General features: G+C 39.9%; 1 protein-coding gene across 1 annotated transcript; it reads left to right on the plus strand.

Annotated features, from left to right (window-relative positions):
* The first annotated feature begins 10762 nt into the window (after positions 1 to 10762).
* On the plus strand, positions 10763 to 46163 carry FDX1 (ferredoxin 1). The gene is made up of 4 exons (XM_019975456.2): positions 10763 to 11114; positions 16679 to 16803; positions 35126 to 35255; positions 45199 to 46163. The coding sequence occupies exons 1-4, from the start codon at positions 10936 to 10938 to the stop codon at positions 45323 to 45325; spliced, it is 561 nt and encodes a 186-aa protein (XP_019831015.2). The 5' UTR covers positions 10763 to 10935; the 3' UTR covers positions 45326 to 46163.
* The last annotated feature ends 25926 nt before the right edge of the window (positions 46164 to 72089 follow it).

Below are 72089 nucleotides of genomic sequence, written 5' to 3' on the forward strand. Positions count from 1 at the left end.
TGCTAGTTTGCTGTTCTACAACATTTGAGATGGCCTAGCCTGGACCTGAGGCTGCAAGAGGACTTTTGAGGAACTGGCAAGAAAGTCAAATCACTGGTATTTCAGGGCAATGCTGAATCCATCTCTGTTGGAACATTTACATAAAGATGTATAAATGCACTGAGTGGTTTTGTCATGCTTGTGAAATTGGACCTTTTGGAAACTCTTTTGGCAAGAAATAGTTTGGTCTACGTTTCAGAAATTTAAAATATGGCATGCTGCTGCTGCTAAGTCGCTTCAGTCATGTTCGACTCTGTGAGACCCCATAGACGGCAGCCCACCAGGCTCCCCTGTCCCTGGGATTCTCCAGGCAAGAACACTGGAGTGGGTTGCCATTTCCTTCTCCAATGCATGAAAGTGAAAAGTGAAAGTGAAATCGCTCAGTCGTGTCCGACTCATATCGACCCCATGGACTGCAGCCAACCAGGCTCCTCCGTCCGTGGGATTTTCCAGGCAAGAGTTCTAGAGTGGGGTGCAATTGCCTTCTCCGAAAATATGGCATACACTACGTTTATAAAATTGTAGAGTTGAAGGAATTTCAGACTCTTTTGTCTGACAAAGCTTAATGAAAATAAATCAACACTGTGCCGTTCATCTTTTACAATAGCAACACTGTGAATGAAGACTACTGAGGTTTGTTACTGACTCAGTGCCGTGCAGTCCTGCAAACCAGTGATGCCAACAGTGAAATATCAGGACTTGATATCTCAGGGATCATTAACGTAACATAAATTCATTTGGGAAGTTTCTATCTTCTGATGTACTTATATTGCAGAACAAAGATATGTAAATTACACATTTTAACTTACATCAACTACATTTTTTTCTCTATGATATCATTTTTCTGAAACGTGCTGACACTTTATTACCTAGTATATTGTCAAACGTTCTCTCTAAACTTATTAGAAAATTGGATTATTTAAGTACAGGTTACTAATGTATGAAATCTATGATATTCTTATGGATTGATCTATTCATTATTGAAAGAGATACATTAAAAAAAAGTCTCTCAACATGATGACATATTTGCCCATTTCCCATGAAATTCTGTCTAATAAATATTATGTATACACAAATACACAAACACATAGGCCATGTCCTTAGAAATTTGTAGGTTTGGAATTACTAAATATTGCAAGTTAATTTAAATGTTTAGCATTAGATAGTGGCTCCATTTATTCTTTATAATGCTTCTCCCCTTGAAAGTCCATTTAATCAAACAGCAATACAAAAAATTAACTTTCTTTGAATTGTTTTTACCTAGTATTTGTTTTTCTAACCTTTTAGCTTCAATCTTTTTGTCTTTATAATTTTGATGAGTCGTTTCTAAATGTGGTAGTATAGAATTTTTGCTTCCTAAATAGAAGTCTGCCTATTCATTGGTGTACTTAGTCCATTTGCTTTTGATATAGTGGAACTTACTTTCACTATTTCATTTTACTCTTAAAATATGTGTCTTTTAAATGTTTCTCCCCTCATTTTATTCTTTCTTTTGGAGCTTCAATGATGTACTTATCAGGATGGATGCTAAACTGCAAGGATAACGAAAAGACTTCAAGTAGGTTAAAGAGCATAAATGTTGACTTCTCTCTCATGGGACATTTATGTGAGCCAAGATGGTGGTGGGGTGGGGAGAGGCGCTGCCATGCAAACATAGGCAGGCAACTCCACTACATGAGGTTCTTCAGGAGCTTAGGCTGGTAGGTTGGTTCTGACACTCTGCTATCTTTCATGCTTTAATGAATCTCATGTGAGCACTCTGGTTGCTGCCATTTTTAACCTGTGGAAAAGGAAAATAGAGAACGCTTCCTCATAAAAAAAAAGATTATATGGTTGCACACATCACTTCCACTTGTGTACAACTAGCAGAAACTATAATAAGGACACACCCAGCTAAAAGAGAAGCCGAGAAATGTGGCCTCTGGCTGCTAAGTCATGTGTTTAGCTAAAATTCAGGGTATTCTATTCCTAAAAGGAAGAAAAGGGAAAAGGATCCTACCAATAACACTTTACATAGTTCTGTTTTTATCTGTGTCTTCTGATGAGATCATAGTTATTGTTATTTAAATTTACCCATACAGTTGCTTCCAGGTGGAGCAGTGGTAAAGAATCCGCCTGCCAGTGCAGGAGACACAAGAGACTGGGGTTCCATCTCCGGGTTGGGAAGATCCCTTGGAGCAGAAAATGGCAACCCACTCCGTATTCTTGCCTGGAAAATTCCACAGATAGAGGAACCCGGTAGGCTATACAGTCCATAGAGTCACAAAGAGTCAGACACAACCGAGCACGCATGATACAGCTGCTAATTTTTTTGCTTATAATTTCTTCTTACCTCTTAGTCCTTCCTTTTGCATTCAGCTTTGCTATTTTAGAAGAACACTGTATTGTCTATTGTTGCATAACAAATTGCTCTAATATGTAGTGAATTGAAATAGTATTTATTATCTCATGGTTTCTGGATGTCAGAATCTGGTGTGTCTTTGCTGAGCCCGCGGCTTCAGGGTCTCTCCCAGGCTGCAATCAATGGGGGATGTGATTATGTCAAGGTTCAACCAAGGAAGTATCTGTTTCCACCTCACTCAAATATTTGTTGACAGGATTCAGTTCTTTGAGAGTAGACAATTGGACTGAGGTCTTGGTTCATTGCTGGCTGTTTTCTAGAGGCAACTCTCTGTTATTTGCCTAGTGAGCCTCACAAACATGGCAGCGTCTTCATATCATGGAAGCCTGGAGTATAATAGAACAAGACTCAGCAAGACAGAAGTTACAGTCTTTTAGTAACCTAATACCAGAAGGGACACCCTATCAATTTTTCTGTATTTATTTGTTAGAAGCAAATCACCTGGTCCAATCTATGTTCCAGATGAGGGGATTAAACCTAGGCATGAACCCCGGTAGGTGGGGATCAGTGGGAGCCAGGTTGGAAGCTGCCTACTACTAACGTCCTTTTTGTGAATTCTAGTGAGAGTCTGAGGGCGATACCTCTATTAATTTTTGTTGGCTTTAAAATGTCTCTATTTCAGCCTCGTCTATTTCTTCTGGGACTTCAAATAGAAGTATGTTAGGCCACCTGATATTGTAACAGAGGCCAATGATGCCATGCTCCTTCTCTTTCCCCAGCTTTCTTCTTTTTAATCTTTGGATGCCATTTTGGAGAGCTAACATTGCTGTTTTCAGGCTCACTGATCTTTGATTCTGCCATGCTATTGATTTCTAACCTTTGTACATTTAGACATCAAAACATACTTCCAAATGGCTGACTGTCAATGAATAAACAGAGTAGAAATTTGAAAATACTTAAACAAAACAATAAAGTGTTCTGTTTCAAATTGTGGATGCAGCCAAACATAGAACTTGGGAAAATTTAAATAGAGAAGCTTAAATACTTAAAAAAAAAATTGAAAATTAATGAGCTATACATCTGGATGAAGAAGTTAGAAAAAGAACCACCAAGTAAATCTAAGGAATTTAGAGTGAAAGAAGTTGTTAATATAAATGAATAAACAAAATTAGAAAATAAAGGTACAGCACAGACCAATGTCCAGAGTTATTATTTGAAAAGCTTAATAAAATCAACTTTTGGCAAGATTATTGAAAAAAAATAGGGAGATGAACCAGAAAATAACATATGAAATATAATTGTCAGTATAGCTATAGACACATCAGAGATTTTTTAAAGATAAATAACAGGAAAATTTTTATGTCAATAAGTACTGCAAATTAGGTAAAATACACCATTTGCTAGAAAAGCATCACTTTCTAAACCAGCTTTTGAATAAATGGAAAATAAGAATAGACTTGTAAGTATGACAGATAAATAAAAGGAGGCAATCAAACATCTATTCTGCTTTTCCCATACAGGCTCTACCTCAGAATATCTGAATAGAAGATGAGGGCAAATCTCTCTTTGCAGAAGTAGCCTAGGCAATCAATGACGAAGGATTGTCTGAATTAGAATACCTCATTTTGTATGCCCAAGTGAACTGTTCATCAGGACTGGCTAAGATCACAAAAAGAGACAACCAACTATTAACATTTGAGGGTCATATTTAAAAGTTTAGATGTACCTAGAAAGTAAACTTGAACAAATGGAACTGAAACTGCACATGCCACTTGGTCCAAGTTCCTATTGCACATAATGATTTAACTGCCAGCAATGACAGAGGGATTTGTAGTGTTGTAAGGTTCACAAAAGTTATTTATGTCAGAGTATGCTTCTTGCAAGGGCTGAACTGAGTCCTGGAGGCTGGATACACTTCAGCCAGGCACAGGCAGAAGAGTACATAACATAATTCAGGGGAGAAAAGCTTGAGGCAGGACGGATGGGTGTTGGAAAGAGCTTGAAGGACACTGTGGGTCCAGTTCAGCAGTTTGTTTTATTCTACTAATAAATGATGATTGTCACTTCAAGGGTGACGGAACAGCACATGATGATGGAATGTCATTCAAGGATTTCATACTGAAAGTGAGAATAAAGGAAACCTCATTGAAAATGGAGTCAGGGGACTTCCTTGGTGGTCCAGCGGTTAAGACTCAGCACTCCCATTACAGGGGGCCTGGGTTCAATCCCTCCCTGACCATGGAACTAGATCCCACCTGCCGCAGCTAAGACTTGGTGCAGCCAAATACATATATATTAAAACAAAGAAAAATACAATGGAGTTGGGAAGTTCTGAAGGGGGAGCTCTCACATACTATCACTAACTGCCTTTTGCAGACTCCATCAGGAAGAAGCTATCTTTCACTCTTTAACACGAAGCAGCTTACTTTACATACCCAACAGTAGGCTGTTGCCAGCAACAACCCAGCCAATGAGAAACTACTACACTCCCAGTCAATGAAAAGCCGTTACCACCCTGAACTCTCATTTGTTGTTGTTCAGTCGCTCAGCCTAGTCCAACTCTGCGACCCCATGAACTGCAGCATACCAGGCTTCCTTGTCCTTCACTGTCTTCCAGAGTTTGCTCCAACTCATGTCCATTGAGTCGGTGATACCATCCAACCATCTCATCCTTTGTTGTCCCCTTCTCCTCCTGCCTTCAATCTTTCCCAGCATCAGGGTCTTTTCCAATGAGTCGGTTCGTCCCATCAGGTGACCAAAGTATTGGACTCTCATTGGCCTCCAGTGAATTTTTGTTCAAAACAGCCCCTCCCTCTATAAAAGCAACCCCCCCCCCTTTTTTTTGTTTTCTGATCTTGGCCTGTAGTTTGCCATAGTTTGCATGGCCTGAGTGGCAATTCCTCTGCTGTTCCTGAATAATCTCATTTTGGTGGTTGAATAACTGGCTATTTTATTTTTAAGGCTGACAAAAGTAACTTGATCATATCAATATGTTAATAGGATTAGCCTACTGGTAGTATGAAAGTGAAAGTGTTAGTTGCCCAGTTCTGTCCAACTGCAATCCCATGGACTGCAGACTGCCAGGTTCCTTTGTCCATGGAATTCTCCAGGCAACAGTACTGGAGTGGGTTACCATTTTCTACTCCAGGGATCTTCCCCACCCAGGGATTGAACCTGGGTCTCCTGCATTGCAGGCAGTTTTTTACCATCTGAGCCAGGGAGTATGATGGATGCTAACTGCAGACAGGAAGATCAATTAAGACAAAGACAGCAATTTATTTACATACTGGTGATTTAATTTAAAGTTAGGAAATTCACCAATTTTATCAGCCATATTAATAAATCCCTGGGGGTGGAGTAATTTCTTGGGAGTGAAATATACTTAATTTCATACTTTTTAAAATTTTAGGCAATGCTAATTTCTGATCCTGTTTCTAAATTATATGGATTGTGTAGCCTCTAAAGCATCTACTATTGAATGTAGATGTGAAAAATACATGTGATATAAACATATTCATAATAATATAATGTACAATAATATAATAATAAAATTTTATGTGTAAATATATATAATAAAATGGTCATTTCTTAGGCTTATGCCCCAGACTTGGGACCAGGAAGACCTGGATTTAAATTTTAGATTCACAACTTAATAGCAGTATAATTCTAAGACAGTCACAACCAATGTGTACCTCAGTTTGCTCATCTGTAAAATAAGAGGGTAGGGATTGTTTTGTTCACTGCTGTGTCCTCAGCACTAGCATCATGATTTTTCACACTGCTAATGTCAGTAAATATTTATGTCTTCTCTACAGAGTTGCTGAGCTAAAGGTATGAGATAAAAATTATGGAAATTTCTAGAACAAATAACCCTAAAATTTATATGGAATCGTAAAAGCCCTAGAATTGTCAAAGCAATCCTGAGGAATACGGAACAAAACTAGGGGTATAACCCTTCCAAACTTCAGACTATACTACAAAGCTATAGTAATCAAAACAGTATGGTATTGGCTCAAAACAGACATATAGATCTTCTATGGAAGAGAATAGAGACCCAGAAATAAACCCACATACCTATGGTCAATTAACCTATGACAAAGGAGGTAAGACTATACAATGGAGAAAAGACAGATTTTCAATAAGTGGTGTTGGGAAATCTGGATAGTCACATGTAAATAAGTGAAATTAGAACACTCCTTCATATCATATACAAAAATAAATTCAAAATGGTTTAAAGACCTCATAGCTCAGTTGGTAAATCATCTGCCTGCAATGCAGGAGACCCAGGTTCAATTCCTGGGTTGGGAAGATCCCTTGGAGAAGGAAATGGCAACCCATTTCAGTATTCTTGCCTGGAGAATCCCATGGACAGAGGAGTCTGACAGGCTACGATCGCAAGAGTCAGACACAACTTAGCGACTAAACCACCACCACCACTATAAGATATGATACCATAAAACTCCTAGAAGAGAACACTGGCAAAACATTATCTGATGTAAATTGTAGCAATATTTTCATAGCTCAGTCTTGCAAGGCAAAGAAAATAAGAGTAAAAATAAACATGTCCTGTTTCTTGCTCAGTTATGTCTGACTCTTCGTGACCACATGGACTATAGCCCGCCAGGCTCCTCTGTCCATGGGATTTTACAGACAAGAATACTGGTGTGATTAGCCATTCCCTTCTCCAGGGGATTTTCCTGACCCAGGGATTGACTGGTGTCTCTTGTGTCTACTGCATTGGCAGGCAGAATCTTTACCACTAGTGCCACCAAACAAATGGGACCTAATAAAATGTAAAAGCTTTTGCTCAGCAAAAATACCCCATCAACAACGTGAAAAGACAATCTATGGAATGGAGAGAATATTTGCAAAAGATGCAACAGACAAGGGCTTAATTTCTAACAAACAGCTCTTATACTTCAATATCAAAAAAACAAACAATTCAAACAAAAAATGAGCAGAAGATCTATAAACACTTTTCTCCAAGGAAGACATGTAGATGGCCAACAGGCATATGAAAAGATGATCAACAATATTAACTATTAGAGAAATGAAAATCAAAACCACAATGCAATACCAATTCAATCCTGTCAGAATAGCTATTATCAAAAATCCTACAAATAAATGCTGGAGAGGGTGTGGAGAAAAGGGAACTTTCCTATAATGTTGATGGGAATGTTAATTGGTGCAGCCATTATGGAAAACAGTATGGAGTTTCCTTAAAATACTAAGAGAGAGCTATCATATGACCCAGAAATCCCACTCTTGAGTATATATCCAGAAAAGATGAAAACTCAAATTCAAAAACATACATGTTCATAGCACTATTTACAACAGCCAAGACATAACAATCCAAGTGCTTATCAAAAGACAAGTGGCTTAAGATGTGAGATAAGTATTATAGACATCACTGGTGGGCATTCTAGGGCTAGAAGGGGAGGGGTATCAGTCATCTCGAGTGGGGTCGTGCCAAGGTTCCCCCAATACTGCATGCAGATGGTGCCAGGCATCAACATGTACAGCATTCTATAGGTGCCTTGCGTTGCCAGCACTGAGTCTCTGGTGCTTATCAGGTCCTGTGGTCTGGCCACGGGGCTGATGCTGGTGTATATGTTACTCAGCCACAAATAAGAATGAAATATTGTTATTTTCAGCAACATGGATGGACCTGGAGTTTATTATACTTAGTGAAGTAAGACAGACAGACAAAGACAAGAGTTATGTGATATCACTTATAGGTGGAATATAAAAAGTAACACCAATGAATCTATATACAAAACAGAAACAGACTGACAGACATAGAAAACAATCTTATGGTTACCAAAGAGGAAAGTGAGTGGGATAAATAGTATAGTATTAACAGATACCAACTACTATACATAAAATAGGTAAGAAAAAAGGACTTATTGTGTAGTAAAGGGAACTATATTCAGTATCTTGTAATAACATATGGTGGAAAATACTCTGAAAAAAAAAGTAACTGAATCACTTTGGTGTATACCTGAAACATAATATTGTAAATCAAGGACACTTTAATTTTAAAACATTGTGAAAGTCTGTAACACAGTTCTTAACAAAGATACTATTAAATGGTTGCTTTTGTGCCAGGCACTATGCCAGGTGCTGGGAATATGAAGATGATTAAGACAGCCTTCCTACTTTTGATACTTTCACTCTAGAGGAGCTATACAAAGTATTTATGATAGAGCACACGGTACCCTGAAGCTCAGAGTAGGTGCTCAGTAAACACTGAACCGGAATTTTTATAACACTTTACAGTTTACAACACACTTTCATGAACATTATCCTATTTGAAACAATGGGGACCATAAAGTTTTCAGGAATAAACAAAGGTCTCAGGCATTTAGCAGAGGGAGGGATGATCTTTTGCGATTAGTAGCTATGACTTCATCGGAAAGATCAAATATGAGATGAGTGAAGGGATAGGCTACCCACTTCAGTATTCTTGAGCTTCCCTTGTGGCTCAGCTGGTAAAGAATCTGCTTACAATGCGGGAGACCTGGGACTGAGCCCTGGGTTGGGAAGATCCCCTGGAGAAGGGATTAGCTACTCACTCTAGTATTCTGGCCTGGAGAACTCCGTGGACTATATAGTCCATGGGGTCAGGAGGAGTCGGACACAACTGAGAGACTTTCACTTTCACACTTTCAGAATACAGGCGGATTTTGACAGGAGTAACAGATGGGAGAGTGGGAGTTTTAGATAAACACATCAGCAAAAGCTTGTCCTCAGTAATTCCATATTACTTTTTAATCTCTGTTTATGAACCTATGTTTATAAATTCCCTTTGGAATACTGCTGAATCTGCATGTCTGTGATTTTCGGAATCTACCCTTACTGCCCTTTGAAAATCTGGAAAACTTTTTTTTTTCTTCTTTAATCTTCCTGCACATGATTCATGAATTCTGATGATAACTAATGGAGATTATACTATTCATTTATTTACAGATACTTATTGAAACCCTGATATGCTCAAGGCCATGGCCCTGGAAGCATGGGGGCTACTAAAAGGAAGTATGTATACAAACAACTACTCCACAAAGCAGAAATCTGTAAGTGCCTCTGCAGAGCTGAAGCTGGATTTACAGGAGGCCTGAGAAGTTTCTGGAGCATTTGTTCGTTTCCATTTCTTTTCCTACAAGTAATTCATCTGACCTTGGAGATTTCATCTTAAAAAAATGATTAACTGTTTTTTTTTTAAGCAACCTCCTCTCCCAGGCTACTCTCGGGGTTTGCTGAGAACGGTTCAACTTGAAGGTCTTTCTCTTTATCTGAAGATTGAGGCAATTCAGGAGCTGATAGACTCCGGGTCTCTCTGCCCTCCGGTTCAATACTCACCGTACGTTGTCTCCAGAGAGGCTTTCCTTAGGCCTATACTTTCTTGTTCTGGGTATTCTTTAGTGTATCTTTTCTTGTGTTTAGCATATTTGCAAGAGCCACGTGACTTTAACCTTTAAAGAGTAGCCTTAGGCAGGAAGGCCCAGGAAGAGTTATGGCTCTTTGTGACGCACTATCCTATCCTTACCCCATCCTGCGGGTTAGTTTGTCTAACCCTCAGGCTGGCCCTGAAGGATGGAACATCTTTTCCACGTAAAACTGTTCTGGGGATTCTGATCCTCTAAGAGAGTAATTTATCCAAGGTCTCAAGAGCTCAAAAGTGGTAGACCTTGGATTTGAACATCGCTATTTCTGACCTCAAAGCCCATGCGTTCCCCACAACGTATTAACCACGATGAAGTGTATTTTTAAATTCAGCTTCCTAGTTTTGTAAAACTCTTAAAAAGCTCTCAGTTCATCAAAGTTTCCTGTTCAGGCTCGTGGATTTCAGCTGCTCAACGAGCATTTATTTGCTACTCAAAGTCTGGGAACATCACGTGCTTTCTCCGGTATCCGCGTTCATTCATTACTGTGATTATTTATAGTTTTATTGTCACAGTTATTATTCTTTATTCTTCTTTGTGTTTGCCTATTAGCATGTTGAAATTTCCTACGGTCCTTTTTAAACAACTGTTGTAATTCTCTTTTCTAGTTTTTGAACTCCAAGATGGCCATCTCCCACTTTTTTTTAATAGACAGGAGAAGGAGGTGCAGAAAAAAAAAAAGAGTGGTATAGTTAACTGGGGATTGTTTTATTGTATCTTTTCGTCAGACATTCTGCTATCTTTTAAAATTTAATGTTCTCACTTGGGGACCCTAGATGCCAACGAAGCAGCAAGATCAAGACAAAACCTGGTCAGTAGGTAAAACGAGGCGCGGAGCCCCGCCCCTAAAGCCAGGGCCAGGGGGCGGGGCGGAGCGCCGGCAGGGGGCGGGGCTGCGCTCAGGCGCGCGGGCCTTATAGTCACCCGGAAGGCGCTCGGGGCCCCCGGTGGCGAACGCATCAGGCCCTCGAGGGAACCCCGGCCCTGAGAGTCCGCTGCGCCTCTCTTCTCTCCGCAGACCCGCGCGGCGTCAGCCCGCCCGTACTCGCTGAGTCTGCCCTCGCGGCCGCTGCCGTGCGGCCTGCGTCGCCTTCCGTAGTTCCCCGACAGGCTATGGCCGCCCGCCTCCTGCGCGTCGCCTCCGCCGCCCTCGGCGACACGGCCGGCCGGTGGCGGCTTCTCGCGCGACCGCGCGCGGGAGCCGGCGGCCTCCGTGGGAGCCGAGGACCGGGCCTGGGCGGCGGCGCAGTGGCGACGCGGACGCTGAGCGTATCGGGGCGAGCGCAGAGCAGGTGAGGCGCGCGCGGGGGGCGCGCGCGAGGGCGCGCCGAGCTCGTGGGTCCTCTGGTGGCGGCGCCTCCGTCATCTCCAGAGGTTTCCAGGTCTGTCGTCCTCTCCCGGGCGCCGGCCTGCGGGCCACAAGCCCAGTCCCGCTGCCTTCTCCATGTCCCCAGGGTGGTCGTCCCTTGCGGTCGCTTCCTCCTTGTCGTCAGTTGCCAAGTTGCTTCTCAGGTCCATCGACGCTTGGCGGGGAACGGGGGCCTGGGACCCCCGATTTCCCTGTCCCAGCGCCTCCTGTGCCCTCGGGAAAGCTGGCACTTTGCTGCTGCTGGTTCTCCGTGCTGTTTGGCGTGGATCTAACCTTTGCCCTGCCGGAGACCGCGGTGAACCTCGCGCCCAGTTTGTGTCGCGGCCAGGGCTTTCTTCTGGGCCCTCTTCCTCCTGCCGGCTCTGGAAACGTTCTGTCTCCAAGTTCTTGTCCATTTAGGGTACACCCGCTTGTCCCCGAGCTTCCCTGTGTGCTCCCCGCTAAGTGCTAAGTCGTGCGTGCTAAGTCGCTTCAGGCGTGTCCAACTCGTTGCGACCCCATGGACTGTTGCCCACTAGGCTCCTCTGTCCGTCTGATTCTCTAGGCAAGAATACTGGAGTAGGATGCCATGCCCTTCTCCACTCCTTCTGGTTGCTGTCGGATAAAAAGTCCCCTGCGTTGGACTGGCAAGCCAGGGTTTTAAACTGGGCTTTGACACTTATTATCCAGTTTGTCTAATGTCTGTTACTGGGTGTTAAGAGTCGTGTAGGCCTCACAGGATTATTTAAAGAAACAAATAACAGCATACACATATTGCAAGGAGTCTGGGGGGCTCAGTAAATCCCACCTGTTAGCTTCAGCCGCCTCCTAAGCCCACAGCGTTGAGTTTTGTGTACTAAATGTTGAAAGAGATGTGAAAAAAAATTTGCCCAGAATATGTTGCAGTTTTATATTCTTGGGTAGATTTGTTTCTCAAAGACACAATCCTCTTTAGATACAATAGAGATAAAATGAACTCATAATTTCAGAGTATAGCACTGTGGTGGATGGAGCCTTAGTATAATGTAGGTCTCTGAACAGCTCTCTGACCAGCTGTCCTGTAGTAGGAAGCAGGGAAAAACAGTTGGGTTTGTGTTCCTCTCTAGTTTCTTTTTGTGAAGTTCCTGAGAATAGGGTGTGGGACCTACTCATCTTTTCCCCCTTAATCTGTGAGGTAGTGGGTGCTCACTAAATTTTTGTTGCATGAACTGTGAAGGAGATAATGGGGAAGGCAAGTTGGGGTTATTTGTTACTTTCCAGTCTTTGACGTCCATCTACCTGGATGCCTTATTTTCTAAGTTGGTTGCTTTCTTGAAAAATTGTGTATAAATTGGGACTCTTATTGAACACATTTATGTAACATATTTAAAGGAAAATGAGTGCTTTCGTGAGTGGGAATTATCTCCTCCAGGTTACTGTTTGATTTGGTATATCAGGTTGTCTTAAAGGGAAGCACATCTGTTTTGTTCCCTCTTAAACCTACTTTCTGCCCCATTGGCACAGTTTCTGTTGATGACCTGTGCCATCACAGACTTTGGAGCTGCAACTAAATTTCCCAGGCTATCCAGTATGGTCACCAGTAACCACATGTAGCCATTTAAGATAATTAAAGTTGCATAAAATTAAAGAATCAGTTTCCCAGTTCCAGTGGCCACATTTCAAATACTGAATAACCTCACATAGCTAGTAGCTACTGTCTGGGACATCAGTTATATACAGCTATAGAATATCTCTGTTATTGTTCAAGTTTAATTGGACAGAGCAGTCTAGAGGCTGTAGTTCTGACTTTGAAGTTTAACATGTAAGTAAGCTTTCAGTAACTGAGAGTCAAAAAACTTTAACTCCAAAATACCCTGTCCTAGTACTTTACATGTTGTAGTGATTTAGGTTGCAAAGGGCTTTCACGTGTATTATTTCACTTGATCCTTAAGAAAATCTCCTGAGGCAGGGAAAGTAAATAAATGAGAATAAAAATTTTATATTAAGTAGCAGGCAAAACTGGGACTAGAACTCACATAGTTTTTGTTTGTTTTTTGAGCACCATTAGAGTTGATAATTCTTTAGCCTGTAGGGTCATTTGGAAGAGTTAAGGTGGCTGTGGAAGTGGGGCGCTCTAGATGGGGCCCTTTTCTTGGACCATCTGCCCCAGGCCGCCCCAGGTAGTGAAAGGGTGAGCATCAGCAGCCATAACTCCCTTGTCTGTCAGAAGTCTGTTAAGAGCTTTTCTACAACAGCCACTGACAACTTGATTGAGATATCTGCTGTGGCTGAACAGAATAAATGGCAGTGCATGGTGCATAAAGGGTAACAGTTGAAGGAAGTAGTTGTTTGTGGTGCTGGTTGATATATTGATGATGATAGAGGATTTAGAGGGATCATAGTTATTTTCCATTACCTGAAATCTTGATCTTCTGGGGAATAGCTAAAAACTTTTTGCTAGTTCTTAAAATTGGGGAAGAGAAACCTACGAAACCCATCAGTAGCAATTGTTAATAATGAATAAAGTTAGGTGAGTAAAGTACACATGTATGATGCTTTTTAGGGAATAAAATGTTTCCACAAACTTTCTCTCCTTTAATTCTCTCAGCAGCTTAGTGAAGTCACCGTTATTGCCACTTCCCATGGTCACCTAATGAGTACGTTGGAACCAGGGCTGGAATTTATGTCTTCTGACTCTTGTATTCCATACTTTCTCAACTGCACAATTACTTTTACTCTCATTTCTGCTTTCTCTCCTGTCCTTTGGTAAACCTGTTATTACTCTTAATTCGGCAGTTTTTTCTGGGACTGAACACCTTTAATGGATTCTTTCCTTAGTTTGGGAAGGTCCTCTGGAGGGAGGGCATGGCAAGCCACTCCAGTATTGTTGTCTGGAGAATCTATAAACAGAGGAGTCTGGCGGGCTGCAGTCCATAGGGTGCAAAGAGTTGAACATGACTGAGGCAACTTAGCACACACGCATGCACACCTTTAATATGTAGCAGCAGTTCAGGCGCCTTAGCAGCAAAAGGACTGGGACTTTAAATAAAAGTTATCAATCAGTGTTTGTTGAGCTCTACTCTGTTAGGAATTTTCCATATGTTATCAAAACTATGAGATAAATGTTACCCTGATTTTAAAGAAGAGAAATCTGGTGTCAGAGTTGAAATTCCTTTGCTGTTGGCTTCTCTGGTGACTCAGTGGTCAAGAATTCGCCTGCCAATGCAGGAGACATGGGTTGGATCCCTGGGTCAGGAAGATTCCCTGGAGAAGGAAATGGCAACCCACTCCAGTATTCTTGCCTGGGAAATCCTATGGGCAGAGGAGCCTGGAGGGCTATAGTCCATGGACACAACTTAGTGACTAAACAACGATAACAAAGCTTAGCTCTAGGGTGCCCCAGAAGAGCAGCAGTCCCCAAACCTCCAGCCTTCAGTAGTGTGGGTAAACTATGGAAATCTTTCTGTTGTACTTACTGTCGCTTAGTGTACCAGGTGTTTTGTGATGTCAAATCTCTAGACTTCTGTGGGTCTCAGACATATATTTCCCTTTGGCTTTTGGACCTTTGTTTTTTCTATTATTATTTTTATGTTCAAGATAAGTTTTATTTCTGATAATAGTACACAGTTTAGTGAACTGGGAATAAAGATTTTCTAGATTTAACAATTTAATGATTTAAGCGATTTAATAATCACTAGTGTTGACACATGAGTTTTCTATCTTTAGCTAAGCATATCATAACTTCGGATAGAATTAGGACAACATTTAATTGAGGTATAACATAAAGCATAAAATATACTGATAAATATAAAATTCAGTGATTTTTTAGCACATCTTTAGGGTTCTGCTGCCATTACCATATCTTAGATTTGTCCAGCCATAAACACAATCCAGCGCTGGAACAATTTCGTTTCACCAGTTTGACATTTTACAGTCGGTCCCCATGTCCAACCCTAGTCCCAGGCAACCTCTCATCTGCTCTCTGTCTTTATAGATTTGCCTTTCCTGGGAAATTTATGTATTAATATATATATAACCAGGCTTGTATAACTTGAGTGTAAATGTTTTCAAGGTTCAAACGTGTTGAAGCATATGTTTTTTTCTATTATTAAATCAAACACGTCTAAACTTGAGCTCATTTCCGATCTTCCCCAAAACTCCTTCTCCTCCTCAGTTAATCCTCAGGTAACCTGTATTTCCCATTGCCCAGGCAAGAAATTTCAGCATTACTTCCTCCCTCTCCAGAACCTTTTAATTCTGCCTCCTGAATATCTCTTAAATTAGTATCTCCTACACTGTTGCTTCATTTATGCCCTTTCATAACCTCCAACAAGGTCTCCCTGCCTCCAGAGTATCTTCATTCTTAGTCATTCTTCTTTGAAAAAATGTCAGTTGCGTAGTTGAAAATCATGTGTGTTTGGGAATACTTGCTTTAAAGCATTTTTTTTCCCCTGTGAAAAGAAGTTGGAGAGTACAGGCCCATTTAAGGGACATTCTGTCTTTCTCAACACAATTCTGATCAATTTTTAATAGAATCTTTTTTTTTTTCGGCCTTGAGTTATCAGGGAAGATATTATCTGATAAGGCTGCCTTTTTTTGTGAAATGACATGACTGTACTTGGTAATTTGTATGATATTTATAGCTCTGAAATTGTACAATTCTAGGTTTTACTTACATTAAACAAAGTTTTCTTTGATGGACTATGACTGTCTATTGGGAGTGGTGAAAATTACAACTCATTATTTTAAGCTGAAGTACATCTTTTCAATTATGAAGTAAAAATTTAAATGACCAATTAGTTGATAGTATGATTTCTTTTCCCAAAATTTGGACTCATGTTTGAGAGAAGGGTAAGAAATGTAAGTAAGTTAGCAGACTGATGACTGACTGATAGATATCCTATAATAATGAAAAATACAAGGAGGGTTATATTTATCTTCCCACAGATTTAAACAGAAAACCTTTTTCTAGTCCCTTTGGTTTTTGACCAAAACAAAATGTTCAGCTACTCAAGCTACCAAACTGCTGCCTCTTGGTGACTGTATTTGTCAGACACTTGCATAACAATTGCCTTATCAATAGCATGATGATTTGTGTTTAAAGCTCTCCACAGCCCTCATCTAATTTTTAGGGACACATTCATAGAGATGTTGGTTTTTGGAGGACCTGTGTGAGAGCAAAACAGACTTCACAAGTGATAATGATTGCTAATGATTTCATGTAACTGTGACTGATGGTGACCACTGGGAAGACATACTTCAGGTGGCCTTGATAGTGACGTACTCGCCATTTCCTTTAGGGTGGCAGAACTTCCCTTCCGGTTGGTGGGTAGATAGTTATACCTCTGGTTTCTGGTGTCTCCTTCCCAAATAAACTTTAGAAAGAAAAGAAAATCCTATAAAGGAGCATATTTGCATGCATACAAACCCACACACAACCTAATTATTTCACCTTACGGATTCTTCAAGCAACTATTTTAAAGTATGTTGAAATTACTGAAAGTAATAAAGAACTGTTTCCTTTTCCAGCTCAGAAGATAAAATAACAGTCCACTTTATAAACCGTGATGGTGAAACATTAACAACCAAAGGAAAAATTGGTGACTCTCTGCTAGATGTTGTGGTTCAAAATAATCTAGATATTGATGGTTTTGGTGAGTATGGAACATTCCTTAAAATGTATAAGTGAAACTATTAAATAGGTTTCAGCTTTGTTTTTTTCTTTTTGAAGAATTTTAACTATAGCATGCTAAGTGAACTATTAAAATTCAGGATGCTTTAGTGTTATATTCTCACTTATGAAGTTAAGAGTGGCACCGTGTTTCTATTCTTTGAACATTTAATTAGCTATATGCCCTAAAGTCTGTTGCCTCGTTACCTTATTGATTATATGTGTGATGCAAAGCTGGAAGTAGTGTGTGGAATTGAAAAATACCAGGGACTCGGTGGGAGAAAGCGAGGGTGGGATGATTTGAGAGAATAGCATTGAAACATGAATACTATCATATGTGAAACAGATCGCCAGTCCAGGTTTGATGCATGAGACAGGATGCTCAGGGCTGGTGCACTGGGATGACCCTGAGGGATGGGATGGAGAGGGAGGTAAAAGGGGGGTTCAGGATGGGGGACACATGGCTGATTCATGTCAATGTATGGCAAAAACCACCACAATATTGTAATTAGCCTCCAATTAAATAAATTTAAAAAAAAAAAAAATACCAGGTTGAGATACTAAATGTCATAATGTCATGTTACAGAGGCTATGGGATCTTAGTTCCTCAACCAAGGATTGAACCCAGGCTCTTGGCAGTAAAAGTGCCAGGAGTCCTAACCACTGGACAGCCAAGGGAATTCCCAGACTGGTATTTTCTTAGTTACATTGAACTTATGCATTCTTTTTGTTTTAAGTGAGTTTTATTTTACTTACTAATTTTTAATCGAGATGTAGTTGACATATTAGTTCCAGGCATACAGCATAATGGTTTGATACTTGTATTTACTGCAAAGTGACATAGATCACAGTAAGTCCAAATAGCGTTCATCACCATACATTGAAGATCTCTGTGGCTCAGGTGGGCTTCCCAGGTGGCACCAATGGTAAAGAACCTGCTTGCCAATGCAGGAGACTTAAGAGACACAGGTTTAATCCCTGGGGTGGGAAAGCCTCCTGGAGGAAGGCATGGCAACCCTCTCCAGTTTTCTTGCCTGGAGAATCCCATGGACAGGGGAGCCTGACTGGCTACAGTCCATGGGATCTCAGAGAATCGGTCATGATTAAAGTGACCTAGCATGCATGCACTATACAGTCAGGGATGTCAACTCACCTTCCTTGAAAGGGTAGTTAATCTATTTCTTATTAAGGGAGTGTTTTGTTTAGGAAATTTTCACTCCTAGACTTTTTACCTTATTCCTTAACCATTCACAGAAAGCCCATATCCAGGAAACTGCCATCTTAGAGCTCAGGGATACACTGTATGTCACTTGCCAGTTTTGCTTGAGCATTCTCTCTAGTCTAGAATGGTAGTTCTCTAAGAGGGTTCCATCAGTGCCACTTGGGAAATTCACATTCTCAGGCCCCACTCTGGACTTCCTGAATCAGAAAGTCTGGGATAGGCCCAGAAATGTGTATTTTAACAAGCCCTCCATGTGATTTGATGCATGCGAAAGTTTGAGAACCACTAGTCTGCAGTCAGGTCCAAGGAGCATATCTGACTATTTTTCATTCAAGGGACCATTCATATTGCACTTTTAAGAGCTCTTTTCAGATCAGAATTATTTCTTCCCTTCTGTTTTCCCATGATATATTAAATATACTTCTATATGTTAATACTCATTTCAGTTTTCTTTTTTAGAGAGAATGTCCCTTCCCTTTATTAGATTGTGTGCTTTTGGAAGACTCTTATCACTCAGGTAACCAGAGTTGGCACTCAGTAATATTTGCTAAATTTCTGAATCTAATGTCAATTACAGGGATAACTATAACTGGACCTACTATATTCCAGCATATGTTATCTATTATTTTAACAACTCTAAGAGGCAGTTTTTTTTTTTTTTTTAACTTCCAGTTTATAGGTGAAGAAACTAATAAAGTTCAGAGAAACTTAGTGTTCCCTGGATCATACAGTAACAAGTGAGAATGCCTTACAAAATTCAAGCCTAAGTTTCTCATAACTCCCAAACCTCGGCTTTTTCCTGTAAGAAACCATTTTTCTCTTAAGAAGTGTCTTTCCTTTGTGAACACTTGTTACAGAAATTAGGTGATGACATAGTTGCTATAGTTCTAGTTTTGCTGCTAAGTCACTTCAGTCATGTCCTGACTCTGTGCGACCCCATAGATGACAGCCCACCAGGCTCCCCTGTCCCTGGGATTCTCCAGGCAAGAACACTGGAGTGGGTTGCCATTTCCTTCTCCAATGCATGAAAGTGAAAAGTGAAAGTAAAGTCGCTCAGTCGTGTCCGACCCTCAGCGACCCCGTGGACTGCAGCCTTCCAGGCTCTTCCATCCATGGGATTTTCCAGGCAGGAGTACTGGAGTGGGGTGCCATTGCCTTCTCCGAGTTCTAGTTTTAAGGAATTTCTTACTCTAAAGCGGTGGTTCTTGGCTGGGATTGAGTTTCAGAAATCTGTAGAAATATTAAAGTATGTTATGTCCTGATAGTATAGCGAGAGTGGGAAGTTGTGCAGATATCCTTTTGAATTCACATGATTCAGATCCATACCATAGATTGACTGATTTATGTAAAAGAACCCATGGGTAATTCCATATATATTCTGTAAAATTTATATATAATTGAGTTCCCTCATGAGTTCATATTCAGCAGCACTTAGTTGACTAAGCTTGGTTTCTTGAATTGTTCTCTCACAAATGAAAAGTAATACACTGCACAGTAATTGAGAATAGACCCTAGAATCAGACCAATTGTGCTTCATAAACCAACATTGTCACTTACTAGCCATAATATCTGGAGCAGGCTGCTTTATATCTGTATGCCTCAGTTTCCTCTTCTGTAAAATATGGTTGTAATAGTTCTAACATCATAGGACTGTTGAAGATTAAGTAGTATATTGGAAGTGAAGTGCTTAGCACAGTGGCTACGTTGGTAAGAACAGTAGAATTTGTGGTATTTTAACTTGGTCTGCTCTCCTCCTCTTCCCTGTTCAGCAGTAGCCTTAAAAACTGGCAGCCTTGCAGCCACTGGAGGAACAAACTGATTTGACTTGCTCAGAAGCATTCTCCAGAATGTCATCACTTATTTTGCAGCTTCCCAGAAAAGCTCCATTCCAAGGAGTTGTTATTCGATTTGCCTCAGAGATTGCTCTGTGAGGAGGCTCTGTCCCTAGGACTTTCGTCTGAAATAATGACCTGTAGTTTTGCTGCCTGAGGCTGTGATGCCTCTTGGAGCAAACAGGAGCCTGGCCAGAAAGCCTAAAAGAAAAATCTGGTGAATGAAATGTCTGTATGAAATGGCTTTGAAATACTTTGGGGATCTGGAGGCCATGCACAAATGCAGGACTGTATTTATGCCCAGAAAAGGCCCGATAGGGCCTTAGTCTCCCATCTGTGCATCTCTGGCTGATCTTGAGTCTTTCATGCAGGTGAAGGCCAAGACAGACATGCAGAGTACTTGAATGTTGAAGGTGTGCCTAGTCATGAACTGAGCTCCTTAGCAGAGGGTAGAAGCCTTACTGGTTCAAAGCCCTGAAGGAAACCTCCAGATAGTGATCTCAGCTGATCACTAAGCTCACTGAACAGAGACATCGCTGATCACGTGCTGCAGGGAATACAGACCTCAGAGTTAGTTTGGGAAAGTCACTAAAGAAATAAATAGCTGCAAGAACAATCTCCAAAAAGCCAGCCGCAGCAACAAACCTAGGGGAGACAGTGGTGAGCCCTGATTTCCAGAGTTGCCATATTATATTATTCTACTTTGCAATAAAAAATTCAAGATGCCTAAGGAAACAGGAAAGTATGGCCCATACTCAGGAAGAAAAGCAGTCAATAGTAGCTGTCCCTGAGGAGTCCCAGCTATTAGACTTACTAGACAAAATGTTGAATCAGCTGTTACCAAAGTTCAGAGAGCTTAAGGTATGTGGGGATGATCTTTGGCCTTTGTACATCACTATGTGTGGACTTTGTTACCACTGGGTGTGAGGGTTTGTTAAAGAAGTATAGAACGTTTTTGCTGTTCTTGAGAAAGCTAATCTTTTGTGTTCTGGAACGGCTAATGTGGAGGCTGTGATCCAGTAAATCTGTTTCTATACAGTTCTCCACAGCTTCAATCTCAGCTTTATGAAAATACATATATACTAGACCCTTTACTCCAGAGTTATTTGAGAGCAAAAGATTTGAAAGAAGCAAATGCCCATTGATAGAAGACTGATACTTAGTCATGCAAGGGGATACTATATTACTCCATTAAAAAACAAAACAAAACTGTGGAAGGAGTCTTGAAAACAAATAATCAGTGGTTACCTACTGGTAGGGAAGCAGGAGGGAAGCTTTTAATTCCATGGTATATTTAATCCATTTCTTTCTTTGAACATTAGGGGACTTCCATTTTTCAGCTATTACAAATACCCTTAAGGTGAACATCCCCACGAATACTTTGCTGTGTTTGTGTTCTGTCATTTCCTTGTGGTAAATTCCTAGGGAAAGAATTACTTAGTAAAATTTGTTTTATTAATTGCTCAAATTATTTGCCTGCTTTTCTGATGAGGTATTATTTATTTTTAGCCATTAGCAAAGGCTCTTTAAATGTGCTGTTTGACCAAAAAAACTAATGAAAATTAATTTTAAACATTTATTTGAAAGGCTCTTAACCTCTGTTTTACACGGGACTACGTTTTTCTCAAAATACTGTACTTTATTACAGTAGATAATTTTCATGAGTTGCTTTCCATTTCTTTGAAATAAAAGCATATTTTGACCTTAATACTTGAAAGTACTTTAAATTTTTTTAAAGTATTTTTTCTTTTATCATTCATGACTATATATTGCAATAACATTGTTTTTCACATTGCAGTTTGCAACCATTAGTCATATAATCAGTTTAGTAGCTCTCAGCAGTTAAAGTAATTAAAAAGAAAATATAACAGCACCATCTTTTGTATTATTCCATGAAATGCTTGTTTAGCTATTTTACAAAGTATATGTATACCAGGTTGTAATGTAAAATTGGACTCATACAATGAGTCACATTTTAAAATATATATATTTTCTTTTTGGAAAACTGTTGGCTGGAATGTTAAGAGTGGAGTTCCTGCCTGTGTTTGTTTCCCAGCTCTGTCACTTTGTCACCTTTTTGACCTTCAGTTAGATCTCTAACCTCTTCATACCTTGTCTCCTTAAGGGTAACATAGAAATAATGTTAGTACTTAAGTACTTTGTAAGGTTGCTATAGAGATCAAATGAGTTTATCTAAGCAAGGCTAAATTAATGTTAGCTATTCTTGTTAGCATAGTTATTACTACAGGTTCATTGTTCATTATAACAAATTTTAAAAGCACATTAAAAAATTGTAACTTCCCATAGTCTTAATACACAGAGATAAACACTGAAAGAGTCCTTTTCCCCCTAGTTTCCTGTAAGTACCGAAAGTTTAATGCCAACACAGTCTTTAGTAATTCAGTAAGAATTCTGCATTTGTTTACATGGACATAGAAGAGATACTTTAAAGATCAAGGATCCTAATGTGTCCAGAATTTTGGGATATAAATATAAATTTGAGATAAGCTAAACTAGGTTCACAAAAGATAAGAGTTAAGCCTAAGTCACTTTCTAGAATAAAAATGGAAGAAATGAAATCAAGAAGTCTGAACTACCATGTTTACAAAGAAGCAATTATAATAACATTGTAAGGGACAACTATGCGTCCCAGGTGGAGCTACTGGTAAAGAACCCACCTGCCAGTGCAGGAGACATAAAAGAGGCAGGTTTGATCCCTGGGTCGGGAAGATCCCCTGGAGAAGGAAATGGCAACCCACTCCAGTATTTTTCTCTGGAGAATCCCATGGACAGAGGAGCTTGGCAGGGTATAGTGCACAGGGTCGCAGAGAGTCGGACATGACTGAAGCGACTTGGCAGGTATGCAGGGCCAACTATTTCATTCATTTCTAAAGCTGAATACAGGAGATGCTTTAAATATTGCCCTTGTTCTAGTCTTACTCAACAGGTGAACACTGTACACAGCTGAGGTTGGCCTAGTTCAGAGTGTCTGTACGGTTCCTCTCTGGGTGATCTTATCCCTTCTGTGACGTTAAATCCCATCTAGATGTCCATAGACTGTGTGTTGTTAGCTCACAGTGTCCCTCTGAGTCCTGGACTTAAAGATTCAACTTCCTATTTAATTCTTTTCTTGGAAATTGCACAACTTCCTACTTTATATCTTTTCTTGGAGCCTCTTGATGAAAGTGAAAGAGGAGAGTGAAAAGTTGGTTTAAGACTCAACATTCAGAAAACTAAGATCATGGCATCTTGGCAAATAGATGGGGAAACAGTGACAGACTTTATTTTCTTGGGCTCCAAAATCACTGCAGATGGTGACTTCAGCCACGAAATTAAAAGACATTTGTTCTTTGGAAGAAAAGCTAATACCAACCTAGACAGCATATTAAAAAACAGAGACATTACTTTGCCAACAAAGGTCTGTCTAGTCAAAGCTATGGTTTTTCCAGTAATCATGTATAAATGTGAGAATTGGACTATAAAGAAAGCTGAGCGCCAAAGAATTGATGCTTTTGAACTGTGGTGTTGGCGAAGACTCTTGAGAGTCCCTTGGACTGCAAGGAGATCAAACCAGTCAATCCTAAAGGAAATCAGTCCTAAATATTCATTGGAAGGACTGATGCTTTAGCTGAGGCTCCAATACTTTGGTAACCTGATGCGAAGAGCTGACTCATTGGAAAAGACCCTGATGCTGGGAAAGATTGAAGGCAGGAGGAGAAGGGGACGACAGAGGATGAGATGGTTGGATGGCATCACTGACTCGATGGACATGAGTTTGAGCAAGCTCCGGGAGTTGGTGATGGACAGGGAAGCCTGGCGTGCTGCAGTCCATGGGATTGCAAAGAATCAGACAGGACTGAGCAACTGAACTGAAAAAAGTTGTCATATTTAAACGGATTTTTGATCCCCGCCCTCCTCCCCCCTCCACACCGCCCTTATTGAAACTTCCCCTTCCGAGGATCTTGACTGTCAGCAGTGAGCATCTCTCAGGTGCTCAAACCTGAAACTGGAGAGCATCTTTTATTCTTCCTTCTTCCGCATCCTCTCCCTTCAGGCCGTCAGCTGTTCCTATCAGATGTACTCTGTTTGTCTCCAGTGGGTCCTGTTCTCACCATTTCTGCAGTCACTGTCTGGGCTGCCAGTTACGTGTTACAGGAGCTGCACTTCTCTACTTCTGCTTTTGAACCCAGCAGCTGGGGTCATTCATCATAATGCAAATAAGACAGATCCTCTGATTAAAAACCATGAATAAATTCCCATTTCATTTAGGATAAAATCTACATTCCTTATGCTAGCGTCTGCATTACCTGGCTCCTTCTGCCCTTCCTCCTCTCTCCCTCTTCTCATTGTTCTTTCTGTCACTTTGGCCACACTTGCCATTTATCAAGAGCTGAGCTCACCTAGAATTTCTAGCTTGAAGACTTTGTATATACACTTTACATTTTTTTCTACCTGGGACACTTCCTCTCCCTCCTGAAGAATCCTTTATGTGTTGCTTTTCATCTTTCTGGTCTCAGTTTGTTACTTCCTTAGAGGGACTTTGCCCAACCACCCAGTCCAAAATAGGAATTCTTTTATTACCCTGAATCTGTTTTTCTCCATCACAGCATCCTGTTCATTTCTTTCATCACATCATAATCTATTTATATATTTGTTTATTTCTGCATCTTTCTCCCTAGGGACTGTATTGAAGGATTTAGTGATTCTTATTTTCATATATGAAGTGAAGTAATGAATGGATCAGTGAGTAAAAAGTAAATTTTGGAAGCAATACATTTATAAAAATTCTTATTTCCAACTTTTATGTTAATGTAGGTTTTCTTGGATGATCTTTTAAGTTTTCAGTATTATAGTATTCTGTCACTAGGGGGCAGTTACACCTCTCTGATCAAATTTACCTCCTTTATTATCTCAGACTATTTATATTTTCTTACTGTGTATTTCCTTTGTGTGACTGTTTTGAGGGAAATTATTCAAATTGTGTGGTCCTGATAATGATCATATAAATATTTATTCATGTCATGTTAATTGATTCTTTATGGCTCTGAAATCAAGCTTTACTTTAGAAAATTAGGTTTTAATATTTATATATCATTTCATATTTTTAGGATATAATATTCCAGCATAGCTATCCTCTGGAGTTTTGTTTGAGAAAGGGATTAGCAATCTTTCTTGTCAGCATCATTATAGAGCTCCAAGTTTTTTTAATATAATATAAGCTACAGATATACACACACTCACACACCCATGAAACAGTCTGTTCCTGGTGGAAAACTCTTAAGTTACATGAAAGGAGTAGTAGTCTGCAGATAGCTAACTTACTCTGGGAATTAGTTTTTTATGACAGGAATTTTAATCTTTAGTATTAGTCTTGTTAAAAACAAAAAGTTTTATTCATCATCAGCCTTGAAATTAGCCAATAGCCTTGCCTTACTAAACAAAATACCTTAGTTAACAAAATATCTTACTTATTCTTAACATAATTTTAAAATTATACACATTTGAAATTGTACAGATTAATAATATTAAGTTTCTTACTCTAGTAAAATCAGAAGTATTGTGAAGCCCAAAACTTTTGTCAAGAATCCCATAATTTCAAGCTGGCAGACTGTGTGAATTACAAATTGTATATTTGTTTTGATACCTTTTACAATTACAAGCCAGTATCTGTCAGCTTTTGTCAGTATCATGTAAACTGTGCTGTTTCCAGATATCTGATGTCTGTGTGATTTTTGTTGACTGTAGTGCTGATATTTTAAACTGTGATTATAGTTTAATATCATTTTAAAGCCCATGACGGTTTCAGCCAAGCATTCATTAAGTGTTAATGCTGAAAAATGCATCTGAAAATGAATTATTTTGGAACAGCAGTTAAATGTGACAGAATGCAGTGAAGGAAGCCAAAAACCTGTCATAATTTCTATTACTGCTAATTTAGGAGAAAGAACTCTGAATTATTAGGCAAAATGCCAGCAAAATTACAGCAGCACTGAACCGTATATATCTTTAAGTTCATGACAGTTATTGGACGATGGTAAAATGTTGGTACCACGGGCTTATGAGGCTGTAATGTGTCCCTGAGTCATATCAGATTATCGTCTGTTGTAAGGCATGGAGTATTTTTGATTATTTGAAAGGTGGACATAGTAGTGTAAAAAGTTTCACTTCAAATGTTTGTTCTACTTAAGTATATTTTGCAACAAAAATAATGATTTGAAGGTTAAAGCTTTATGGACCGTAAGAATCCATTTTGTTTCATTGAGAATATAACTCTCGAATTATGAGACTTATAACAATTTCAAAATCTTTGAGAATGTATTCCTCATAAAATGTGATCATGTTATGTTTAATATATTGTGAGTATGTATCTGTATATATAAGTATATAGATACAGATATACATGTGTATATACACACACATATCTACACATTTTATCTATTAATTTACTTTTATATAGCCAACGTCTTACAAAGACACTTAAAACCAACAGTTGTCAGTACTGCTTTGGGATTGTGTATAAGCATAAGTCACATAACTTTTGTACTTTCAGTTCCCATCTCTCCACATGTATTATTGTATCAATATACCCATATTTTGATCAGCTATCATTTTAACTTTTAAAATTTATTTTAGATTATCATTTTTAGATTGAAGGTTCTATAGTAGTTGCTGCTTGTGTATCCTTTTTTGTTTGATAAATTGTCTCCCACTGTTTTATGGACTTGTTCCCTATTGTATGTGATTAGCATAAAAAATAACAAACACTTTTCATTTTTGGGATAGGTTTTGTTTACCAGATTCATTTTCAGGTCAACTTCTTAGCATTTGGAATTTGTTTTCCCATGGAAATACTGTTACACATGATGGCTAAATTTTCAGGCCAACCCACAGAACTAACTTAATAGCTAACTAACCATTTATACCCTGGTTTCTATGAGAGACTGCATTTTAATGTCTAACTTTTAATACTAGATCAAGAACTTCTAAACTCCTTGGGCCCACCTACTGCATATGCACAATGCACGTACCCGCTCATATGCTATAGGAACTCCCCTTTGCATCCCAGTTTGGTAGTAGGAAAATATTTACTGCTGATTTCCAATGCTGGTGATTTCACGGTGGATAGGAACCTGGGAATTCTATAATGCGGAAGATAAGTTAGAAGATGAAGCCCAAGGGGAGCGTCATTCACTTTGTTCTTGTCTGTAGCGTGTGCAGTTCGGGTTGTGGTTTTAGTGGAGTTTGGAGCTGCAGGGATGGTCAGTAAGGACATGAACTTGGTGTCAAATAGGATACAGAATTGGTGGCAGCTCCTGCATTTTAACTGAAGACAAGTGGGCAGTGCCGGATCAGCTCTGGTGTAGATCCGGTGCTGATAAAGGTATCTGTGAAAACCTACAGCTGACATCATGCCCAGTAATGAAGGATGAAATGCCTTTCTCCTAAGATTAGGAACAAGCTTAGAATGTCTGTTCTTACCATCTTATAACATCAGGATGAAAGTCTTAGTCTGTGTAGTGAAACAAACAAACAAAAAAAATCAAAGGCATACTGATTTAAAAGGTTTTTAGATGGCTGTTTACATAGAAAATCACAAGGAATCTTAAAAAAAAAAAAAACCTTAGACCTAAGTGAGTTTAGCAAGGTCCTAGTATGTGATCAACACATGAAAATCAATTGTCTTTCTGTATACCAGCATGAATAGTTGGGAACCAAAAAAGTTTTTTAAAAGAACATTTACAGTACCTACCCCAAATGAAATTTTTAGGTTTAACACAATATAACATCAATATCTTGAAAATTATAAAACTGATGAAAGAAAGCAAAGACTTAAGTAGTTGAGAGACATACTATATTCATGAATTGGAAGACAGCCTAGTAAAGATGTCAGTTTTTATTGATAATATAGATTTGTTACATTTCCCGTTAAAATCTCAGCAGGATTTTTTGTGGATACAAACAAGCGATTCTGAACTTTTTACAGAAAAATGAACTACAACAGCCAGTTTTAGAAGAGAAGGATAAAGTTGGAAGAAGTATGTGTAGTACAGATATTAAAACTTGATGTTACAGTAAGCAAGGCAGTCTAATAATAGCAAAAAAAAAATACATCTAGTTGATTTTTTTTGGAAGAGCTTTACTGAGATTTAATTCACATACCATATAGTTTACTCATTGAAAGTAAACTGTTTTTTTTTTTTTTTTAGAATATTCAGTTATGTAACCATCACCACTATTGGTTTTGTTTCCTAGCTTTATTGACATATAATTGACAACTGACATTGTGTAAGTTTAAGATGTACAATGTAATGGTTTGATACACATATCAGCTGCAAAATGATTATCCCAATAGGGTTAACCTCACATCGTTCCTTTTTTTTGGTGGTTAAAACATTTAGGATTACTCTCAGCAAATGTCAAATATATAACACAGTGTTGTATCTGTAGTCACCATCTTTTACAGTAGATCCCCAGACCTTGTTCATCTTAAAGCTGAAAATTTACACCCTTTGACAACTCTCCCCATTTCCTTTAGCCCCTGCCATCACTCTCTGTTTCTATGAATTTGACTTTAGATTCTACATATAAGTGAGATTGTACTGTTTTTGTCTTTCTCTGTCTTACTTATTCCAACTTAGCATAATTGCTCAAGGCTTATTCTTGTCTCACAAGTGCCAGGATTTTCTTCTGTTTTATTGCTGAATAATAATTGTGTGTGTGTGTGGTGTATGTATATCTTACTCATTCATCCATAGACATACACTTAGGTTGTCTTCATATCTTGTGAAAGTCACTCAGTTGTGTCCAAATATTTTCTCCTGTTCAGTAGGTTGTCTTTTCAATTTGTCAATGGTTTTCTTTACTCTGCAAAAGCTTTGAAGTTTAATTAGGTCCCATTTGTTTATTTTTGTTTTCATGTCCTTTGCTTTATTAGACAGATCCAAAAAAAAATACTGCTATGATGTCGAAGAATATTCTGTTTTTTTCTAGGAGTTTCATGGTTTCAGGTTTTACAGTTAGGTCTTTAATCCATTTTAAGTTTATTTTTGTATATGGTGTTAGAGAGTGTTTTGGTTTCATTCTTTTACATGTAATAGCCAGTTTTCCCAGCACCATTTACTGAAGAGTCTGTGTTGTCTCCATTTTGAGTTCATTTTTATCTATGGTGTTAGAGAATTGTTCTAATTTCATTCTTTTATATGTAATAGCATTTCCCCAGCACTATTTAATGAAGAGACTCTCTTCTCCATTGTAAATCACTGCCTCCTTTGTCAGAGAGGAATTGACCATGGATGGGTGGGTTGGTTTCTGGGCTGTCTATTCTGTTCTGTTAATCTGTGTGTCTGTTTTTATGCCAGTCCCATGTTCTTTTGCTTACTGTAGCTTTGTAGTATAGTTTGAGGTCAGGGAAATTGATACTTAGAGTGCTGTCCTTTCTCAAGGTTATTTTGGCTTTTTCAGGTCTTGTGTGTTTCCATACAAATTAAAAAAATTTAGTTCTAGTTTTGTGGACAGTGCCATTGGTAATTTGATAGGAAGTGTATTGAATCTGTAGATTGCCTTGGATAGTGTGGTCATCTTAACAATATTAATTTTTCTAACCCATGAACACAGTGTATCTTGGTCTGTTTGTATTGTCTTTCATTTCATGAGTGTCTTACAGTTTTCTGAGTATAGTTCTTCTACCTCCTTAGGTACATTTATTCCTGGGTATTTTATTCTTTGTGATGCTATTGTAAATGGAATTGTTTCCTGAATGGAGAAATGCAGGCTGTGCCTCCGAGAGCACAGCAGGCACGAGGATTTTCTTCTGGGTGATGAACCTGCTTTGTGTCCTGGTTGTGGTAGTGGGTGCACAAACGTATACATGTGTTAAGATTCATAGACCTGTATACCGAAAAGACAAAAGTCAGATGCCTATTGACTGGGGGCCTACCTCTAATTACAAGACCAGGAAACAAATTGGCAGAAATACCCACCATGAAATCATGAGATGAAAAAAAAAATTTAAAAAGGAGTAACTTAAAGTTTTCTTCTCACAGTTTTAGGCTGTCTTTTAAAATCTTTTTTTCCTCCAGACACCTTATCAGAGACATGTCTTCACTGTTCTCTAATTTTTTTCTTTTTTTATAGAATGTATGGTTTAAGGGAAAAAAAACCCTCCCCAAAAATGCTCAGATTGTTGTATTATTTTGAAGTTTTGCAGGATAGACTGTTTCTTCTTTTAAGTACTATTCACAGGGTTTGTAAAGCTTTGCTCCAGATTTTTTTTCTATAGTGATATTTGTACCACAACATGACCATATGTGTCTCTGGTTCAGTGATAGCCATTTTATACAGGCTGAGTTGATTTCATCCTGAACCTTAAAGTTTCTATTATATTTGAGTTTCTTCCCAGTACAAAGAATAAGAAAAGCATATCTATTGACAACCTGTGATAGAAAAAGTTTGAAATAAACTGTAAAATCAGGAGGAATCCCAAGCATGATGTGTTTATCTAAAGAATAAATATGGGGCTAGAATGTGTAATAGGAACTTGAGTGTAGGAACCAAAAGTTAATCTTTTGTATATATTCAACATTTGTCAGATTCTTATTAGAATACTCTCTTCAGCTCTGAACTTGGCATCCTAAGCAAGATGTGGAATCAGCTGGCAAGGTTCCTGAGAGGAGCTATGAAAATTATTAGAGAATGAAAATAAAGCCTTTAAGAGAAGGTTAAAAGAATTGAGTTTTCCTAGGGAAGAAAGCGAAGACCTAGAACACGGATGGTAACTCTTCATTTTGACTGACCAGGTGGTACAAAGAATGTCCTAAATTTTCTGCAGGGATTTATTGGCATGTGGACTTTTCTGTGAATTCCATGATGATTGAGACCATATTGTATGCACTGGCTTCTTCCCTGGGCTTTTCTGATATCACCCTTTTCTGGTTCTCTGTCTTCCAGTTGACACATCTGTACTTTAAGTCCTTTTCTTGGTGGGTGGGGGGACGTGTCTCTTTGACTCTCTCAGTCTCTTATCCTTCCTTTCCTCTTTTCCCCCTCCTCTCTGGTGAGATGTCATGACTTTAGCTTCTGTCTTGTCCATGTCAAACCCATCCTTTACACACAGGCACCAGCAGGATCTATCCAAAATAAACATGCCATGTCACTTTCCTACTCAGAATCCTTTAGTAGCTTCCTAAAACTTCAGCAGCAACCACTGTTCTCCAGGGGCTGGATTCAAGAGGGGTGGTAGAGTGACAGTTGCTGGTAATCCCCAGCCAGAAACATCTCGGAGGCAACCCACCCTGAGAGTGTGCTGGTTTACCCACCCAGTGTGTGTGCTTACAACGCATGCTCAGGCTCCTTGGGAGAGCTTGGGAGGCCTCTGTGCTTGGTCCACCATCTGCCTCTGTAGCCAGCTCCCAACTCCGCATTCTGCCCAGGATCGTGAGTTTGTTTTTCTTGTATCTTCTGTTACGCATTGCTTGCATGTCTCAGGATTTGTTTTTTTAATAATAAAAATTTGAAGCTTTTTAAAGCTTTTTAAATTAGGGTAGTTGCTTGGTATATTTTAGGGAGGGTTTTACTTACATTTTAAGACAAAAGATGCTGAATTTCCTGAACTTTGTCCCCCAATATCTCCAGATGGATTTGACATTTTAGTTTGAGTTTGTCTGGATTGGGTACTGATCAGATAAAAACAGAAAGCAAAATTAGTATGTATTTATTGAATACTAGTAAGCAAATCCATTAAGAACTACAACTCTTCTTTGTGGAGTCATAAAATATTAGAGTGAATAGGCCCTTAGGTATCATCTACCTCAATCTCCCATGATACAGATGAGAAGAAAATTGAGGTCCTTGAGACGCCTGCCCAGGACACAGCGGACAGTATGGCAGATTCCTCCAGAGCCCAGCTGGCCTCAGGGTTGCACTCCACCAGTTCTCCTTTTACTGCAGAGGTTTTCTTTCTTTCTACCTCTCTGCCTACCTACTTGGTGGCTCAGCGCTAAAGAATCCGCCTGCCACTGCAGGAGACGTGTGTTTAATTCTTGGGTTGGGAAGATCCCCTGGAGAAGGAAATGGCAGCCCATTTCAGGATTCTTGCTGGAGAAATTCCCATGGACAGAGGAGCTGGGTGGGCTGTAGTCCATGGGGTCGCAAGAGTCAGACACAACTTAGCGACTAAACAACAACTTGCCTACCTTTTTTTAAGCAGAGGAAGCCCATTTCCTTTTAAGTAAAATATATCCATTTACCTTTTTGTGTGGAAAGCCTCAAATTTATGCAAAAGTAGAAAAGTAAAGCGCTTGTTCAAATAACTAATTGGTGTGGGTATATATTTGTATATTACATAAATGTACTGTATATACATATTTATATATTTAATATATAAACATACATATAATTTAATATATAAGAAAGTTGAAATTCTTTTAAGTTTTCTTGTAACTTCCAAATAATAATAATTGCCAATACTGAATAGGTCTTACTCTCCCAGTCAGCCATGGTTGCAAGTACATATGTTAAGCACACATTCATGTGTAATGCTTGCAACTGCCCTGTGAGGTTGGTACAGTTACTACTGAGGAAATTCAGGCATGGAGGGTGGAGGAGCCCAACGTGAGGCCATTAGTAAAAAGTGGAGCTGAGATTGAAGCCAGGCAATCTGGCTCCAGAGTATATGCTTATGACCCCTGTACGTCACTGTATGGTATGTCTCTGCTTCATCTTGTTTCGCTTTGAATGAGATTTAATAAAATCTGCTTTGAATGAAATTTAATAGAAATGTTTAAGGAAGCCTCTCTTCTTTCTTTATGTTTTAAAATAATATGAGTAACATGTTTAAATTGTGAAAGAACAATTCTTGTTACAATGATAAATTTTTTCACAGGAAAAGTAAGAAATTCACTAACTATTGATAGTAGTTCTATTAATATTTTATATAATGCTTATTGACCAAGAGAATCTAAATCCAACTGATGTTACTTCCAAGAGTCTATAATCTTTACAATTGTATAATGGCTTTAAAAATTATTTAAAAAGGAAACCAGAATAACTTTTTTAGGTAGAATTTAATGAGAACATGATTATGGATGATTCTGTTTTATTGGGTCATCTTTTGGATGCTGTATTTTAAGGAAAACCCAACCAGACTGAGAGGAGGGATTTAGAACTATGTTACTATGTAAGAAAAATCTGAAGGACCTGGGTATGCTCAGCCTGGAGAACATTTTTAAATATATGAAAAGCTGTTGTTTAGAAGGATTCACTAAATAAGCTCATAGACACAGAAAGTAGAAAAGTGGTTGCCAGGGGCTTGGCGGAGATCACGGAAATAGATGAATAGGTAAAAGGCTTTAAAATTTTACCTCTAATATTAAGAACTGAGGATCTAATGTAAATCATGGTGGCTATAACTCTGTTGCTGGGAGAGTAGACCTTACATATTCTCATGGAAAATAAGTAAATAGACATATATGGGGTTGCAGGTGTATTAACGAGTCCTGAGAGGAGTCCTTTCACAGTACATGCATATATCAAATCATTATGATGTGTGCTTTAAATATCTTACAATTTTGTTAATTTTACCTCAGTAGAACCAGAAGGAAAAAAAAGATTGGACTCCATGGGGTAGAGTTGGAGCAGTAGGTGGAAAGTTACAGAGTGACAGACTTCAGCACAGAAGCAGCCAAATGTGAGATCGACCAGCTTCAGCAGGAGGATTTCTTTGTCAGAAGTTTTTGAGCAGGAGCTGGGTAAACCCTGGGAAAAGGGTGTTGGAAAGCATATTCAGTCAGAGTTTGGTTGGACTAGATGACTTTTCGGTTCCCTTTTTATAGTGCTTGGCGTGTAATAGGCACTCAATAAACAACTGTAAAATTAATGACTTTTAAAAACATGGAGCAGGAGAAATATTCTCTTTATTTTAAACCAGTGTGACTCTTAAAGTGACTTCTTTGATTCTGTCCTGATTATCAGTTCAGTTCAGTTCAGTTGCTCAGTCATGTCCGACTCTGCGACCCCATGAATCTCAGCACGCCAGGCCTCCCTGTCCATCACCAGCTCTGGGAGTTCACCCAGACTCACATCCATCGAGTCAGTGATGCCATCCAGCCATTTCATACTCTGTCATCCCCTTCTCCTCCTGCTCCCAATCCCTCCCAGCATCAGAGTCTTTTCCAATGAGTCAGCTCTTCGCATGAGGTGGCCAAAGTACTGGGGTTTCAGCTTTAGCATCAGTCCTTCCAAAGAAATCCCAGGGCTGATCTCCTTCAGAATGGACTGGTTGGATCTCCTTGCAGTCCAAGGGACTCTCAAGAGTCTTCTCCAACACCACACTTAAAAAGCATCAGTTCTTCAGTGCTCAGCCTTCTTCACAGTCCAACTCTCACATCCATACATGACCACTGGAAAAACCATAGCCTTGACTAGACAGATGTTTGTTGGCAAAGTAATGTCTGCTTTTTAATATGCTGTCTAGGTTGGTCATAATTTTCCTTCCAAGGAGTAAGCGTCTTTTAATTTCATGGCTGCAGTCACCATCTGCAGTGATTTTGGAGCCCAAAAAGATAAAGTCTGACACTGTTTCCCCATCTATTTCCCATGAAGTGATGGGACCGGATGCCATGATCTTCATTTTCTGAATGTTGAGCTTTAAGCTAACTTTTTCACTGTCCACTTTCATCAAGAGGCTTTTTAGTTCCTTTTCACTTTCTGCCATAAGGGTGGTGTCATCTGCATATCTGAGGTTATTGATATTTCTCCTGGCAATCTTGATTATAAAGAAAGATTGAGAGGGAAGAATATTTAACTTTATTTAGATATCAGTTTGATTACTTTCTGATCCCTCTTACATACCACAAAAGCTCCTATAAATTGTGTTGAGTTCTCCAGAAAAAGGTAAGTAACTTCTACAGCTGTATGTAAATTATTAACTATATAAATTTAAAAGGCATAAATTTTTGTATCTATACATGTCTCATTAACTTGTAAACTCTTTGATATTAGGATTTGTATTTTTGAGTCTCCCTCACAGCATCTAACCCATAACCTCTTAAAAGTAATATTTGAAAGTGATTTCCAACTCTGTGTGTATTGGGTATGCGGAGTTGTCCCTAATTCTCATTATTATTCAGAAATAAAGTCCTACCATTGATGTGTGCTAATGCTGATTTTTAAATTTAGAAATTACTTAATTCCAGTCGATTTTGAATCTTGCTGAATGTAGAGAGGAGTGCTTTCAATGTTTGTTGCTTTTGTAGGTGCATGTGAGGGAACCTTGGCTTGTTCTACCTGTCACCTCATCTTTGAACAGCACATATTTGAGAAATTGGAAGCAATCACTGATGAGGAGAATGACATGCTTGATCTGGCATATGGACTAACAGATAGGTAAGATTTTCAGACCATTTCTGTTGTAAGAATCATCTGGGAGGGTGAAAGTTTTATTTGTTCATGTCTGTCTCTGACCAGAGACATGTAATCTGCGTGCATGTAATAGTGTTCTCCCTGTGTAGACAGATAAGTCGCAAACTTTGAATATCAAATATATGACATTTCTCCATGTATTCTACAGTTTAACCCTTATGAAGCTTTCCTTTTAACAAAAGTAAAAAAAAGTTAACTGGAAGTATTAGAAGATAAGTTCTGGATCCTAATAAATCTTCTTTCATCTGTTTTTATTCAAGGAATTAATATTTGTCACATTTAATGAGTTGGGATGAAATATAATGCTTTTTTATGGTATTCTTGAAGGACAGATTTGATAATTGAAAGAAATTATAATGAAAAGTTTTACCTACTTGTGAGAATACAGTTTTCAGAAACTTTATAATAGTTATGTTAAAATGAGTAGTTTTAATTGTACATTGAAGAAACTCAGATCTTACTCTTGTTATTAATAGAATTATTCTTTTTTTTCTTTTCTTTTATTTTAACTTTACAATATTGTATTGGTTTTGCCATATATCAAAATGAAGTGGTAAGATTTATAGTAGTAAGTGATATCAAGTGATACTTTTTTTCTTTTAATTATCTAGCCTTTTGGTTTGAGTTAGGGAAGATATGGAGTTAATTTAATGTTTCAAAGGGCAAGATAATCAGAGTTTACTTCAGGTTGGCTTTGACTTTTAACTCCAGTTTTGTGGCCCTAATGAAAAATAGTTGAAAACAATAAAAAAGTAATAATAAACTTTATTTCATGTGTATTATGTAACCACCATTTTCTTAGACCCTTGATGTAAACTCTGTAATCCTCAACAAAAGTTTTTAGTTCATTGGTATTTATTGTGGCTGCCACCTACCAGTCTCCCTCACATCTTCAGGTGCCACATTCTCTATCAACACCTCCTTTTCTGTTCTAAAGGGTAACACACACTACACACTCAGTGGTTGTGTCGATTTGGTTCTGAAAATTGTTTCTCTCAATGTGAGGGGTAAACCATAGCTAACTGCTTGCTCTTTTATTCAGATAAAATTTATAGGTGCACGTAACAGATAATACTCTGAACAAAAAGAAAAAATGAGAGGAAAGGGAGAGCTTCATTAAAGGAGAGATACAAGACTGTGAGAAGATATAAGACCTATTGCAAATGTAAGCTAGCCAAAAATTTTGATGGTAAAATTTAGACGTTTTAGAACAAAATAATGGAAAGCAAGAAATAGCTTTTATGACATTTTATAGCTGGTATTCTTATGTGCACAGAATTTTAGTAGAAATGCTCTATGGGGAAAGTTCAGTTCAGTTCAGTTGCTCAGTCGTGTCCAAATCTTTGTGACCCCATGAACCATAGCATGCCAGGCCTCCCTGTCCATCACTAACTCCTGGAGTTTACCCAAACCCATGTCCAGTGACTTGGTGATGCCATCCAACCATCTCATCCTCTGTCGTCCCCTTCTCCTCTTGCCTTCAATCTTTCCCAGCATCAGGGTCTTTTCCAATGAGTCAGCTCTTGGCATCAGGTGGCCAAAGTATTGGAGTTTCAGCTTCAACATCAGTCCTTCCAGTAAACACTCAGGACTGATCTCCTTTAGAATGGACTGGTTGTATCTCCTTGCAGTTCAGGGGACTCTCAAAAGTCTTCTCCAACACCACACTTCAAAAGCATCAATTCTTCAGTGCTCAGCTTTCTTCACAGTCCAACTTTCACATCCATACATGACGACTGGAAAAACCATAGCCTTGACTAGACAGACCTTTGTTGGCAAAGTAATGTCTGCTTTTTAATATGCTGTCTAGGTTGGTCATAACTTTCCTTCCAAGAAGTAAGCGTCTTTTAATTTCATGGCTGCAGTCACCATCTGCAGTGATTTTGGAGCCCAGAAAAGTAAAGTCAGCCACTGTTTCCACTGTTTCCCCATCTATTTCCCATGAAGTGATGGGACCAGATGCCATGATCTTCGTTTTCTGAATGTTGAGCTTTAAGCCAACTTTTTCACTCTCCTCTTTCACTTTCATCAAGAGGCTCTTTAGTTCTTCACTTTCTGCCATAAGGGTGGTGTCATCTGCATATCTGAGGTTATTGATATTTCTCCCGGCAGTCTTGATTCCAGCTTGTGCTTCTTCCTGCCCAGCGTTTCTCATGGTGTACTCTGCATATAAGTTAAATAAGTAGGGTGTGGGTAAAGAGTATAATGCTTTTAACAGGTAGGATTTAGAAAGCATTCATAAAATGGAATGAAAATAATTTTGTTCAAAAATGGTAACTGCATGTAAACTTCTGTTTCTAGGGTACTATATATTTCCAAAGATTAAAGGAAACTCAGTCTTTAGATCTAGGTTTATTTTAAAATTAAGTTCGATGTAAATGTCCTTGATTTTTAGATTGAAGAGCATTTTAATGTTATTAGAGAGTGTACTTAGCCTTGATTAATAATGGACTGATGATCCTTTAATAACAAGAATAAGTTCTGATTAATTTTCTTTAATGTACAATTAAAACTATTCATTTTAACATTATTATTTAAGTTTTTCTAAAAACTGTATTCTCTCAAGTAGGTAAAACTTTTCATTATAATTTCTTTCAATTATCAAATCTGTCCTTCAAAAATACCATAAAAAGCATCAAATTTCATCTCAACTCATTAAATTGTGGCAAATATTAATTCCTTGAATAAAAATAGATGAAAGAAGATTTATTAGGATCTAGAACTTATCTTCTAATACTTCCAATTAATTTTTTTTTACTTTTGTTGAAAGGAAACTGATGATCCAATATTTCATCATTGTATCTCTAGTGCCTGACTCAGAAAGGGCATCATCACCAGCTGTTTTTGGAATTAATGGTTGATAGCTTCAGGAATGATTTGTGAATCTATTTTTGATAGTTGTCATTGCTCCCTGCAACCAGTTTTCATGGATAACCTACACAGAGGCCTCATTTTCATATTTGTAAAATGGGGATAATAAAATAGTACCTACCTCATAGGATTGTTGTGTCATGTCAGTAATGCATGCTCGTGCAGCTCCTTAAATAGTGTCTGATGGAAAAAGCATTCACTCAGTGGTTGTTGTTGGCATTTTAACTATAAAATATTAACTCATATGCCAGACATTTACTGTAATGCCTACAATCTTAACAAAGATTGTTTCTAACCTTCAGAGTTTGCAGTATTATCACCACCTTATGGGACAGGGCTTCGTTCTCAGAGATTTGCCAAGGCCACATAGCTGGAGAATGACAGAGCCCTGGTTTCAGTCAGTTACATTGGACCCCAAAGCCCTTGGTTTCTTACAGTTTGAAGCTCCTTCTTTGCTTTGAAAACCAAACTTTAGAAGTCAAATTAACACACCTAGTATATTTTGCTGTTAGGTGTATATGACAAAGTGGCTGTAGAAAATGTCTTCAGGGTTTGCACAAGTGGGAGATTTTGTGGGGTTAATAATGAAAATTAATTATGGGAATTATGGGAATGACTGGAGGAGAAGCTAAATGCTGGTTGATAGTAGGCAAGTGAATGTGTGAAGGGGGAGAGCCAGCAGGAGAACCAATATTCCTGCTGGTTAAGGAGTGGTGAGATGAGCTTGCAGATAGAAGAGAGATTAGTTGAAGATATGAAAGTAGCTGTGGTACCTGCCCCCCCCACCCCCACACAGAACAGCTCTGTGCTCCTGAACCTCCCAGGGATGTTTCCTTCCTGCAGCCCAGGGTCTGGTCCTAGGTTCCTTTAGGATGTCTAAGACCTTGTCTAGGCAGTGAGCTCAGGGGACCTGGGCTTTGTTTTCTGTCTCCTCCAACCTCTTTCCAACACCTCATCCCATCGAAGTCACCTCAATAAATAATACCTTATTGTTTAATTTGTGGCTTGACCTGTGAGTAGTTTTTTTTTTTTTTTTTTTAATATGCATTTTATTTTATTTATTTATTTTTTTTCTTATTGTTTTTTTTTTTTTTTTTTAATTTTTTCCTGAACCCTCCTCCCTCCTCCCTCCCCATACCATCCCTCTGGGTCGTCCCAGTGCACCAGCCCCAAGCATCCAGCATCGTGCATTGAACCTGGACTGGCATCTCGTTTCATACATGACATTTCACATGTTTCAATGCCATTCTCCCAAATCTTCCCACCCTCTCCCTCTCCCACAGAGTCCATAAGCCTGTTCTATACATCAGTGTCTCTTTTGCTGTCTCGTATACAGGGTTATCGTTACCATCTTTCTAAATTCCATATATATGCGTTAGTATACTGTATTGATGTTTTTCCTTCTGGCTTACTTCACTCTGTATAATGGGCTCCAGTTTCATCCACCTCATTAGAACTGAGTCAAATGTATTCTTTTTAATGGCTGAGTAATACTCCATTGTGTATATGTACCACAGCTTTCTTATCCATTCATCTGCTGATGGACATCTAGGTTGCTTCCATGTCCTGGCTATTATAAACAGTGCTGCGATGAACATTGGGGTACACGTGTCTCTTTCCCTTCTGGTTTCCTCAGTGTGTATGCCCAGCAGTGGGATTGCTGGATCATAAGGCAGTTCTATTTCCAGTTTTTTAAGGCATCTCCACACTGTTCTCCATAGTGGCTGTACTAGTTTGCATTCCCACCAACAGTGTAAGAGGGTTCCCTTTTCTCCACACCCTCTCCAGCATTTATTATTTGTAGACTTTTGGATTTCAGCCATTCTGACTGGTGTGAAATGGTACCTCATAGTGGTTTTGATTTGCATTTCTCTGATAATGAGTGATGTTGAGCATCTTTTCATGTGTTTGTTAGCCATCTGTATGTCTTCTTTGGAGAAATGTCTATTTAGTTCTTTGGCCCATTTTTTGATTGGGTCATTTATTTTTCTGGAGTTGAGCTGTAGGAGTTGCTTGTATATTTTTGAGATTAGTTGTTTGTCAGTTGCTTCATTTGCTATTATTTTCTCCCATTCTGAAGGCTGTCTTTTCACCTTGCTAATAGTTTCCTTTGATGTGCAGAAGCTTTTAAGTTTAATTAGGTCCCATTTGTTTATTTTTGCTTTTATTTCCAATATTCTGGGAGGTGGGTCATAGAGGATCCTGCTGTGATGTATGTCAGAGAGTGTTTTGCCTATGTTCTCCTCTAGGAGTTTTATAGTTTCTGGTCTTACGTTGAGATCTTTAATCCATTTTGAGTTTATTTTTGTATATAGTGTTAGAAAGTGTTCTAGTTTCATTCTTTTACATGTGGTTGACCAGATTTCCCAGCACCACTTGTTAAAGAGATTGTCTTTAATCCATTGTATATTCTTGCCTCCTTTGTCAAAGATAAGGTGTCCATATGTGCGTGGATTTATCTCTGGGCTTTCTATTTTGTTCCATTGATCTATATTTCTGTCTTTGTGCCAGTACCATACTGTCTTGATAACTGTGGCTTTGTAGTAGAGCCTGAAGTCAGGTAGGTTGATTCCTCCAGTTCCATTTTTCTTTCTCAAGATCGCTTTGGCTATTCGAGGTTTTTTGTATTTCCATACAAATTGTGAAATTATTTGTTCTAGCTCTGTGAAGAATACGGTTGGTAGCTTGATAGGGAGTGCATTGAATCTATAAATTGCTTTGGGTAGTATACTCATTTTCACTATATTGATTCTTCCAATCCATGAACATGGTATATTTCTCCATCTATTAGTGTCCTCTTTGATTTCTTTCACCAGTGTTTTATAGTTTTCTATATATAGGTCTTTAGTTTCTTTAGGTAGATATATTCCTAAGTATTTTATTCTTTTCGTTGCAATGGTGAATGGAATTGTTTCCTTAATTTCTCTTTCTGTTTTCTCATTATTAGTGTATAGGAATGCAAGGGATTTCTGTGTGTTGATTTTATATCCTGCAACTTTACTATAATCATTGATTAGTTCTAGTAATTTTCTGGTGGAGTCTTTAGGGTTTTCTATGTAGAGGATTATGTCATCTGCAAATAGTGAGAGTTTTACTTCTTCTTTTCCAATTTGCATTCCTTTTATTTCTTTTTCTGCTCTGATTGCTGTGGCCAAAACTTAGTTTTGGAAGCATCCTTCTGGGAGCTGAGCTTCAGAGCTCAACAAGGGAGCAGTTTCTGGGCCTACCCCAACAACCTGTTACTTTGGACAAACAAACAGATGGACAAATGGAGCACTCTGAAAGTTTCTGTAAGCTTGAAATAAACTGTATTTTTCTTTAAAAAAAAATTATGGGAATTCCCAAAATTAATTAATAATGAAATCAAGGAAGACTTGCAGTCCGGCTCCTTCTCTAGAGGTTCTGCACTGATCCACCTTAGAGCCGGAGACCTTCCAGGAGAAAGTAGGGGAGTGAGAGCGGTCCCAGCACCACTGCCTTACCTCTCAGGTTATAGAACCAGGAGGGTTTCCCCATGTTCTCCTATGTACTTCTGGTTCTTCTGTTACTGTGCTTACTTGATTCTGCCCTATATCATTGATAGCTTTTTCCATCCTCTTCCCCAAGTTCCTTGAAGACTAGCATTACTTAATTTTATATGAACACCAAGAGTATAACCAATAGTCTGTCTCAGGCTCACCACAATCTTTGTCTTGTCTCATTTTTGCTTGACTTGCTTTGGCTTGAAATTGGCTTGCCTCATTTTCTCTCTTGTTGAAAGAGCTTAATGCATAATTGAAGATTTTCAGTTCAGTTCAGTTCAGTCACTCAGTCCGTCCGACTCTGCAACCCCTTGAACTGCAGCACACCAGGCCTCCCTGTCCATCACCAACTCCCGGAGTTCACTCAAACTCATGTCCATTGAGTTGGTGATGCCATCCAACCATCTCATCCTCTGTCATCCCCATCTCCTCCTGCCTTCAATCTTTCCCAGCATCAGGGTCTTTTCCAATGAGTCAGTTCTTCGCGTCAGGTGACCAAAGTATTGGAGTTTCAGCTTCAGCATCAGTCCTTCCAATGAACATCCAGGACTGATTTCCTTTAGGATTGACTGGTTGGATCTCCTTGCAGTCCAAGGGACTCTCAAGAGTCTTCTCCAACACCAAAGTTCAAAAGTATCAATTCTTCAGTGCTCAGCTTTCTTTATAGTCCAGCTCTCACATCCATACATGATCACTGGAAAAACCATAGCTTTGACTAGACGGACATTTGTTGGCAAAAGTAATGCCTCTGCTTTTTAATATGCTGTCTAGGTTGTTCATAACTTTTTTCCAAAGTGCAAGTGTCTTTTAATTTTGTGGCTACAGTCACCATCTGCAGTGATTTTGGAGCCCAAGAAGATAAAGTCTGTCATTGTTTCCACCGTTTCCCCATCTATTTGCCATGAAGTGATGGGACCAGATGCTATTATCGTAGTTTTCTGAATGTTGAGTTTTACACCAATTTTTTCACTTTCCTCTTATTTTCATCAAGAGGCTCTTTAGTTCCTCTTCACTTTCTGCCATAAGGGTGGTGTCATCTGCATATCTGAGGTTATTGATATTTCTCCTGGCAGTCTTGATTCCAGCTTGTGCTTCCTCCAGTCCAGCATTTCTCATGATGTTCTCTGCCTGTAAGTTAAATAAGCATGGTGACAGTTAAATAAGCATGGTGACAATATACAGCTTTGACTGACTCCTTTCTGTATTTGGAACCAGTCTTTTGTTCCATGTCCAGTTCTAACTGTAGCTTCTTGACCTGCATACAGGTTTCTCAAGAGGCAGGTAAGGTGGTCTGGTATTCCCATCTCTTTAAGAATTTTCCAGAGTTTGTTGTGGTCCACACAATTAAAGACTTCGGCACAGTCAATAAAGGAGAAGTAGATATTTTTCTGGAACTCTCTTGCTTTTTGGATGATCCAGCAGATGTTGGCAATTTGATCTCTGATTCCTCTGCCTTTTCTAAATCCAGCTTATACATCTGGAAGTTAATGGTTCATGTACTGCTGAAGCCTGGCTTGGAGAATTTTGAGCATTATTTTACTAGCATGTGAGATGATTGCAATTGTGCGGTAGTTTGAGCATTCTTTGCTCAAGATTTTCTAATTTAACAAATAGGAACTACTGGCAGAAAGGGATTTTTTTCTATCAGCAGTCAATGTTTTCCATGACTGTAGTTGTTCATTGTTGTTGAGTCACTGTGTTGTGTCTGACTCTTTTTTGACCCCATAAACTGGAGCTGATTTCCTTCTCTTGGGGATCTTCCCAACCCAGGGATCAAACCTGTGTCTCCTACATTGGCAGGTGTGTTCTTTACTACTGAGCCAGCAGGGAAGCCAATGACTGTAGTACTTACTCCCTTTCAGGGCCCCTCCCAGAGTCCCTCATTGCTCACTAGTGAAAACATGAACCACCCCTTCATTGATGTTCAGAGCTGTCCGTGGCCTGACTATCTTTCTAGCCCATCACTCTTCCTGTCCTTGTCTGGCCTGCACAGCAGCCAAGTCAGAAATCCATATTAACTCAAACATGCCTTGAACCCCTATTACCTTTGCCTCAAATGCCTTTCTTCTTTATCTTTTATTAAGTATTAAATCCTATCCAATCTTCAGAACCCATTAGAAACACCATCTCCCCAGCTAGAAGTCAGTGCTTTCTCCTCAGACCTTACAGCTTTCTCTCTCATGACATTTGTCACAATCTCACATGTTAATTACCTGTGAATGTGTCTCAGCTCTTCTATTTGATTTAAAGTTCACGCCTTAATACTGATATTAGCAAATTAGTCCTGTGAGGAACTCACTTATTATCCATCTTTAGGATGACATTCGGAAACTAATATTTGTCAGGATTAAGAAAGTTGCCTGTGAACACGTCACATTCAGTGCTGGATCTGAACCACATTCAGTCTGTGTGGTTCTAGCCCCCGTGCTGCCTCCTCCTGCCGTCCGTGGTGCCCGACTTGTAAGAGGTGTTTAGTAAGGATCGAAGTGAACTGCTCTTTGCAAACCCACTGACATTTAGTTCTGTCCCTTTAGATGATCAGCAGGTGCTTGATGAGTATGTTGATGAAATCAAGACCTGCATATCACATTCCATCAAATTTTTTGAAGGCAGTTGGAGTATGAGACAAATATAGTATTTATTTTTATGTGCCATTAAGAAATAAAAAGCTCTGCTAATTAAAATATGGTGTAAAATGATCTTATAACTTAACATTTTATGCTTGTTGAAAGATTTGTTTATACTTAGATTTAGAGCTACGAAGACATAAATTTGTACATCACTGTTTAAGATTCCTTTTTAAACATAAAATTGGTCATAATTCTGTGAAAAAAATGGAATTACAGTTATTCTTCCAGTGATAAATATTTACTTTCCTTTTATCAATTTATGCTGTTTCTGTATTTTTAATTTTTGTTTTGTAGTCTTTTTTTTTCTCTAGAAATTATTTTTATTTAAAGCATAATTGCTTTATAGTATTGTATTGGTTTCTGGCAAACAACAACATGAATCAGCCATAGTGTAATCTTTTTGGGCTGGAATTATTTTGAATGGTAATGAAATTCAGTACATAGTATTAACATATTTCCCATAACTCAGTTGAAGGGATGGATACCTCTGATGTGCCTGTCACCTCCCAGTGTAGTTGTGACTGTAAGGTAATTATTTTCTTGGCATTGCTAAAACCCCAGTTCTCTTCTCCAACGTTGTGTCTTCTCATTGTTTCATTGCCTGTCGTTCCTGTCACCAAAAATCAGTAGTTCTGATGAAACAATTAGTAGAAGATAGAAGCTAGAGGTTAAAATAAAACTTTGACATATCAACCTTTTTGTTTTCATGTTTACATTCTGTTATTCTCTAGTTGAAAGGGTTGGATGTATCTTTTTTGACTTAATGAAAACTTAAAAGGTAAATAAATCCCAGTGTTCTGGGTAAGAAAAGGTCGTATTAACTACGTTGCCTTGTGAATAAGATATACTTAATACTAAACCGTACCTTCCCCCTTTTTTATACAGATCGCGGTTGGGCTGCCAGATCTGTTTGACAAAGGCTATGGACAATATGACTGTTCGAGTACCTGATGCCGTGTCTGATGCCAGAGAGTCCATTGATATGGGCATGAACTCCTCAAAGATAGAATAAATAGGAATATTTTCACAACATTTTACCCTATTTTTATAATTATTATTTCTTAATGTAATTAAATGAGAACATGGATGAATGGATTTATCATTATGACTAGATTTACTAAATTCATCTGATACAACTGCTGAATTTTGTAGTTCTGAAAGTATGCCATTTTTATTTTGATTAAATTATAAAAACAAATATTAGAAAGTAGTTAGTATGAAAAACCTTATATATTTTACCTGTGATTGATCAGCAACATAAATCTTACGCCTACCTACCTATAAGTAAGTAGGTTAAAAAAGGGTGTCATTATCTCTCTTGGATGTGGGTGGAGGCAGAGATGTAAGGTGGCTTGTCTAGGGTCATACTGCTAATTAGAAGGTCAGTACTAGAACTGTACATGTTTAGGTCGAAACTGGGGAAATTAGGGATCTCATTTAAAATCTGAGCACAGATAATAAAGCACTGTCAAAGATGTTTGGTCTCAATTCTGACTGAGGTGGAGGAGTAAACTAAAAATTAAATGTGTTTTTTTTTTTTTTAATCTTGATCAGAATGGTCTGTCTTTGTAATCTTTAAAAAGTAATGCTTATTTATAAATTTCTCCCTGTGACAGAATGGATATCTTACGGATTAGGTTTTCTCTGTCCTAAGAAGGGAACGAGGGGGCTACCATCCCCTCGGCCAGGACAGCCACGTGGTGTGCAGTGAGCATGCAGGCAGGGTCCTGGAGGACGGGGGGCTTGAGCCCTTCAGATCACCATCCATGCATGGCAGACATTTGTATTTTATCTTTATTGTGAATAAACTGATAAATGACAATAAAAGGGTATGAAGTATGCTCTTGAAAGTGTAATGAAACAGTAACTATTTTGGACTAATGGGGAAGGGCAGAAAAAAATTAGTGCAAAGTGAATTGTAAAGTTGAGTTAGCTTCAAGTATATCTGTGCCCTTTGAGCATTAGAAGCCAGGTGCTAGAATCATCTGAAGGCTTATGATTCCCTCATGTGACTGGCACGTTGATGCTGGTGTCCGCTGGGGATCTAGCAGGACCCTCATGTACGTACGGTCCCTTCGTGTAAGCCGGGTGTCCTTACAATGGGGTAGGTGGTTTCTGAGAGCCAGTGCCCTAAGGGGCGTATAAGCATTGCTAGGCAGAAGCTGAAAGTCATGGAGTATTGCTTTTGCTTGTTTGTTTCATTAGAAGTGAGACATCAAGTCTGACCCATCATTTGCATTGTGGGATTTCAGAGAATTTGCAGACAACATTTTTAAGCCATCACAGTAACCATTACTTTCAGATTAATTTACTAGCACTTCATTGCCTGTGAAGATTAGCCTTTTAATTAACAGTATTCTAAACTTTTTAAGAGGGCTAGGTTTTACTCTTGAATTGTGTTTCAAAAGATTCTTATGTCTCCTTTATTATGATGGTTCGTTTGTTTTATTCTGACTCCTCATAGTTTTCTTCTTGATGGTTTAAAGCCAGGAGAAGAAAGATAGGCTTCCTTGCAAAGCTGGGTAATTTTCAGTTTACATTTCTCTGTCACTTTGCCATCAAGAAATGCACCTTCCTTTGGCACAGTACTCTATAGAATTGTTGGTTACGTGCTAATACTAAATGTTGAATTTGGTTTTCACAGATAAAACCATCCTGTAATATGGAAATAATTCAGAACTGCTGAATTTAAGTGAACACTTCTAAGAATTTCCAAAACCTTTTGCTTAAGTTTCACTGTGAAAAATACTGTCAAACTTTTGTCTTAAAGGACAACTCTCCTCCTTTTTAAATAACTACTTCAGTATCACATGGTGGTCCATGTGGTTTTTGTGGTCATTAAGCAATAGAACAATTACATTTCACTTGGAAAAATGTTTTCTGAGGTAAATTTAGATTCAGTATATGTTTTCCTATTTCTTTTCTTCCTTTTTACAGCTCTTATAATTGCTTTTCCTTTATTTAAGCTACTTGAAATTTTGTGGTAAACCACATTTTGGGATCAGAATTTCTTTGATGACTTTCTTATTTGTAGGATAACATCACTATAAATAAAAAAAAAAACCCAAAATAATTGTATGCATATTCCTAAAACCAGCCTGTGAAAATTTATTCTAAGTGTAAACCATTCATAGATACTCAGAAATTACATATAAACTTTGTTTCTTGTTGGAAAAGTTTTGAAGAATAGAAGCATGATCTTTGTGAAGCAGCAACAGGATTCCTTTAATATATCAACACATCACATGATATCAAGTTACTTTTATCAGATTTTCTTCTGTTTCAAAGTTGCTAGAAACTGAAAAACTAGACAGCCAGCTGGCAGGAGGAAGACATGATCACCAGCAGACAGAAATAAATGTGGCTATGACAACAGAAACAGGAAGTTAAAAGATAATTTAAATCTACTCAAAGCAACTTGAGAAGTTGATGGGAAAGATCTTTACAGTGAGAGGTGTTACTTCTGCAAAAACTGTTAGTAATAAATCACCTGATCAATGTCTTATTCTTCTCTCCTTTTGAATCCCATTTGCTTATCTTATTATCTGGATGTATTATTGGTCATTTAATTTTTAGACTTGATTTGATAATAATATAAAATTAAGAAAAGCCATTGTGCCTTTCTGGCTCCCTCTGTCCCTTTGTCTGCTGGTCACTTCTGGGGTAAGGACTACGTTGTGTTCAGCTTTGCAGTCTCTGTTGTGGTATTTAGCCTACAGTAGCTATACAGTGGGAAGCCCTGGTGGCTCAGTGGTAAAGAATATGCCTGCAGTACAGAAGCTGCAGATTCAATCCCTGGGTTGGGAAGACCCCCTGGAGAAAGAAATGGCAACCCACTGTAGTATTTCTCTGTGGGAATTCCCATGCACAGAGGAGTCTGGCAGGCTACAGTCCATTGCGGTCGCAAAAGTGTCAGATGTGACTCAGAGACTAAACAACAAGGTATACAGTACATAGGTGAATTAGTCAAAACCTGGGCTTACAAGGAGCGTGCTTCTGGTGCTTTGCTCGTCAGCAGTCACCTGTTACTGATGGGATTACATGAGCCCAGTACAGGCCTTATAGTGTGCCTGCATCCTAACTCCAACTTAACGGGAGTCAGATACATAGGAGTATTTTCTTGAGAGGTTAGATAATCTCCATTATATTTAAAAGGATGGTGTTCAACTTCAAGATTTTTTTTTTTAATTGAAGTATAGTTCATATACCATATTATGTAAGTTACAGGTGTACAGTATAGTGATTCACAGTTTTTAAAGCATATAGTCATTTATAATTAAAATACTGGCTATATTCCCTGTGTTGTATCCTTGTAGCTTATATGTAACAGTTTGTACTGTTTAACCCCCTAGCCTTATATTGTCCCCTCCTTCCCTCCGCTGGTAACCACTTTTGTTTTTTTATATCTGTACATGTTTCTTTTTTGTTATATTCACTAGTTTGTTGTGTTTTTTAGGTTCCACATTTAAGTAATGTCATGCAGTGTTTAACTTATTTCACTTAGCGTAATACTCTCCAAGTCCATCCATGTTGTTGTAAATGACAAAATTTGACTTAAATTGTTGCAGTATTTTTTGGATCTGTCTCCTAAAGCAAAGAAAACAAAGGCAAAAAATAAACTAATGGGACCTAATTAAACTTAAAAGCTTTTGCACAGCAGAGGAAAACATAGACAAAATGAAAACACAACCTACTGAATGAGAGAAAATATTTGTAAATGATATGACTGATAAGGGGTTAATATCCAAAACACACAAACATCCTTTACACATCATATCAAAAAAACAACCCAATTAAAAATGAGTGGAAGACCTGGGTAAACATTTTTCCAAGGAGGACATGCACATAGCCAACTGACACATGAAAAGGTGCTCAACATTGTTAATTACCAGGGAAATGCAAATCAAAACTGCAATGAGATATTACTTCACACCTATCAGAATGCTGATCATCAAGAACACAACAAATGTTTTCAAGGATGTGGAGAAAAGCGTACCCTTGTACACTGTTGGTGGGAATGTAAATTGATGCAGTCACTGGAAAACAGTATGGAGCGTTCTCAGAAAAGTAAAAGCAAAACTATCTTATGTTCCAGCAGCCCCACTCCTGGACATATACCTGGAAAAGATGAAAACTTAATTCAAAGAGATTCGTGTATCCCAATGTTCAGAACAGCATTATTTATAATTGCCAAAGTACGAAAGCAACCTAAATGCCCATGAACAAACGAATGGATAAGGAGATTTGTATATACACAATGGAATGCTACTCAGCCGTAAGAAGAATGAGGGTTTTTTTTTTTTTTTTTAACATTTTGGCCGAAACAGTTTTGAATGAGGTCAATGCAGATCCCTCTGCTGGTCTTAGATGTCAGTGGTTCCTGAAGTCTGAGTGCTGAGGTCCTATAGGTGATACATGGACTCCATTCTCTTGAGTCATGTGACACTGTTACCACCATGCCTGCAGATCAGTGGTGCTTCATCTTAGAAGTGTCTGACATCCTGTAATTTTTTTCACCATAGCGCTTGGCATGCGTGACTTTCCCTGGCCAGGAATTGAACCTGTACCCCCTGCAGTGGAAGCACAGTCTTGACCACTGGACCTCCAGGAAAGCCTTGGCATCCTGTATTTATGGTAGCCTTCAGTGAGTTATCATTAGCATTGGGTTTTCCATCGGTTCTGATTAGCTTTCTTCAGGCCTGTGAAAAAGAATAGGAAGTCAGAATCTCCTCAAACCAAGCAAGCAAAGACATTAAAAAGAACTCAGTGGTTTTGTTTTAATATTCTTTTGTTGTTTAGTCAGTAAGTCATGTCAGACTCTTGTGACCCCATGGACTGTCCATGGGGTTTTCCAGGCAAGAATACTGCAGTGGGTTGCCATTTCCTTCTCCAGGGGGTCTTCCTGACCCAGGAATTGAAGCACAGCTTGTGCTATGTCTCCTGCATTGCAGGCAAGTTCTTCACTGCTGAGCCACCGAGGAAGCCCCTAATGTTCTTTAATGAGAGCCTTTTGTTCTGTAACAGAAGTCCAAAGTCTGAATGAGCCTTAGAGAGACAGCAAAGTAGGCTGTCTTACATTGTGCAGGAAAAGCACAGCAAAAGTTGTTTGAAAGCCTGGGTACCACCATTTTAAAAAAATTATCTAAAACTTGGAAATAAAGCAGAAAGATTACTGCAGGTCACTTCAAAGTTGTGAAGTGGCTTGTCTAACTGGGCCACCCAAGGATCATCTGAAGCTCTAGGGCAAGGGAGTTGGCAAAGTATCCTGTGGGTCAAATCAAGCCCATCCCGTTTTAGTAAGTAATGTCTTAATGGCAGCATAGCCACGCTCATTTTTTATTCATTGCCTATGGCTGCTTTGATGCTTCGACAACAGAGTTGAGTAGTTGTGACAGGGACCAAATGGCCTAGAATGCCTGAAGTGTATATATGTATTTGCTGTCTGGCCCTGCACAAGAGAAAATTTGCTGACTCCTGCTCCGGAGGAGGAAGCTAACTTGGTCCTTACTATTGACTAGGGCCTGGTCCCTCTAAAGTTAGATGTGAGATAATGTAGAGAAGACTGGTAAGTTGCAAAGGAATAGTTTGGTAGAAAAGGTAACTCTTTAAGAGTTATGGTTTTCTTGCCTTGTAAGGCAGCCAGTTTTGTATCTCTGCAGTCTTAAAACAGCATTCTCTTTTCCTTCCGCATGCGCACGTGTGTGTCTGTGTATCAGTTTCTCATGTCTTTCTTTGAATCAGTCTTGTCATTCTGCTTATCTCCTTGCTAATGAGTTAAACATGTGGTCACTATACCTTTGTATGAGAGCTTTTTATAATTTGCAGAAAACTGTACAGTGTCCACTTGAGGCCTGGCTATGCCTCCTCATGAATGTTCCATCTTGAGGTAGTCACTGAACCCTGTGGAGTCTCTGGTTACATGTCTGTTAAGTAGAGATGATAATACCCATACTTGAACCAAACTGCTTTGTCATCTGTGTAGTAGTCTCTGCTGGACACAGTTTAGTAATTATTTAAGATGATGCATATAGACGTTTTTTGTTAACTGTAAAGCACTGTGTGATTGTTGGTTGCTTCTTGACAAAATCTAACCCTTAGGTATTAAAACATGAAATTCCTGTTGCATATGAATTGCAAACTGAGACTTGATTCTTTGACTTTTATATTCAGAATGTTATTTTTGAAAAGCAGATGTGCAAAGGGATTAATCTTAAGCCTACTACCCATCTGATGAATGCATTAAAATTTGTTTTATTATAGTACTTTATTATAATATTTTATATTAGACACATTCCATTGATAACCACATATATTAAATTCTCAAGAAGTAGTTACGAGTTGAAAATTTCTAGGCTATAATAACTACAAAAGGAAGCAAATAAGATAATACAGCTGTGTCTGAACTGGAAATAACTGTCTTTTTGAAAGAAAAAGCAAGGAGCAACTTTCAATACAAGTGACCGAAGTGAGGGCCCCATTGCTGAAAATGAAAGAATAAGTTGTTTACTTTTTAGAGCAATGTCAGTTCTTTCAAACCACACATTTATTCATATACTAAAATATTAATACAAATTGCTATATGGAAACCTGTTTTTTATTTTTTTAGTGGAAACATGTTTTGAAAAGAATAGCAGCACTTCTGTGATCAGCTTACTCCCTTCCCACTAAAGTAAGATATACATATGAGTTTTAATATAGTTTTAAAATCAGCTCAAAAAATTTTTATACATTTCTTGACACCCCAAATATTTTAAAGCATAATCATTGCTCATGATAAGGTAAATCATTCAGTCTTTGACTTGTTATGTTCCAAATGCCTTGAGAGGAGTATGTGACATGTAGTAGGTGGTCACTAAATATTGGTTGAGTTTATTGAATGAAATTCCTATGAAAAGACCCATTTCCTTTGCCCACCACTGTGCTCTGAACGGCTTCAGGGGTAAAGTGGGAGGGGCTCGAGAGGAGAAAATCTCAGGTTAGGGGTGTGGATTAAGTAAGTGTGATTATGTTAAAACGAGTCCACTAAACCAAAGGAAAGCAAAAAGTTTATATACTATCAACAGCTTTCAGGGTTAAAGTCTTGGGATATAGCTGTTCTCGTGGCTTCTCTGGTGTCTCAGCGGTAAACAATCCGCCTGCCAACGCAGGAGGTGCAAGAGACTCAGGTTCAATCCCTGGGTCGGGAAGATCCCCTGGACGGAGGGCATGGCAACCCACTCCAGTATTCTTGCCTGGAAAATTCCCTGGACAGAGGAGCCTGGAGGGCTACAGTCCATGGAGTTGCATAGAGTCAGACACGACTGAGTGCACACACACAGCGATCACCAGGATGATGAGGAGACAAACTCTCAAGTGTTTTTATTACTCTTGCCAGACAGTTGAACTCTTCGGAAGAACAAGATGATTATTTCTTGTAAGGGCGCTGCCAGAATTTACAAAGCTGGAATTGTTCATGTACCCAGCAGTGGAGCGGACATACTTTGACTTGGCACCCGTTTCTATCAGCTTCTACTGTCTGGGGTGTCCTGCCTGGTGAGCACACCTTCAGGAGATGCAGGCTTCTTACTGTAGAGGACAAAGAGGGTAGTAAGAAGCTGAGTTCCTTGGCTTTTTCCTTCCTCTACCAGGGACTAGAATGTCTAACTGTTGTACCAGCTCTCAGGCTGGTTATGTTTGTGTAGTCATGCATGACAACCCAGTTCAGTATTCTTGCCTGGAGAATTCCATGGGCAGAGTCATCTGGTGGGCTGCAGTCCCTGGGATCGCAAAGAGTCAGATGTGGCTGAGTAACTTTGAGCTCACTTCATGTTCAGACTTGGAGCCCTTCCTTCCAAAGCCCCCATGAAACCCTATTCTGGGTGGGTGAAAGCCTCATCTTGATGTGGTTAATGTACACACCTCAAAACAACCATCATCAGGCTCAGAATTCATGCTGAGCAGCGGGATGACAGAACTTATCATGAGACATTAGATTGCAAAACCACCTGTTGGCACTCATGTGTCCCCGCTATTACACAATTTTTTTTATGCCACTAGTCCAGATTTGTGGGCTGACTACAGCCTTCCAAACTAAAAGTTGTTTGGAGAGCAAAGGGCAAACTGAAAAGGAAAGAAAGCCAGCAGTCATCACCTAATGCCAGTGCACACAAAAGTTTAAAAGTACATTAGGTGTTTTCAGAATGTGTGTAGATACCAAAGAGCAAAACCATCTGGGTGAAGCATCCCCTTGCTCTTATTTTCTGTAGGGGTATTAATTCTGAACTGGAAAAAGCTCACCCTGTCCAAGGTAACATACTTGGTACTTAACACCTCATCCCAAACCCCCAAGCATGTTAAATTCTAATTAGTAATAAAATTTAGAAGTGCATGGCTCCTAATGCTTTTTTTTTTTTAAACATTTGACCATGAGGCTTGAGACGTAGAGGAATCCCTCCCTGTCCCACTCACACTTTCTGCCAAGATACTAATTCCATTCTACTTCCTCCTCCCCCCACCTCTGTCCTGCCCCTCTCCACACTTAGGTCTTTTTTTTTTTTTTTGGCTTGTAAACAAGAGAAATTTATTTCTCACAATCTGGAGGCTGGAAGTCTGGGGTCAAGGTGCCAGCATGATCAGGTTCTGGCAAGAGCCCTCTTGAGAGTTGTAGACTCCAGCTTCTCATTGTGTCCTCACCTGGAGGAGAGCAGAGAGAGAAAGCAAGCTCTCTCTTAATTAAAAAAAAAAAAAAATTGGAGTATAATTGCTTTATAATGCTGTGTTACTTTCTGCTGTACAATAAGTGAATCAGCTCTGTGTGTGTGTGTGTGTGTGTATCCCCTCCCTCTTGAACCTCCCCCACCATCCCACCCATCCAGGTATCACAGAGCACCAGGCTGAGCTCCCTGTGCTACACAGCTGCTTCCCACTAAATTGTCCACGACAGTGTATATGTGTCAGTCCCACTTTCCCGGGCTTCCCTGGTGGCTCAGCAGTAAAGAATCTGCCTGAAATGCAGGAGACAGCCTGCAATATAGGAGACGAAAGTTTGATCTGGGTCAGGAAGATCCCTTGAAGAAGGAAGTGGCAATTCACTCCAATATTCTTACCTGGGAAATCCCATGGACAGAGGAGTCTGGCAGACTGCAGTCCATGGGGTTGCAAAGAGTCGGACACAACTTAGTGACTACACCACCACCACCAGCACTTTTCCTAATTCGTTGCACCCTCTCCTTCCTTCATCCTGTCCAGACGTCTGTCCTGTACATCTGTGTCTCTATTCCTGCCCTGCAAATAGGTCCTTCTGTACCATTTTCCTAGATTCCATACGTATGTGTTAATATATTTGTTTTTCTCTTCCTGACTTACCACTCTTGAAGATAGATCCTAGGTCCATCATATCACTACAAATGACCCAATTCCGTTCTTTTTGTGGTTGTCTTATTATTTATTATCTTTTGAATCAGCTCCATAAACCCTTCTGATCCATCAGGGTGCTCTGCCTGCCCTGACTCCTACCTGACCCAACCTTGTCTTTTTCTTCCTTTCTGTTAGTGCCCATTATGTCCTCCTTTACTAAGGTATCTTCCACATCTAACCCAGTAATAGCACCGAGGACTTGGTCAGAGAGAGCTGTGGGTAATGCTCATTAGTCTTGAAGGAATTTTTCAGTTTGATCACCTAATAAATCTAGATGGAGATGAGGGGCTATGATCTTGACTAAGATGAAGACACCTAAGAATGTTTAGGGTCCACTGCTGAAGATTCAGAAGTCCCCTGTAGGGTCCCTGGCAGGGACTGGCACGTGGTCACGCCCCATCTAGGGGGAGGAGGAAGACAGGGCGGTGTGGCAGCTGCTGTTTCCCTCCAGCCAGTTGTTGCGACACAGGAAGGCAGGCCAGTATTTTCAGATTATTTTCTCCAAAGAAAGCTGGGACCCATATTTTCATGTGAACTCTCCTGATTGTGATATTTCTGCATGGATTTTAAGTTGTTTTAGCTTCTGGTTTTAATATTACATGGGATGAATAAAAGACCCTTGAGCAGATGAAGTGGCTGCCACCTTGCAACCTCTGGTCTAGAGAATCCCTGAGAAGTGAGTTGGTTGAGTCCTGATTGTTAGGATTTTCATGACACTTGGAAGGCTCTGAAATGTCAACATGGGTCTTTTTCAATGCATCTGATTTTCAAGAAGCCTCAAAGTTGATTCACTTGCTTCTCTGGTTTTAGGAGGCTCAACAGACAGAGTGAGCCTGTAGGTTGACTTGTGTACTTTAGTGGATCACCCAGCCTCTCTAGGCATTTCGCCTAATTCTATTAATAAGAAATCCTCTAGGCCAGGGGTTCCCAACCTCTGGAACCTAATGCCTGATGATCCGCAGTGGAGCTAACATAATAACAATAGAAGCAAAGTGTATAATAAATGTAATGCATTTGAATCATCTGGAAACCATCCCTCCCCACCCTCCCATAAAATCCGCCCCTGGAGCCAAAAAGATTGGAGACCACTGCCGGCTACAGTGGCTTCTGAAGGGTCTGTATCTTCTCCTGTTACTGTATGAAAAAGACCAGATGTGTCATCCAAGATCTCACCAAGTCTTGCTTTCATAGACCTAAGGAACCTTTCACAAGCCTGCCTTAAAACTATCCTCCATTCAAATGATCAGTCTGCAAGAAAATGGAGTCATTGCACATTCTAAACGTGAAGTCTGTGCCCTGCATATAGCATGTAAGAGACTCTGAGCCTCGTATCTTACGTCCTGGTAACACGCACCCCCGGTAGTTCCCCAAACACATCATAAAGTTTGGCAGCTGCACTTAGAGTGGCCCCTGGACCATCCTCCTGCCCTTTCTTGGCCTGGGGATGGCTTGATCTCTTCCGGATGTCTCTGGAAGTCATCTCTGAATTCCCAACTGGGGTTAACTTCCCCCTTTCTGGGACCCCTAGCGTGTACTCTCATCTTAGCATTTGCTGTATTAGAACGTGCTGAGGTTGGCTGTTGGTGTTGGTCTGCCACCGACTGAGCCCCATCCTGTGTATAACAATGCCCAGAACTTGGTGTCCGACACACACTTGTCAGCCAGCAGATGCTTGTTCTGAAGTGTTGGAAGGCAGCGAGCGGGTGCCTCCATGAGAGGTGGACAAGCCACGTGAACACTAAAAACCAAAAAAACTGTGAAGGCACAAATATCGCAAACTCAGCAAGGAGTTATAGTATGAATCCAGAGGCCCTGGTAACACTAGCCCTGGTCACCTGGTCCAAACCTTGGTTTGGACCTGTTCTTTGTCTTGGAGCCCTTTAAATGTGTTTTATAGTTACTTATGGTTAAGTTTTTTTCTTGCCTTTTTCATATTTTGGAAGGGCGGGCTGTGTGACTTTGAAAGAGGAAGGAAATGAGGGAGAGAGGAGGATAATATCCATGTATTCATTTAGCAAATATTTATTGAGCATCTAGTAGATGCTGGGGATTCAGCAAGCACAAAAAACAAACAAAAATAAACCAAATTCCTGTCCTCACAGCTTAACTTTCCAGGGCCAAGGGAGGTTAGAAATAAATGAAAATACATAGGATATTTTAGATGGTGGTAAGTGCTTTGGAGAACAAAAAAGCAGAGGAGAGCCATGGTGTTGAGGAGAGGATGGGGGTGAGGAACTGCATTTTAAGTGAGGTGGTCTCAGGTGGATGCCCCAGGCACAGCAGGAGCCAGGAGGATCAGGATGGGGTTAAAAGATCTGTGTGTGGAGGAGCATTTCCAGGGGGAGCAGGCCCAGGAGGCTTATTCCTGTGGGATGGAAGCTGCTGGAAGGTTTTGAGAAAAGCCGTGTGATGTTCTGACTGGTGAGTCAGTGATGTTCTGACCACCCAGCTTTCTGTGCTAGACATTCACATAAACTACCCATTCAATCTTGTGAAGTACCCCACAGGGTACTTGATCATCATTTTGCAGATGAGAGCTTGCATGACCTTTTCCAAAGTCACACCTGCAGTAAGTGGACAGGATCAGGGAGACTTAACCTCTGTGCAAGCCCTGGCTTCGTCCCCTGTGAAATAGAAATGATACCTATCAGCCCCCCTCAGCTGTTGTGAAAATCAAATGCTAGTGTATATCAAAGGCCTAGCAAAGTGCTTGGGGAACACAGCGAATGTTCATCTTCTTTGTCCTCGGATGGCACCCACAATTAAGGACAAAGTCAACGCGCTAGATGTAAGGCACTCACAGAGCCTAGGCCATGCACTTCCTGGGTCTTAGTTTCCTTCTTTCTCCTTTTCCCGCCCTGCCTCTGGGTGTGGTTTTCTTGTCCATGTATGGAGCCTGGACTTCTCTCTCAGCCAGTTTGCAGTTAGAAAGTTCTTCACTGGTTCTACATTGTTTTAGAGGCTTGTCACCCCCCCTTAGCAACCAGCTGGTGCCCACTGTGGGGACTCCATCCTTCTCAAGGATGATCTGAGAGGTGTGATGATAGTGTGGGCAGGGGATGTCACGTTCAAGTTTCATTGAGTCAGTGGTCTTCCCAGAGGGGCAGGTCTGAGTGCCCCAAGGAAGTTCTTAGATTTTCTGAAAATGAATGCAAAATACAAAATGTCACTGCTTGGAGTGATTCTGCCTCTCATATGTCATCCTTATTACTTTATAATTACCTTCTGACCTTTACTGACTCTGACAGTTGTGAGTCTTTAAAAAAGATTCAGGAATATTACCATTATGCAGTTGCCTAGAAACAGGACCTAAAATAACATCTGGCTTTAATAGAAGAGCTAAAATGAGTTTTCATTTTTTGGCATTGTCTTGCTTTTCTCTCTATTCTCCTACCCCCTCTTTTTTTTTTTTTGAATCAACCATGAATTGCAATAAGATTTCTCACTAATCCTTTCTGAACTGTCTGAAGCCAAGATATTTAGCATCGAGAGCATTTTTCCATCACGGGAAGCTTTAGCAACACTAACTTGGTATTAGGAAATCTAATCCCTAGCCCACTTACGCACAGCATGTATAGAATCTGTATTGTCAAATCACTCACCACTCTCTCAGAGGAAGCTTTTGCCAGCACTCCTTGAGAATGCTAGAAGGAGGAGATATCATTTGTCTCTTCATTAAGGCATGTTCTATTACACTTGGCCAAATGGCTGCAAACCTCATTCTCTGACCCATAAAAATTTCTCTTCACTACTCCAACCTTTCTTCCAGGATTCATCCTCTCCATTCTACTCCATTTCAATTGCAGTATTCAGACAGTCTATGGCTAGTGCACACTGCAAACACAAGATCTCATCACCTGATAAAGAGAAAAGAAAACAACAACAGTGAAAAGAAGATACAGACAATATTCTGTTGCTTTTCTGTCTGCTGTTTGATTTCTGCCAGTGGGAATGTACTGGTCTGCAGTGATGCTGCTGGTGGCAAAGGTCACACCCAGCCTCAGTAGGTCATGAGATCTGGAAGTCTGCAGGCTCGGTCATCGGACCAACCCCTGCTTACCCTGCAGAGATTCAAGGGTGTGCACTTCTGCAAGGGGAGGGGTAAGGATGCATTTTGTTATGAGCTGGTCTAGAATTAGCTTCCATTGCTCAACATTGCCTGCAAGCTGTTTCCAAATATGCTTGGTCATAAGAACCACTGAAGGCTTGCTGAAAGGTCTCATTCAGAGCCTCACTGAAGACCCTGGTGTAGCAGGCCTGGTTCAGCCTTTAACAAGCACCTGGCTGATTTCTTATCAGGCATGTTTCGGAAACAGACCAATAGAGTAGAGCCCAGGCAGACACCTTAGACCCCCAGACCCGCTTCTCTGGCGCTGATTCCGCCATTGCTTATGCGCCCTTTTGGCTCCAGCCATCCCACTGGTGGCACTAGCCCAGGAAACACAGGAGAGGTGGGCTCCATCCCTGGGTTGGGAATATTCATCTGGAGGAGGACGTGGCAACCCACTCCAGTACTCTTGCCTGGAGAGTTCCATGGGCAGAGGAGCCTGGGGCTACAGTCCATGAGGTCACAAAGAGCTGGACGTGACTGAAGTGACTTAGCAGTGGCAATGTGCCACTCATGTGTTCCGTGCTATGGCATGCCTCCACGCCTTTCCTCATGCTCTGCCCGCTGCCCCATGCTGCACGCCCCCTTCACCAGGCTCAGCATTAGGACTCTGGGCTGGTATCCCTTGTGTTTCTTGAGCCCCCAGCTCTCGCTGGAACAGGAAGAGCCCCAGTATTTATTAGTCAGTGGTTTCCCTGCCAGAAACCCATTTCCTACTTTCTTCAGTTCACCTCTGCCTCAGACTTCTTATTTTGAGTGCAAGGGACTTGGCATGTTTTATGGTTCTCGGGTTCTGCAGCCCACACTTACGCTAGAGAGCCTGGCACGTGGTAGGCCCTTGATAACTCTGTTAACCTCTGCTGCGCTAGACTAGGAGTTCCTGAAGCCGGGCCTTCACCTCCACCACCCCAGCACCCTGTTCATGCCAGCCACTTGAATGTGAGTTGAATGAATCATTGAGAAACTTGACTTTAAAGGCAGGCATGGGTCCAGGCAGAACTCTGAGTGGAGGGGAGATTAAGCGAATGCAACTTTGAAAGGGAAGAAAGGAGCCAAATAGTGGGAAAGCATGGAAACCTGAAGAGGGGAGGGGGGAAGAGAGACACAGGATAGAGGCTGAGAGCCCGGGCTTTCAGATGCAGTAGGTGTGGTTTAGAGACCTTGTCTACCAGGTCTTAGATTTATGACCTCAGGCAAGTTACTTAGTTTCTCTGAACTTCACATCTTCATGTGTAAAGTGGAGCTAATAGCTGCTTTTTTATTAAGCATTCACTATATGCTGAGCTCTTTGCATCCATTAACTTGTATGATCCTAACAACTATCCTATAAGCATATAACCCCCATCTACCCATCACCCAGTTTCAACAAGTGCCAACTCCCACTCATGACTCTTTCTTCTATAACCTCAACCCCTCCAACCTTACCCTCCAGGCCCCTGTCAACTGAAATAAAAATGTGCAATGTGAGAGCTGTGAGTTTGGGGTTTATTTGGAGGTTTATTGAGGACTAGAGGTAGGGAGACACCTCCCAGAGAGCTCTGAGGAGCTGCTCCGGAGAGGGTGGGGGTGAGGAGGTCAGTAGAAACGTGATTTTGGAGAAGGGTTACATGCAGTCAAGCACGCATCTTGGTAGAAGGTTACTGTTAGTCACATTCAGTTAATGATTTTAGTGCTTTTCTACGTATGGGGAGATGCAAGAATCTGGATTCATGAAATTTTTTCTCCTGAAAATATCTACCTGAAAGCCTTTTCTGTCAGTTTTCCCAGAGCATAGAGTGCCTCATGGCTGGTGTTCACCTGAATTCTTTCCAGGGTGTGTTGCAGGTCAGTGAGTGCAGAGCCTAATGTCCGGATTCTTATCGAACTGGGTGGCCAGTGACATTCTTTATTTGACTCTCCTACCCCAACCCTGCTGCTACTGCTTCTGCTAAGTCGCTTTAGTCGTGTCCGACTCTGTGCGACCCCATAGATGGCAGCCCACCAGGCTCCCCTGTCCCTGGGATTCTCCAGGCAAGAACACTGGAGTGGGTTGCCATTTCCTTCTCCAATGCATGAAAGTGAAAAGTGAAAGTGAAGTCACTCAGTCGTGTCCGACTCTTAGCGACCCCATGGACTGCAGCCCACCGGGCTCCTCCATCCATGGGATTTTCCAGGCAAGAATACTGGAGTAGGGTGCCATTGCCTTCTCCAACCCTACCCTCTGGTTATTTTCAAGCAGACCCCAGACAGAATGTTGATATGTTCTATAATGTCTTGATAGCTTCACCACATCTGAAGTTATTCTAGTCTAAGTAAACAACCTGGGTTCTGGACAAGAAACAGTTGAACGCCTTTCCTGTTTTTGTTGCCATTCTTGTCTTTCAACTTCTGAACCACACAGCCCACACTCGTGAGCTGAGTGATACCACATCAGGCCACAGGCGGCCCTGAAGTTAGAGAAAGAATGAGGCTTAGCACTCCTGCTCGCCAAGTGAGAAGGCAGCTGGTGGAGAGCATCATGGAAAACCATCTCTTTTTCTGGACTTTGTGTGCATGAGCTCGATAAGGATGGTTGCAATGACTGGTTCAGACCACAGCCAAACCAGGCTCTCCCTGAATAAATCTGCCTTCAGACTTAAAACTCTGTCCACATGGCACATCCCCTTAATTGCTTAGAAGAAACTGGGGTGCTCATCTGGGGATGGTTCTGGGCCACTGAGACCTCATTAGAACTGGTATCGTTTGTGTAACAGCAGTGAGCTTTAGCAGCTGCACAGACAGCAAAAGGAAAGCCCACTTTGACTAAATTGTCACTTGGTCCTGTCACATCAGGCTATCATTTTGGCTGATCTTTCAAAGTTCTTTGTCCCCACATCTGAAGGAATTCTAAAATACCTGAGCTCTGTGGTGAGCAGATAACTGTCCTGAGTATCCCTTCTTTTAGACATGGATGCCTCTGCCATTTTGAGACTAATGTGCTGTTTAAAAGTTTCTTTTCTTCTTTTTTTTCCCCCAGAGTTCACTTTCCTACTTAAGCAATGAGCTCTAAATAGACCGGTTCACCACGGCTACAGAAAAAAACAAACAAAAAAAGCAATCCTTGTAAAAAGGGAAATATGATCAAGTTGCCACTTCATAATTCTCTCTGTAGATTAATACCAGTTCCTCTTGAATGAGACTCTAATCCTGACGGAATCTCCTAAGGTATTCTTTGTGATCAATATAAGGCAAATCAAAGGTAAGCTTGGAGCCAGCGAGAGAGCTTTATTTATTTACCATTTTTTTTTTTTGTAGTGATGCCAGTATTCCTATTACACTGTAACTTCTGAGGCAGACAGCATTATGTAACCATGCATCGATAAAAACCACCCCCGTCCTGCTGAGGGAAGGCTTCTCCTTTCTCCTAATAATGAGCTGGAGGTTGTTAGAGGTGAGGAGGCAGATTGCTTTCTTTCTGTTGCAAGAAAGTTTTGATGTCAGCCCTTGGCACGAATAGGAAGCTGGTTGGTCCCAGGAAGGAAAGCTTGATCTGGGTTCTGCCTCTGGGCTGGCAGAGGTTTCTACACCTGCATGCCTGCCATTTGATCACAGAAAACAGTAAGTGATGTCCTCATTTAGAGGTTACTGAAATTCCTGTTTCAAGACACATCATTAAATGTATCCACGGAAAGGCTGCTTCCACCACCTTTGGCCATAGTTCTCTGAAATGGTGTCTCTGACTTAAGCTTCCCTGCTAGTTGATGGGGCAAACTGGCAAGATGCCTATGGTTTTGAGTTTGATGTAAAAAAATAAAAATAAAAAAAAAAAAAATAAAGAAAATTCTAAGGCAAAAGGAGGCTCTAGTGATGCCCTCCATTTTAGCTAACAGCACCTGATGCCTGAAAGCTCTACTCATCCTCTTCAGGATTGGACCAAGATACTGGTTCTCAATTGCACTGTGGCTCTGTTCACCGAAATAATAGCAGTAGCTGCCCTAAAAGACAAAATGGCAAACCTCAGTGACTTAATCCAAAAAGGTTTATTTCTCATTTACTCATTGCCTCTCCCCTCCCCTCCTCTACCTGGAGGCAGGGCTGTCTGAACACAAGGATCCCAGGGTCTCTGCTACGGGGAAAGGAAAGGATGGAGGAGGTTCCTGGCTCTTAGCCCATTGGCCAGAATTAGTTATGTGACCCTAGCCCACATTGGCCAGAATTAGTTATGTGACCCCAGCCCACCTTCAAGGGAGGCTGGGCAACATGAAATATCTGGTGAGCACTGATATTCTGTATTACATTTGCTGTCATAATTCCATGATTTTCTGTGTTTTTTAGCAAATCACCAACAAAAATGTTGAATAAAGTCAGGACAAGAACCATGAATGCACTGTGAAGTGACTTCCCCCTTGTATTTTGGTTCAGAGAAAGCCATTCTTCACGCCCCAAATATCCAGTTCCACCGTGGGGTTCAGGATAGGTTCTGGGTCCTGGCTGAAGGACGTTCAGGAAACATCAGGGTCCTAGTCCTGAGGGAATGGTATTCTGCTCAGGGCAAGAAGAATGCTGTTCTTTTGTAAGAAACCCACATCATTCCTAGAAGGAAGGGACTATGAAAATAACACTGTTCTCTTTTTGGTGGCTGAAGTTCATATGCTCATTTTTAACTCCTCTGTCGAGGTAGGTTTCCAAGTCCCAGCTGGAGTATGCATTTTGTCATCTGTTGCTCCGTTCCTAATGAACACAAAGAAGGTAGCAGCTACAGAAAATGTTTCAGGTAGTAGAGGAACTACTGAAAAATAAAATAGCATCCCTGTCCTGCCCTGCAGATCCAGACTGTGAAACTGACACTGGCCATGTAAACAATACAGGCAGGGAAGTTCTAGCACCAGTCCCAAGTCAGTAGTCTTCTACAGCCGGGGGAGCAAGTAAAAACAGGTGAGCTTTCCACCTGCTGCATCAACTTTCTGGGAGTGATAAATGAGAGATTGAGAGGAATGCACCCTTCAAAGGCATTCCAGAATCTTGGAGAGAGGATGATTAGGGAGACTGAAGACTTTTTATTTATTTCTCAAAAGAGACTTAAGAAGGAAGAGAGAGAAAGAGTTTTTAAACTTACAGTTAGCAACTTGCCATACCTGCACAGGGTGTGAGTGGGTGGCTGAGTGCTCATGTATAATTACAATGCTATGGAGCCTTGTGTCGTGGGGAGTAGAGGTGAACAGATCTTCTGAAGTGCTATGGTGGGACTTTTTCATTACTCTGGAAGGAGGGGCAGAATCTGAGGTCACATGATGAGGGGGTTTCTTTCTCCTGCAAGGGGTTTTCAGTCTATGACCCGGATGTTACCAGAAGCACTTCTGACCCCTAAGATCTCAGTAATATCTTTCACTAGTATATTAACATAATAACATCAGTTTCACTGCCTGTGGAGGTGCACTGTCAAATTTCCATCAATTCTTGGGGACTCACTCTCCCATAGCCCTGTGCCCTTGGCTCCACACACACTGCTTTGGTCCTCACCGTGTTATCAAAACATGAAACTTAGCTCTTTCAGCAGTTTTCAGACACACACATAGACCCCACGAAACTTTATGAGCATATGTTTATAAGTTTATGACTTCGCTGAAGTTAGCAGTCAACATTTAAAAATCCATTTTATGGAGAAATATTCTACTCTTGTAAATTGGAAGACTCAACATTGTTATAATGTTCTCCCTAAAATGATCTACAGATTCAACACAGTCCCTTTCAAAATTCTAAGAGGTTTTATATAGAAATTGGTAAGCTTATTCTAACATGCATATGCAAATACAGAGGACCTACAATAGCCAGAATAATTTGAAGAACAAAGTTTGAAGACTTAGTATAAGATGTATTATAAATCTATAGTCTTCAAGATAATGTGATATTGGTATAAAGATAGATATGTATGAATCAATGGAGCAGAATAGAGTTCAGTGATAGACCCACACATAAATGGTCAATTGACTCTGACAAAGGTATAAAGGCAATTCAGTGGAAGAAATACATTCTTTAACTAATGGTGCTGGAATAATTAATGTCCATATGCAAAAATATGATCTGTGCTACATACTTGCTAAATGTCAAACGAATGAACTCAAAATGGATCTTGGATCTAAATGTAAAACCCAGAAGTATAAAACTTTTGGAAGGAAAAATAAGAGAATACCTTTGGGACCTTGAGTTGGGCAAAGGATTTTTAGTTATGACACCAAAAGCATCATGCAGGAAAGAAAAGACTGAATTAATTGGACTTCACTAAAACTGGGAACTTCTGCTTCAAAAGGCACTGTTAAAAGAGAATGAAAAGTCAAGTCACAGAGTGAAAAAAAAATTTGTAAACTACGTATCTGGTAAAAGACTTGTATCCAACAGTATAAATAACTCTCAAAACTCAGTAAAACAACTCAATAAGAGAAATGGGGAAATACTTTAATGGATATTTAATAAAGAAAGATATGTAGATGGTAAATAAATACATGAAATGATGCTCAACATCATTTGTTATTCTGTTCAGTTCGGTCGCTCAGTCATGTCTGACTCTTTGTGACCCCATGAACTGCAGCATGCCAGGCTTCCCTGTCCATCACCAACTCCTGAAGCTTACTCAAATTCATGTCCATTGAGTCGGTGATGCCATCCAACCATCTCATCTTCTGTTGTCCCCTTCTCCTCCTGCCTTCAATCTTGCCCAGCATCAGGGTCTTTTCCAAGGAGTCAGTTCTTCATGTCAGGGGGCCAAAGTACTTCAGCTTCATCATCAGTCCTTCCAATCAATATTCAGAACTGATTTATTTTAGGATTGACTGGTTTGATGTCCTTGCAACCCAAGGGACTCTCAAGAGTCTTCTCCAACACCACAGTTCAAAAGCATTAATTCTTTGGCTCTCAGTTTTCTTTATGGTCCAACTCTCACATCCATACACGACTACTGGAAAAACCATAGCTTTGACTATATGGACCTTTGACAGAAAAGTAATGTTTCTGCTTTTTAATATGCTGTCTGAGTCGGTCATAGCTTTTCTTCCAAGGAGCTGGCGTCTTTTAATTTCATAACTGCAGTCACTCTCTGCAGTGATTTTGGAACCCAAGAAAATAAAATCTGTCACTGTTGCCATTGTTTCTCCATCTATTTGCCATGAAGTAATGGGACCAGATGCCATGATCTTCATTTTTTGAATGTTGAGTTTTAAGCCAATTTTAGAGTACTGGAGTGGGTTGCCATGTCCTCCTCCAGGGATCTTCCCAATCCAGGTCTCCTGCATTGCAGACGCATTCTTTACTGTCCGAGCCACCAGGGAAGCCCTCATTTGTTACTCAGTTCAGTTCAGTCGCTCAGTCCTGTCTGACTCTTTGTGACCCCATGAATTGCAGCATGCCAAGACTCCCTGTCCATCACCAACTCCCGGAGTTCACTCAGACTCACGTCCAACGAGTCAGTGATGCCATCCAGCCATCTCATCCTCTGTCGTCCCCTTCTCCTCCTGCCCCCAGTCTTTCCCAGCATCAGGGTCTTTTCCATTGAGTCAACTCTTCTTATGAGGTGGCCAAAGTACTGGAGTTTCAGCTTTAGCATCATTCCTTCCAAAGAAATCCCAGGGCTGATCTCCTTCCGAATGGACTGGTGGGATCTCCTTGCAGTCCAAGGGACTCTCAAGAGTCTTCTCCAACACCACAGTTCAAAAGCATCAACTCTTCGGCGCTCAGCCTTCTTCACAGTCCAACTCTCACATCCATACATGACAATAAGATGCTACTAGATGAGATACATATTTTTTAGAATCTTTATGGAGAAGAAAATGTCTACCCAGTCCAGTATTCTTGTCTGGGAAATCCCATGGACAGAGGAGCATGGCAGGATGTTTAAAATGAAAAAGACTAATGATACCAAATATCCTTGAGGATGTGGAGGAATTGGAATTCTCATACACTGCTGGTATAACTACTTTTGAAAGCAATTTGTTAAAAAGTTAAACCTAAACCTAAAATATGACCCTGGAGAAGGAAATGGCAACCCACTCCAGTGTTTTACTTGGGAAATCCCATGGACAGAGAAGCCTGGCAGGCTACAGTCCATGGGGTTGCAAAGAGTTGGACATGACTTAGTGATTAAACAACTAACAACAGCAAAAATATGACCCAGGTACTTTACTTCTAGTAGAATAAATGCATTTGTCCATTAAAAAGAAATAAACTACTGGTATCAATTATCAGTGAATCTCAAAATAATCGCACTGAGTTAAAGACACCAGACAGAAAAAGAGTACTTACTATGTCATTTCATTTATATAAAATTCCACAAAAGGCAAACTATAATGACTGCAAAGAGGTCTTGGTTGACTGGATGGGTAGGGGGTTGGGGCTCACGTTGGGGGTAATGAATGTTTTCACTACCTAGATTGTGGTGACAGTTTCAAGTTATCAAATGGTCACGAGTTTGAGTAAACTCTGGGAGTTGGGGATGGACAGGGAGGCCTGGTGTGCTGCAGTCCATGGGGTCTCAAAGAGTTGGACACAACTGAGCGACTGAACTGAAACTGAAACTATCAAATAGTCTCCTTTAAATATGTACAGTTTATGTCAATTGAACCTCAATGAAGCTGTTGTTAAAAACAATTATAAACATTCCTGCTCTCCAGAGATCCGTTTTAGGCTTCCTCACTATGGGTAGGTCTTCTCCTGGTGCTTTCCTACATCATCCTTAGACTCTGCTCTCCTCCCCTCCCATTCCTTCTTCCCACCACCTTTTCTTGCTTCAACAACATGTGTCTTTCCTCATCTCATGAGCAATTCTACCCTTATCTCTGAACTCTGAACTTTTGACTCCAGTTCAAACTTTGAGTCTTACCATCCATCCTATGGTGGTTCAGCCCCCAAGTTCTAAAGCCAAAGTGACTGTGGCTCTGTATTCCACTTCCTAGCTAGGAGCTTCAGCAACTTACTCACCATCTCTGCCCATGTTTCCTTATCTAACAATGGCAGTGAAATCAGTAGTATTTTTACAAGATTTGCTGTGAGGGCCAAATAAGTTAATGTAATAAATACAGAACATTTAGAATAATACCTGGCATATCACTATCAAATACATATTGAATGAGAATAAGTCATATCTGACTCTTTGTGACCCTATGGACCATAGCCCATCAGGCTCCTCTTCCATGGAATTCTCCAGGCAAGAATAGGGTGTGGGTTGCCATGGCCTCCTTCAGGGAAATCTTCCTGATCCAGGAAGATCAAACCTGAATCTCTTATGTCTCCTACATTGGCAGGCAGGTTCTTTACCACCACCACCACCTGGGAAACCCCAATACATGTTAACTGTTATTACTTCTTCTAGGACTTAAAAGTATTTTTGTAAGATCAGACAATTCTTCCTTAAGGAATTCAATTAAAAAAAAGGCAAAGCATCTGAATAGACATTTTTCCAAAGAAGCCATTCAGATGACCAACAGATCCCTGAAAAGATGCTCAACATCACTGGTCAAATCGGGAAATGCATAGTGAGTATCACCCTCAACTGTTAGAGTGGTTATTATAAAAAAGATTGTGGTAAGAATGTGGAGAAAAGGGAACCTTAGTGCAAAAGGGCATTGCTCATTCATGATGATTATTGCAGAGACCAAGATTAAATTATTAATATGATGCACAAAGCATTTCCTGACTTTCCATCCCTAGCAGAAATTCAGTTTTGGTCACAGTGACAGAATTTGAAGCCCAGTTTATGCTTTAGTTACATATGTTTACTTGCAGAGAGCAGACTACCTCCTTGGTTTCTCCTTTCCTAATCTCTTCTTACTTTGTGATTTCTGTAGTAAGTAATTTTTTCCTGATCACATGAGCTCATGAGATGAAGCAATGCAAGGTGTTATTTCAGTTCTTGGGCACTAGGTTTCCGGTCAGCCAACTCTTTGTTGCCTGGAGAGGTTGGTAATTTTAGCTGGATATCTCTCTTCCTCATACTAAGACTCCCAGGTCACCTGAGTTCTTCTCAGGAGTCTGGGTGTCAAACTTTTGTCTGCTAACTGCACCAGCGAGGTTAGGAGACTGGAGTCAGCTCTAATGCCTATGGCCACCTTCTCACTTTTTCTTAAGAAATCAAGAAAATGGAACTACTACTATGTCACCTGTAGAGTAGGAAATGTGGCTTTATTCTTTCAGAGAATCAATTGATGAAAAAATATTTGGAGCATTTCTATGGGGCTGCTGCTGCTGCTAAGTCACTTCAGTCGTGTCCAACTCTGTGTGACCCCATAGACGGCAGCCCACCAGGCTCCCCTGTCCCTGGGATTCTCCAGGCAAGGACACTGGAGTGGGTTGCCATTTCCTTCTCCAGTGCATGAAAGTGAAAAGTGAAAGTGCAGCTTGGCTCTAAACCACCCAAAGAAACCGGCAGCCAGCCTGGGATGTGCCTACTTTGTCTGCCCATGAACAGCTCAGGCCCAGCTTGAGGGAGATCAGGCTAGGGAGAACGTGTTCTTGGTCACCACTCTGCTACCACACCAAATACAGCTCATCACTGAGGGCCAGCTAAAGATATATTATTTTAATTTTGCTTAATTATTAAAACATGAAAGCTCATTGTTGAGTTAGAAAATAAAGAAAGAAGAAATCATTAATATTTTAATAATGAATATTTCATTATCCTTTTTTTTTACATAGTTGAGCACATACAATATATGTGATTTTTGTTTCCTGCTTTTATTACTTTATATGACATGAATATTTTCCTGTAGTGTTGAGGATACTTTGCATCCATCAGTTTTAATGACTGCTTAATATTCTTTGTAGTTTGTCTGGCCATTCTTCAATGGGTGGACATTTAGGTTATTTCCTGTTTTTTCAATATAACTTGTATAGTAATAAACATCTTTGATGATAAAACTTTTTCATATATAAGTTTATTTATTAAAGTACAGAGTACCAAAAGTGGAATCTATGAGTAACAATAATAAAAATGTCTGTCATTTATTAAGCACTTACTATATGCCAGGCACTTTATTATATAATTTAATGCTCATACTCCTGCAAGATTTGTATTATTATTTGCATTTTACTGATAAAAGAAGGCTCAGAGAGTCACACAGCTATTAAGTGGCAAAACTGGGATTTAGATACTGGTTGGTCTAATTCTAAAATACATCTGTGATGGCTAATTTCATGAGTCAACATGTCTGGGCCACAATACCCAGATATTTGGTCAAACATTATTCTGGATGTTTTTGTGAGTGTGTTTTTGCATGAGATTTACATTTAAATTCATAGACTTTGAGTAAAGCAGATTGCTCTTTATAGTGTGGGTGGGTCTCATCCAATCAGTTAAAGGCCTGGAAAATAAAACAACCGATCCTACTCCAAGCAAAGGGAATTTTGCAGCGGATGTCTTCAGATTTGAACTGCAAGCCTTAACTTTTTTCTGAGTCTCCTAATGACCTTTGTACTTGAACCACAACATTGTCTCTTTTCTGTCTCCTGTCTGCCAGCTCATCCTGTAAAGATTTTGGACTTCTCAGCCTCCATAAATGCATGAGTCAAGTCCTTAGAATATATCTCTTTACATATATATATATATATATATATTTTTTTTTTTTTTGCACATTCTATCAATTGTGTTTTTCTGGAAAGCTCTGACTAATAGAACATTCTCTTGCTAGATTATTTTCAAAGTTTTTGATAGCTATTTTTGAACTGCTTCTCAGAATGCTTAACAATGAATATTCCTTCCAGTAATGTATGAGAAGACACAAGCTGACATTCAGAAAAGAGAAGAAATACAGTGTGTGTCTGCCTCACCCACACCACTCAGCATTCATCTTTTAAAAATCCTATTTATATACTATATGGAAAAGGAAGTTTCAGTATTGCTTCAATTAACATTTCTTTTTCTAACCAAAGAACCTGAGCATTTCTTTATAACTTTTCTAGCAGATAAACATGCACATTTTTTTTCTATTTTTCTTTTTTAAAGGTAGATTTTTTTTTCTTTTTTTTTTTTACGTTTAAGTTTCTGGAGTTAATTTTGATGTGTAGTGCATGATAAGGATCTGACTTGATTTCTTCCAAAATGGCTCTTGTGGAAAATTCTTAAAGAGATGGGAATACCAGACCACCTTACCTGTCTCCTGAGAAACCTGTATGCAGGTCAAGAAGCAGCAGTTAGAACCAGACATGGAACAATGGACTGGTTCAAAATTGGAAAAGGAGTGCATCAAGGCTGTATATTGTCACTCTGCTTATTTAACTTAAATGCAGAGTACATCATACCAAATGCCGACTGGATATAGCACAAGCTGGGATCAAGATTGCTGGGAGAAATATCAATAACCTCACATATGCAGATTACATCATCCTTATGGCAGAAAGCGAAGAGAAACTAAAGAACCTCTTGATGAGGGTGAAAGAGGAGAGTGAAAAGGCTGGCTTAAAACTCAACATTCAAAAAATGAAGATTATGACATCCATTCCCATCACTTCATGGCAAATAGATGGGGAAACAATAAAAAAAAAAATGACAGGTTTTATTTTCTTGGGCTCTAAAATCACTGCAGATGGTAACTGCAGCCATGAAATTAAAAGACTCTTACTGCTTGGAAGAAAAGCTATGACCAACCTAGACAGCATATTAAAAAGTGGAGACATTACTTTGCCAATCTAGTCCATCTAGTCAAAGCTATGGTTTTTTCCAGTAGACATGTATGGATGTGAGAGTTGGACCATAAAGAAGGCTGAACACTGAAGAATTGATGGTTTTGAACTGTGGTGTTGGAGAAGACTCTTGAGAGCCCCTTGGACTGCAAGGACGTCAAACCAGTCAATCCTAAAGGAAATCAGTTCTAAATATTCATTGGAAGAACTGATGCTAAAGCTGAAGCTCCGTTACTTTGGCCACCTGATGTGAAGAACTGACTCCTTGGAAAAGACCCTGATGCTGGGCAAGATTGAAGGCAGGAGGAGCAGGGGACGACAAAAGATGAGATGGTTGGATGGCATCACCGACTCGATGGACATGAGTTTGAGCAGGCTCTGGGAAATGGTGAAGGAGAGGGAAGCCTGGGGTGCTGCAGTCCATGGGGTTCGCAAAGAGTCAGACACAGCTGAGCCACTGAACAACAGCAAAATTGCTCCTATACTGGCCCAGGGTCTTTTATTTTCTAGTCCACTGGGCTGTGGCTTTCTCATCTGCAAAATGAGTATGTTGGATTAGACGTGGTTCTCAACTCTTACTGCACATTAGAATCACCTGAGGAAACTTTTTTTCAAAATTTGTTTTTTATTGTTGCTTTACAATGTTTTGTTA

This window comes from Bos indicus, chromosome 15 (assembly GCF_029378745.1).
Source record: "Bos indicus isolate NIAB-ARS_2022 breed Sahiwal x Tharparkar chromosome 15, NIAB-ARS_B.indTharparkar_mat_pri_1.0, whole genome shotgun sequence".
In the NCBI taxonomy this organism is placed as follows: Eukaryota; Metazoa; Chordata; class Mammalia; order Artiodactyla; family Bovidae; genus Bos; species Bos indicus.

Coding starts and splice junctions, on each gene's coding strand:
- FDX1 (XM_019975456.2), top strand. CDS start 10,936: ATGGCCGCCCGCCTCCTGCGCGTCGCCTCCGCCGCCCTCGGCGACACG. Junction 11,115..16,678: donor TCGGGGCGAGCGCAGAGCAG/GTGAGGCGCGCG, acceptor TTCCTTTTCCAG/CTCAGAAGATAAAATAACAG. Junction 35,256..45,198: donor GCATATGGACTAACAGATAG/GTAAGATTTTCA, acceptor TTTTTTATACAG/ATCGCGGTTGGGCTGCCAGA.